General features: G+C 38.9%; 1 protein-coding gene across 3 annotated transcripts; it reads right to left on the bottom strand.

The window, feature by feature from the left end:
• Positions 1-1,811: 1,811 nt before the first annotated feature.
• On the bottom strand, positions 1,812-55,974 carry PRDM2 (PR/SET domain 2). 3 transcript variants are annotated; one of them, XR_014269888.1, is made up of 8 exons: positions 55,920-55,954; positions 52,203-52,355; positions 45,720-45,846; positions 23,778-23,888; positions 17,819-22,193; positions 4,312-4,447; positions 2,243-2,321; positions 1,812-2,152 (listed from the first exon to the last, which is right to left on the bottom strand). XR_014269888.1 is itself a non-coding variant. In XM_082493713.1 (7 exons), exons 1-6 carry the CDS (start codon positions 55,926-55,928, stop codon positions 4,339-4,341), a joined length of 4,884 nt encoding a protein of 1,627 aa, XP_082349839.1. In that variant the 5' UTR covers positions 55,929-55,974; the 3' UTR covers positions 1,812-2,321; positions 4,312-4,338. The 3 variants fall into 3 exon arrangements, 2 of the variants coding, with proteins under 2 accessions (XP_082349839.1, XP_082349838.1); XM_082493713.1 differs by having other exon boundaries at positions 1,812-2,321; positions 55,920-55,974; XM_082493712.1 differs by lacking the exons at positions 1,812-2,152; positions 2,243-2,321; positions 4,312-4,447 and adding an exon at positions 14,678-15,847.
• Positions 55,975-72,089: the final 16,115 nt, after the last annotated feature.

Here is a 72,089-nt window from a genome sequence, read left to right on the forward strand (position 1 = left end):
CGCCCAACAAAGCTGCGCTGGGAAAATCAAGGGCGTATCGCAGCGGTACTTTAAGACAGAGTACGTTGGAGCTGGTTTTTATTAGCACTGTATATTCATCTTTCAAATGATCTAGATGCTGTCCAGACACACAGGAAGATAATTCCTGTTCAAAAGAACAGGGTTTACCATACTAATACTGGATGGTGAGAAGGAGAATACGCGGAGAGACGATAAAAAGAAAGATAACGTGCAAAACTCGAGTGTGCCAACGCGATTAGAGAGCTGTATGTGCACGCCAGCTTCTTCCAGCTATACGTAAGGCCGGGGAACTTAACTTCCGTGCTATTTGACCAAGATTTACCAAGCTGCCTAGCAGATTTGGATACTCACTTCCAACTAGTTCTCATGAATGATGAGAATCTCGGTCTTCCAAGGCTGCTATGAAAAACGTCAGCCTTTGTGTGGAATCAGTACCTCACATATTTCAAGAGGAAATTATTGCTCGCAAAAAGCTCACGAGGGGACAAATCCCAGAGACTCTCCTCTCTTCCGAAGAGACAGAGCAGCCAGCAACGGCACAAGCTCTCCCCACACAGCCTGCATCCCAGCGCCCCCCCGGTCTGGAACTGGAAGCATCGCTTCCAACACGGGAGGGGATGTAGCTTTTTATGGCTCATCTAGTTCCCAGCATCTCAGCCTGCCCCCAAACCACAATTGCACTTAGAAAGCCTCCAATAGGGGTTTATCCAAAAAAAGCTGTAGCTGTAGATAATACAAGATCCTGAAGACCTTTTCTTTCCAACTCAAACAAAGCGCAGCTAAAACATTTTTACGGTGAACAAAACCCACGTTTCTTGTTTAAAGCTTTTGCATTCATTTTGAACGATTTGATTTTCATCAAAACTACAAAAAGTAACTGTTTTCAGAAATTTCGTACATATATATATTTATATATATGTCATATATATATATGCAGATATATATATAAAATGGATCCTTTTCTCGGCTTTTTCTTCGGGGCGGTGGGAAGGAGTATCAACCGGGCACTTGTTTTTTCTTAACTAAGGTGTGCATACACAGATGTGTGCTTATCTGCGCGGAGTGCAAAGACAAGGAGAGGAATAAACCGACCGAGCCAAGGGGGAAACGGGGCCATCGACCCCCTTGGCCTCCTTGAAATATCCCAAACCCGGGCGCTAGGTTAGCAGGGATCCTGCAAAAACTTGCCCGGACAGAAGGAACCCTCCATCGCGGCGGTGCGCTCTGCGGGAACTCGGAGACACGCGCCGCCAGACGATGCACCCGTGTGTGATTGTCACCATTTTGGAGCAAGAGGTAAGAGACCTTTTTGCACCGCGTTTTACCAACTGACCTGTACGCTTCTGCAACTCGTCTTTACTGGCTGCCAGCGACCTTCACGGATGCCCTCTCTACGGGACCACTCAAACGGAACGTGCTCGTCGTGAGGGCCGCAAACACAAAGCTCCGTATTTAAAGGAAAGCGTCGCTTGATACTGCACAGCAACACGCGTGTTTGATACTCTCACGAAAGAAAGAAATCCTGACTATAACAAGTTTAGCAGACGGGCAACAAATGTAATGGCAGCTTTTGAGAAATGGATGCTCGTCCCTTTATGAAACTGGGCTACCAGTTGATGGCATTTCACGGCCATCACTTAGCAGGTGGTCTTCCAAAAAAACAAACCCCAAAACCGTGGGTTCTGAGACACTTTGAAAGCAATGGCAGCGTGCCCGTTAAAGCTAACGGTACGCAGTCGAGACTGGGGTACCCACGGACTTCAGATGTGGAAACCTCAGCAAAACCTACCGCTCCCATCAGTGGATTTCTGAGGGATGCCCAGTTCTTTACCCGTTCGGATGTAAAGTAGAAACTAAAATGATGTAACAGTCTTTTCACAATTTAATTGCATAGTATGTTAAACCCCTCTGTGTTCTACCAGAAAGAGGAGAGTCATCCAGACCCAGCAACCCTCCGAACACAGTTAATCTGCCTGACAATGTCTGAACATTTCTCCGTGCTGTTCCACCGGCTGTTGACGCGTGGACTCCACGCCGCAGGGGACCCCGAGATCACCCTCTCACCAGCACCCACAGTTCATCGCCCTCTGGAGAAGGCAGGAGCCCCGCTCTGCGCTCTCGCCCTCTCCCTCTGGAAGGAAGGGCAGTATGACAGGAGAGCGCCATTGCTTCCAGCAGAAGAAACCGCCGTCCCTGTTCTCTCTGGAGGAACCGGTCTCACCTCATCTGAGAAAAAGCAGGGGAGGATAATGCTTGAGGATTACTTCACCTCACCTTTTCCAGTCCAAAGTTCCCAGTACCTGCAAACACACAGAGAGTTGCGTTTAATCAGAGTCAGTAGCCAGAGTAATCGCCCCGGCAAGTCATTCGGCGAGCGACGCGCAGAAGAGATGCCCACGATTTAACTTTTGGGGGGGTTTCCCACAACTGGATGGTCCGTGCCACAGTGAGGGACGTTAACGTTTCACTAGCAACCACTCCCGTTATTCGGGAGGTAAACTTCAGAATTTTACTAACTTGCCCCCCAATTTGAACACCCTTAACAAAGAATAAATTTCTGGCTGCAGTGTCTCGATTTCGCTGGTGTTCATCCTCCCCTTTACCTATATACCTATAGGTATAATGTTCCTTAACTACGACATCAGCACACAGGAGGTGATTATCAGCATGTCACAGGTGGGGAAATGAAGGGGCAGAAGACAGTGTCTTGTCTGAAGTCATAGAATCATAGAATCATAGAATCAGTGAGGTTGGAAGGGACCTTTAAGATCATCAAGTCCAACCATTAACCTACCCTGATAAAAACACCACCACTCCTAAACCATGTCCCTAAGCACCTCATCTACCCTTTTCTTAAACACCTCCAGGGATGGTGAATCCACCACCTCTCTGGGCAGCTTATTCCAATGTTTAATAACCCTTTCAGTGAAAAAATGCTTCCTAATATCCAATCTAAACCTGCCCTGACATAACTTGAACCCATTTCCTCTTGTCCTATCACTTGTCGCCAGGGAGAAGAGGTCAGCTCCCATCTCTCTAAAACCTCCTTTCAGGTAGTTGTAGAGGGTGATAAGGTCTCCCCTCAGCCTCCTCTTCTCCAGGCTAAACAACCCCAGATCCCTCAGTCGTTCCTCATAAGGTTTGTCCTCCAGACCCTTCACCAGCTTTGTAGCCCTTCTCTGGACACGCTCCAACACCTCAATGTCCTTCTTGTAGTGAGGGGCCCAAAACTGAACACAGTACTTGAGGTGAGGCCTCACCAGTGCCCAGTACAGGAGGATGATTACTTCCCTAGTCCGGCTCACCACACTATTCCTGATGCAGGCCAGGATGGTGTTGGCCTTCTTGGCTGCCTGGGCACACTGCTGGCTCATGCTCAGCCGGCTGTCCACCAACACCCCCAGGTCCTTTTCTGCCAGGCAGCTTTCGAGCCACTCCTCCCCCAGTCTGTAGCGCTGCATGGGGCTGTTGTGACCCAAGTGTAGGACCCGACACTTGGCCTCGTTGAACCTCATACCATTGGCCTCAGCCCATCTGTCCAGCCTGTCCAGTCACCCAACAGGAAATCAGCTCCACCGAGAACACGGGCTCAGCTCAGTAATTTGCCCAAGCCCATACAGCTTCACTGCACCAGTTTCTCGCGCCGCAACCCCAACTAACGTTCTCGTGTGCTGCCCTGGCACTGCAGTCTGCATTGTAATACCGCTCTTCGAGCTTCTGGCATTCAACCAAAGCAGCCAGGCATACGACACGTTCCCAGAGAGTTTGGGTTGGGTTGGGTATTTTTGGACAGAGTTAATATTTATTCAGCGTTTACCCGTTCAGCCTAAAAGATCTTAAAGGACTTTGCCCACTTCCACGATCAGATAGACGGCACCGCTTCCGAGACAGGGACAAACCCCACCCTTACAAAAATCCCCACCACCTTTAAGCTCCCCACAGGACCCAAAGGAGCAACGCCTCAGGTCTTAAAAGCTCGTAAGCGAAAGAAAACTCTCCTTACATCTTTCACGAGGCTAAAGAGCTGAGTCTGCCCTAAGACATCCTTTTGATCCAGAGGATACATGCACACATCACTGGAGAAGCGCTTGTCCCTATTTCTGGTACGGGGCACCTTGCTCTCCCCTTCACGCCTGCTTTCTTATCAGTGACCAGCTACAAAAGCAGCGACGCTGTGGGTTCGCTGAGGCTGCGACATCTGTAGCGCACTCGGCGCTCCTTGCCCACCGAAACGCCAGCCAGGTAAGCTCTGCGCGTCCTCCCGCGGCAGCGCCGGCCGCACTGCTGTACCTGCTTTGGTCGGACACGCAGAAGAGTCTATTCCTTGAAGAAGTGGGATGCGGTGCAGTTGGATTTCTTGCCTTGCCTGGTGCTGGTGTTATGCGAAGAGGAGGAGGGACATCTAGAGGCCACGCGGAGTCTGTAACTGTACAAAGAGGCAGAAGAAACTCATACACATGCATTAGGGTACTGGGGAAAAAAAACAAAAAAAAAAAAACAACAACAAAACCAGAGACGTGCTTTAGGGCCCTACAGGGGCTTTGGTAAGCAATGAGAAAAAAACCCTACGCTCCACTCACACTGCACGTTCCACTCTGTACCCAGAGCCACTTCTGAAAGCAAGAGGGTTTTTTTGCCTTGTTCCAAACTTACCCTGTTAGTTTATTTGAGTAGGAAACCGACAATGTCAACTGGAAGCAGTGTCCAGCCTCCCACCCAATGTCCCAGTTAGAGACCCTCCAACTGGGACAGACAGACAAATCCAGAGTTATCTAAAGAACAACGAAAAGAGTCACGGTCTTTTTTCTCAGGTCAGTCCATATCAGGTTTTAAAATATGTATTTATGGAAAAGGAGTTTTACTTTACATAAGCGTAATACCTCATCAGGTCATTTTCGCCAAGGCCAAAGTCTGCTGTACACTTTTGCCCGTGGCAGACTTGACAATGGCACGTACAGGTCGCTCCAGTGAGCGCTGCTACAGTGCCCTTATGGCAGATGATACATTATTTCACTTCAAATTTTAGATTAACTCCAAGAATCCCAAAGTGAAAGTGAAAATCAGAGATTCTAACCGACAGTATTACATCTCTGTCGACTGTGATTTCAAGCAGGGAGTCGGGGAACACGAGTCAAAGCACGAGAAGCAGAAAGGGTTATGCCATATTCTGAGCGTACAATCTCAGTTCAAATGCATATCCAAACTAAAGGTCTTTACACTCAAAGTTTACAAAAATCCCCTATTTGTTTTTAAATTCAGCATCTTTTGCTTTCTTGTGCATACTTGTGTCCCCCTGCTCCCCCTCGCACCTGCGCCCCCCCGTACCTGCGGTAATTACATACCTACCTGCTATATGCACATTCTTCCAGAGTCTAACCAAAACCAACTACATATGTTCTTCCAAAGGAGCATCTCTTGAAATACAATTTTATTACATAACAACACATCTAGGCAGAGTTAAAAGATGGGGTTTTCTCCAGGTTGTTTTTAAAGTTCGATATGGACCCTTTAAAGGAGAGTTCAGTTATTGTTTGTCCTTACGTACAGATTTTGTAGTGCAGCGGAACCGCAAGTTCGACATAAAGTGCAAAATTTTCCATTACAACACAAAACCAAAACCACAGAAACTTTGAAAAGTAAGCAATTCAATTATTTCCAAATTAGAAGTTGCGGTTAAAATAGTCTGCCAAAGTTTTGTTATTGTTGTATGTAAATCATACTCTCCAGCCTTTGTGAATTTAACACTGAAGCATTCATCTGGTGTGTAAGAATCAGAAAGTGGTAATGAGGAAGTCAACAAAAGCCAGATTTTGTTGTCCCATATAAGGACTGTTACCAAGGGAAACAGCAGAATATCCAAAATAAGTTTAGTTTGTTTGGCTTCAGCTCTTCACTATAACTAGAAGAGAGAAAATTTAGTTTCTTTTTATTTAGAATGTTTCCATTTAAGTAATGCTTAATGTAAAAAAATTAATTATGACTTGTAAAAGTTCTGCTATAATCAGTAACATCTGTGTGTTACTGCATGCCATGAGCCAATGCCTAGATCCTGTGGGAAACTTTAAAAAAAAAAAAAAAAGCCTCAAATCCAAAGAGACAAAGCATCTGAGAAGATCTGACCCGCGTTTTCAAATGCACACCCCTCGTCCTCCCCCAACACCAGTATGCTAAAAGGATCTTCCACCCCCTAATTTCATCTAGCTTTAAAGCCAATAGATTATTGGCTTACTATTGGGAAGTTGAGGATTAGAGGAAAAAGATTTAAAAAAAGGATTGTTTTTCTAGATAGAAAGTGGAATTGAGTTCTTCCCGCAGTTCTTACTGCCGCCTTTCCATTCTGCTCTCAATTAGCCGCGTGCTGAAACCCCACGGCAAAGCCCCGACAGCGGCAGAGCAGCGACGTTTGCTCTGCAAAAGCCGTTAGGAAATCGGTGCCCTCCTCTGTACCGATATGAAACCGAAGCGGACTGATAACTCTGTTTTTAAAGAGCCTGTGTAAAGAAACGCAGGGATGCCCGGATTTTTCGGGAGTAACCCCCGGGGCTGCAAGGCACGCTCACCCCGGAGGGGGCGGGGAGCTGGAATACCCCCATCGTGTGCGGGAACGGTTATGGAGATTGCTATTTTGAGCACTGTCGCTTTGCACCTGCTTTCACCATCACCCGTGCTGGGGTAACCGGAGACAGGCGAAAGACAAGGAATTCTCGAATGCCCCGTGCCCATGCAGCCCAGCACTGAGGAGCTCATCGGCTCTGCCCCAGCCCCGTCGCACTGCGCGCGGTCCAGACCAGACAGTGGACGGGCAGCACACCCCATGCCACATCCAGCCCTCTCCAGTCCCTGGGGTAGGAACAGTCCTAGCCGGAAAAAGAGGAGGGGGGGGGGGGGGGGAAATAATGAGTAAGACCAGAGAACATACTGTGCTTGCAAGAAAAAGGGCACGGAAACCAAATGTTAGGCAGCAGGAAGGACTCATCCACGTTAAGTTTTCTCTATCAACTACGACTTTTACATCTGGATAAACAGTTTTGGTAAATGTACCAGCTATACCATAAATTAAAGCTAAACCAAAACTTAAACGATGTTACTTTTTTTCACATGTAGACAGGGCCTAAACCTCTCTCTCTCTCAAGTGAAAGCACACCTGGAGAGAGACACAAATCTCTGAATTTGGTGTCTTACTACAATAAAAATACAGTAAATCCCAGGTCTTACACCCTTCCAGCCGTGGATCTGAAAGCGTTTTGTGGTGTGAGTCAGTACCATAATCCCCATTTTTCAGATGCAGAACTGATTCAGAAGGAGAGATTTGCCAAGGTCACCCAGAAAATCCGCAGTCGTAAAGCAGGGCAGGACCAAAGGCAAAGGTTCCCCCATCCCACTGCGTTACTGTTCCCCAAGTTAAATTGTCTCCCAAACACTTCAAAAGTTTCTCTTTATTTGTCAAAACCAAATCCCTACTGCCACACACCTTCCAAAGGCCACTGAGCCTTGAAAAGAGCAGCACACGTCAACCAGGAGGAGAGTAAAAACGCTGACTGTGGCACACGCCTTTCCCTTGGAGGTTCTTGAAATACATTTGGACTTTTTAATGCAAATTACCTTGTCTTCTACCACACTTGTGCAATTAACATTCTTCCAAGTTGCCAGTTTAATTCCCTAGAAATGTCCCAGGAAAATAAGCCACGTTATTGGTGGGAATGAAGGCTGGAGCGATCGATACAGTTGCTGGTCACACCAGTGCAATTCAACAAACAGAGCAAAATCACTGCAGAATTTAGCTTCAGTTTACCTCAACTGAAGTGTGTTTTTCTTGCAGGGCTTATACTTCTACACTCCTAATCTAAAAAATCCCCATGCATATAGTCCAAAGTTTCAGAGACATACACACTCTCCAATATATCTCCGAACAATAGATATGTCGGGGACATATTCTACCAAAATGTTTGCTACTCTTAAATAAAACAATGCCTAAGGTGATGCTGAAATAATTGACCGTCTGGGAAAAAAAAATAAAAGATAAAGATGTGTGGATGATTAAGCCTAAATTCCCGGCTTTGCAGAGCTAGGCTAGGTAATTTTACAGGGCAGAAGGCAAGCAAGGGGGGCGCGGGGGTGGATAAATGAGATTACTGGGCATTCTGCTCTCAGCGAGAAGACACACACGTGTGCTCTCTTGCACTAGCACACTGCTCAATGGCAGAGTAAATACACGCAACAAGGATTTGCAAAAACATCAAGCACCAACTACATGAACAATTATTTCAAAATACTTTTTTTTTTTTTTTTTTTTTGAGTGAAACGAAATATTTAGCAGGACAAGAAGGTTTGTGAATAGAATTAATGAGGAGGGTGTCCCTCTCTTTTCTGCGGAAGAGTTCTGCCTCTGCATACAAAAAAATGAGGGAGTGGAAGAGAGCAAAAAGGATCTTAATGTGCTGTACTGCAGCTGCTTTGAGTCTTACGTGCGTTTATTTGTGAAAGCAGTGAAAAAGCTGGAACACATCAGGATTTTATCTTGCGATCGCATGACGCTAAAGGACATAACATGAATATTATGATTTTATGGTCGGGCCTTTCATGAACATAAACTGGAAAAACCTGTTCTGAGATCCTTAAGTTCTCAACTTTCAAGAAGACACCTAGCAGCACGCTCTAACCACAGTGCTTCAAAGAACTCGATGCCTTTAAAGTCGCATTGCTCCCCCACAATAACTGAAAATTTGTTTTGTTTCACGCACGGGCTCTACAGTTCAAGTTTCTTCACTGTTGACTTAGTTCCACTCCCAGTGAAATCCCACTTCTGACTGGGAAGACCGAACCTACACTGAGAACTGCTGGAAAAAACCTCACACCACGCTTACAACTCACCTGGGGGACTACCCAAAATTCACCTATCAATACCGTTTTACTTAAACATAACTAGATTTTCAAAAGCAACTAGTGATCTAAAGTAGCCGCTTCGCAGGGATTCAGCAGTGAGGATGGCTACTGAGCTTTCGGAAAATCAGTCTCCTTGATGGTAGTTCAAATTGAACTCAAAGAAATTATTAGTCACTTTAAGAACTTGGCCCAGGTCTATAAATTTAGATGAACAGTATCACACCAGCAATTTATCTTCCTGCCCTTTTAAAGAAGCACAGAGCATTGTGCGAGCCAAAAGGTGAAGAACGTTGGATTAAAAATAGCAGTACTCAAATACATCTTCTACACCGTCAAGTAATCTAATCTGATAATTTGATAAAAAGTTTCTATCTACTGGATTACAGTCATGACAAAGAATGAGAAAACTTTATCACACATAGGGAAGACTCTAGATAGTTTTTATTTAGCTTTATACAGAAATGGTTACTCCAAATGGAGTTCAACGTTATTAGTGACAGCTAGCAGAACTGGTCCTGCACATCCCAGAGGGAAACCACAGAACAAAACGTGCTTTGGATTTAAGAAGACAGATGAGTGAAAGCATTTGCCATAAGGAATGGGGAATGCAACTCCATTCAAACTCCAGTGACAGCAGAGTTTGAGTGTGCAAATCCTCAAAGCCGCTCAGTGATGGAAGAATTCGTTATTTCTCATCTTCCCACCTCCTTCCACACTGCAACGTTTAGCAGAAAGCACAGTGCCTAAGTGAAACGCTAAATAAATTCTACCATCAAGTCATAGTTGGAACATGACTAACTGCTACTCACACACGATCTGCTCAAGAGAGGGAGTTTGCTCCGTCTGTCTGGCACTTCCGCAGCCGATTCCCTCCGAGAGCAGCACTGGAGCAGCGCCGGTGCTCGCGGTGAGGCACCGCACCGCAGCAAGGACAACCCCGAGCTCTCCTCCGGTTCCACCTGCTGCCAGGCCTCCGTGTGCCCTCCGCAGGCAGCACACCCTCCGCCTTCTCGACAAAATCACTGCCCTGAAAAAATGTCCTTGCGTTTACTTTACTGTAGGCATTTAACTCCGCTGAGTAGCACTGCCTGCGCTGCAGGAGGAATTGAGGCAGCCTCTGCCGAAACAGGCCCAGATATGAGATTATTATTCCTTTTTGACCGACATGGGGCTGTAGTAGTGCAAGACTCGATGTGGCCGTTCCTCTGAAAGGCAGCACACCTGCAGCGTAACGCCGCCTTGCACCACACCCCCCAAATGCTGAGCCCGTATTTCTGAGAAAAGGAACATCACCCGCGGAATAATCAAAGCTGTTTCTCACAACCCTTTGGCAGCTTCTGGGAGCACCGTCATCCAAAACATGACTCAGAGACCCTGCCTGGCTTGTGAAACATAAAAGGTCTTATGAAAAATAAGCAGAGATACAGGCAAAGTACATGTTGCGGATTACTATACTATGTCCCACAAACCACTCGAGCTTCGACTAAGTCAGGAAGATGAAGCAGTGACCTATCTCTTAAGAAAAAGCCTCCCTCCAACTTGACGCCTGCTCAAGTTTCCCTTTGAGTTTCAGTGGTTTACTGCCTTGTATCTGGGGGGGGGGGAAGCGCAGTATTTCAACGCTCTTTTTCAAATGCACGCTTTCCAAAGTACACTCGACCCAAAGCATTTTTAGAGACTTACTAAGAGAAGTAAACACGCAGTATCAGCAAATTGGGAATGAGAAGTGATGAAGTACACATGGGAAGCAGTAGCCAGAGGTGACTCAATAGCAGTTAAGGCTTCCTCTTAACTAAGGAAGAGGTTTAGAAGTAGATCGTGGCTGAAAAGACTGGTCCAGAGACACAACGGGACCCTAAAACCTCCTGTTCCTTTCAGAGTTCTGCCCGTGACCGTGTATTAACGGGATGCTTTACCCACACAGCTTCCCTTCCCGCGCTTGGTCCGATAATCTATTTGCATTTTAGACACCTGCGTGGGGACCCTTCCCCAATGAGAAGCACAAAGTAGCACTGACTTCAGCTACAGCTTAAGTATTAGCTTAGTATTAATTTCAACCCAAAAATACCTGTAAGACATCACTTAAATTGCAAAGTCAAGATCCCAAAGAAAGTTTATGAAATGACACCAAGTCATTCATGCGTATGGAATAAAGATCCATGTTAAATAACATTATCATTTTTCATCGTCTTATTTGGTGTGTAAAACTAACAGTACCTTTAATATATCGTGCCTTTCTTACAGTGTTTTACATTTGCACCTTGCTCGGAAATAGATTTCCCTCACCTTCCCACTCCCCAAAAATACACCAGCAGGTCCTACATACACCCTCTTCCATTAAAGAGCTGCTACTCACTTTCAGAGCAGTTCCACCTTATGAACTAAATTATACGGGTTCTACCAAAAAAAAATACAAATTAAAATGCATCACAGAGCGTACATAAACAGGAAACAAACTACAGGTTTGTACTGCATACTATCTTTGTTGAAATCTCTTGAGCATTAGAACTTGTACTTTATTCCCAAGTATCTTCTAAAGCACCTCTTTCGAGCAGCCTTTAGCTCTCGGTTCACTACACACTGGATAACTGTCCATCCACAAAGTTTAGTTGAGGCAATCCACTTTCAAAATTAATTCAGATTATTGCAGCTGTGGAGGTGAGGCTTTACAGAGTTCCCATTAAACTTCCATAAGATTTGTGCATCGAAGTGTTGAGTGCTTTTCAAAACTCCAGCTACGGCTTAAAAACACCACACACAATATGATATTAATTCTACAAGTATTAATAAGTACTGTATAAGGGTGACCTAAAATCAGCTTTGCTCTACATTGGCATCAAAGTATCTTCAGTTACTACTGTGAAATTTCATGCTAGTCCCTAGAGTTTCTTTCCAATTCTTTACCGGTTTAATTAAATAGAAGATGTGGAAATTACCTCTTTTTCCATAATTCACTTACCACAAAATCTCAGATCCAAACAGCACATGCACTTGTTGTTCAGAATCTATCCCTTTAGCACACTTTCATCATGAACAGAAGTAGAATACCACGTGGCTCGTGCAGATCACACATTCAGTAAATAAAAGCTAGAATCAGTATGCAAGGTCTTCCAAGTTCTCTTTTTAAGGTCATTCACAAGCTATTTGTCTGTCACAGGTTACCACTTGCAACTCAGCTTCTCAGCTGAAGTTGACTCCAGTAAAAGCTGGAGCTGGCCCCATAATTTTGGAACTGAAGTCATAAACCTCAGTAAGTGAAGGGAGTGCCATTCATGTCTATGCTTGAAATGAAAATTTACACAACAAATTGCCAGGATCTCATTTTCTCTGACATCTCCCCAAAGAAAATCATCAGGAAATAAACTAGGACACTTTAAATAAAAGGCTTACAATACAAACTGCCAACAAAACATAGCACCAAGAAATACACTGGCCTAAATCATCTCCGGGCAGCTTACACAGAGGACCAGGTGATTGCAGAGCAAGGCAGGAACACTGCGCAGGGGCCTGCCCGCATCACCTGGGCCCTCTCGGAATGCTGAGGCTTGAACACGCTTAAGACATCCTCTGATATAAGCTGGTTTTAGCTCCTTCTAGCAAACTGGATAATGGGGGGGAGGGGGGGTGGTGGAAATAAAAAGGTGTTAGATCTCCCATCTCCATACATGCTTCAGCATTATGGTTTCATTAAACTGACACTGCATTTGATCTTGAGCAGCATGCCAGTCAGTCTCTGCAAACGGGACAAGTTTAATTGTTCTCATTGCCTGTTTGGATGCATTTCAAGAAATGTCAGCACTTTGTGGGCACCGTTACAGCTTTATTGTTGCATTCAGATCATAAAGAGGCAGCTATAAAAGCCATAGAAATTCAATTATGCGGATGAGATGTAAGAGTAACTATAAAAGTTGTACATTTCCTATCTGTGATGAGAAGTCTATTTAGCAATGAAACTTCTTCCCTTATGATGAGCTCTCATTTTGGTATACAGATCTCCATCGTACAGCACTTCACTTGAGAACTGGTGTGTACAAACATGTGTGAACCATCTCAAGGTGGCAACATCCTTGGGACACAACAGGATTTAATATCACAGCAGAGAAACAGTAAAGACAGCGGCAACAAGATTTCTGCCGTAAATGAGGGAAGGAAGCTGGTTTGTTTATGATCAGTTCACTGCTAGATCTCTCTAATAAATCCCTACAAGGTGATCAAAATACCGACACTGCAGTAAGACCAAACACCAACAGGTACTTCTGTTATCAGTAACAGAAGAAAGATGTGAAATGACTCATTAAGGGTAAGTTTACATCCCTATTCCCAGTAACTTCAGAACTACAGGAGAGTTTTTACTTTTTTCCATGTTTCCTAATTCTTATAAAATATCCAAATCTAACTATGGGTATGCAAAACAAAATGTTTTCACTTAGGTCAATATAGTGAAACCTAATCAATACTAAAAAGTTTCACTGTGACTGTCCTACCACCTAATTGATATAATTGCTATTTCGAGACAGACTAAGAATTCACCTCTTTAATCGTGGTGCAACTATCAAACTGCAGTGTAATTATCACAATGCAGATGTGCCTGCAAAAACACTCAATGAACAATGTTAGAACTTCTGCATCATTCCTGATCATTTAAAATTCAGGGGAAACTGTGTTAGGGGGAGGATAACATATTCAAGGAATGACATACCACATGAGAAAATAAACAGGGAGTTCTTGCCAAAGAATCTTACTCAAACAGAAGGATTAATTTGAATAGGCAGCTCCATAAAATTTTAACGTACTACTAGAGAATATGCTAAGAAATGGGCTACTGTGATACTGGCAGTCTTAACGATGTTACATTACTCCATCTAACCGCCGCACTAATACGGACACAGATGCTTCCAGCTCCACTGCAGGAGGAGAATGCCTTTATCTTGGTGGTGGAATTCAACATTCGGGGTTGGACTAGATGATCGCTAGGAGGTCCCGTCCATCCCCTCCCATTCTGTGATTCTGTGGGATTCCAAAATATTTAGAGCCAAAGCTCTTTACATGCATTTTTTTTAAGTAAACTATTTCACAAGTTTAAAGCATACAGAATTAGGACATCATAATACTGGGAAAAGTTGAAGTGGTGTGTGTAATTTTAACTAAAATGGTTTAAATTTATTAACTATGTCCACAATTAAAAAAAAAAATTAATCTAAGATTAACTCAGAAGTGTCACAATTGTTATGAATTTGTTTCAGTGAACTGGGTGCAGACAACTAAAGGATGCAAGCATACTTAATTCCTTCTAGATGTACATAGTTTTATTTTTCCTGGTACATCTGGTTTCCATACAAAGGCGAGTTTCCAACAAGTTTTTAAAAAGTTTACTTTATTGGTTACAGTTATATAAAATGTGTCATGATAGTTCCATCTAGTCGGTCATTAAGTGCTTGCAACACCACAGAGACTCTTTAATACATCTGCAACTTACACGATGCACGGCACGCTGGAGGAGAAAAATTCCGCTTACCTGCGTTTACAGTATCTTCAGCACGGCTACAATGTTCAAAAGCAATGACAACCCCACTTTTATGTCAAATTGTAATTTTTAATGTTTGCATTAGAATAGTCTTTATATCACTCTCGAATAGAAGAAACAATATAACTAACAGCAAACTTTAATACAGGACCATGCTCCAAGATTAACAACCCAAAATGAAAAAAAATGAAATTAATGTAAAATGTAAAATCACATATAGTACAATTGAAGTGTCCAAAACAATTTAAATAATTTTAAATATTTTATTTTTTTTTAAACTTGCTACAAATGCTTTATACAATATTTCAACATAAAGTCCCCATAACAGAAATGTAACAAAATGGGAATGATAGTGAAAGTGAAAGTTAAAGTGGCACAAATTCACCAAACAAGTATTAAACTACAAATTTTAAGAGGTAGATTACTTTTTAAGTCAAGAACAAAAAATAAAAGGGGTGGCTGTATAAAGAAACTAGTCACTTTCCATCAATTCTGTCGTTAACCTTGAAAGCTATATGAACACATGACAAACGGTTTTTCCACAAAAAAGCTGTTATGAACAACAGACCAATTTGCTGTCTTAAGTTATTAGATAGAGGTGTACGACCTTTTAGAGCAATTATATATTTAACTTTCAAAATATACAGGTATGTAGTCCTGGTCTAGCCTTGTCATCGATAAAAAGATACACTGAATTCATTATATATATGGTATTTAGAAATTGATATCGGTATTTCACTGCTATATAAAGTTTCATTTGCATGTATAAATAGGAATTTGGAAAATCCATAAAACATCCAAATCAGGCTTTTCCCCATTGTACGCTGGACATCTAAAAGACTCAAGGTAAGGAGAAGGAGGGAAGGAAAGGAAATTCTGCTGTGCTACGTTGGCCTCTACTGATTCGTTTAGACAAAAGGCTTTAAGAGACTTAATACATGACAAAAATACTTTGAGTGCAGCAACATTTGTCGTCCCTGAATCTACACTGAATTATTGACAAAATTAAGGAACCTGCTTTGCCAGGTGCACAACTGAACTGTCTCTATGCCATCCATGAAGGTAAGGACAAAACCAGGATCGAAGCAAACACGAGAGCAAAGATTTGGTTTAGTTAATCCCACTATTTCTTTAGATGGTTTCGTGTGGGTTTTGTTTTTAATAGTACCCTTCTCTTATCTGAATCATCCTGTAGCCCAGCACGTGCGTCAGGCACGAAATAAGAAAATCTATGCCTGACACTGAGTATTAGCAAGAAGCCTGCAGGCAATTTTATGATTGTGAGTCAGCTTCAGCTGGTTTCGCAAGCTTGGTGGATTTCACATCCATTGTCGTAGTGCTTATCCTAAGTTGAGCATGCAACAGCTCTACCATGTCATTAAGGGATTTTTTTGTTTGTTTTGTTTTTACAGGAGATTCCTAGAAAATAAAAAACAAAAACTGAAGATAAATGACAAAACAAACTATTTGTGAACGGAGTATGTTTACACAGAAAAACTGAAAGGTGAAAAACAAATTTGGAGACAAATATTACATAAAGCAAGCCTTGAAAAAATATTAAGAATTAAGATTCCCTGGGAAAAAAAAAAAAACAAAACAACCAAAACCACAACCCAACAGTGCCTAGAGAGTAGAACTGAAGTTAGCCTGTTCTCACATTAGCGTATGAAGGCAAAAAAATTCTTCATACTATATACTTGATTCAAAAAAAGCTGACTAGACAATCGAGATTTATGAACGTGATTTCAGAAACAAAAAGCAAAAATTCTTCTAGCAGAACTATTCATTAAACTAGTGAAGACTGCAAGCTGCCAAAGTAAACTAACAGTATTTGAGACAGTCAAGGAAATCTTGCCCCTAGGTAAATTGTTATTTACCCCAAATACTATTAAACAATTTCCATATGCACAGATTTCCAAGTACTCGGTTATTTTGCTTAAAGTCAAATGATTAATTTAGATGGAAAGATGTGTCATCTGGCTTCAAATTCTACTGATCTGTTTCGGCATCGTGTAAAATACAGTTTCACACAAAGCATTAAGCAGTTTATGAGAATTAAGTAACATGAAGACGCGTATGTCCCAAGAGAACAGGCCTGGTAGACACTTCTTGTTCCTTAAAGGCATTTTTTACACCATTAGTCTCCGAATTCCAGTAACATTTTCTTCCTTTAACACATCCTAATTTGGCTATCGACTAATTTAAGTCAAATTCCCCTCGAGCACTTTAAATAATTCAGTTATATTGAAGCTTTACAAAGTATTTCCTCAAAATTTTCACCTAGGAGGTCTTCACAGTAAGACACACAAGCTGCAAACAGTTTGGATTTGGACACTTGACAAATTCTACTGGGGCACACTTGTTCTAAAGGAGGCTGTCAGTTCCTCCCCTTCCTCCTCTATTAATTACTTCGATAAAAAAAATACTACCTTCAGCCATAAATCTGCTGTTAATCATAGCCATGCACTGCAATTAGCAAAACCGAAAGAACTCTTAATTACCAATGAGCTTTGTGAAAGTTACTCAATAAATCAGATACCTATTTCAAAGAATAACAGGGCAGGAACATGCTAATAAAAGTTATAAACAGTTTGCAAGATATCCTACTGATTTGAGAGACTACATGAAGATGTAAATCTGGACTCAGGCGCGTAGATGAAGAATTTATTTATTTATTGAAGTATTACCCTTTTATGACATTAAAATGCTGCTTCTCAAAAAAGAAATAGAACTTTAATTATAAACTTTTTTTTATACTGAAACATAAAAGCATGATACTTTAACAAATTTACATATTCATGTAACTCTTCTTACAGGTCTACTTCCCTTATATTAAATATTTAGTGATCTGACTCAGTTAGTATGCACATACGTTTTTGAAGTATTTGGTCATGTTTGTTGTTTTGTTTTTTTTTTAATATGATACGCAGAGAATGCTTTTTATTAAAACCCAACAATGCACATTATTTTAGCGAGTAAAAAATCGCAGTCATGGTTTTTTGCTTAGCAAACCGCCATAAACTAAACCCAGAATGATTTTGGGCCACCATGTATGTTAGATACCAAATACAAGGTCATTGTCTCCAATAACATTAAGTTTAACGACATGAAGTTTATTTGCACTCAGGTACTGACATTTTTTTCCAGACTTTTCAATTCAGTTTATAATTAAAGACACTCTCTATACAAACTATGTATTATTTCATGACAGCATGACAAAATGCATCAAGTATGTACATCATACCTCAGCATGACTGAGCTACTTAACCATGTTTTAGGAAATGCAACTTTTTTTATTTACGTATCAGAAACTCAAAAAAGACCAAGAAAATCAGCGAAACAGCAAGTAACATGTTCCTGTGTTGTTTCAACTTCAAATTAAATGCTTACCTGAAATCTTTTAGTTCTTGCTTTGCACTGCTTTCATCTCTCTTGTTTTCTGCTGCCTCTGCATTTGCCGCCTGCTGTAGGCTTCGTGTAATAGGTCCTCCAATCCTCTCTCTAGATTTTACAGTGAACCTGTCTGCCTTTTTCTTACTTGCCACAGCAGACTTACTTGGCAAAACAGCTTTATTATTCCTTTGTATTCTGACGTGCAATTTCCGGGACGCTTTGCTTGAGATTCCAGAGGAACTGTTCTTAGCGACCACCTTAGTCTTTTTCCCATCAACATGGGACATTTTGGACACTCTTACAGGACTAGAGTTCCTCAATGACGAAGATGAATTTGGCTTTTTAGATCGAATGGAAGGTACAAATTTAACATTCTGTTTTGATCGGAACGATGCAGAGGGAAGCTGCATTTGTGCGGGTCCTGAGGTTCGTGCTCTTGTCTTGCCCAAGTGAGGCTGCATGCTTTGCATCTTGATTTCTGCATCTGCTGTTCGCCTGCGCTGGTTGTTGCCTTTTTCACTGCTCGCAGGTGAAGAAGAACTTGCGCTTTTTTTTGTAGAATTCTTTTTAGCAGAGGGAGAGATGGGTTTTTTGGGACAGCTGTATGACGCATGTTTATTCAAGCTTCCAATGTAAGTAAACTCTCGATTACAGTAGGGGCAGATGTGAGAGTCTGACTCGGATGGATTACTTTTCAATTCTGCCTTCTGCTGGGCAGATTTCTTTTTTTGCAAGATAGCTTTCTGGACGAGCTGGTTTTTCTTTTTCAATGCACTTATTTTTAGTTTATTTGAGGACATTTTGCTAATCTCAACATTGAAATTAAGTCTTTTAGGCTGCCCCATTCGTCTGAAGGCATTCTTTCCAGGGCCAGCTATAACAACCATGCCATTCTTCGGCTGCACTGTCTGTTTCAGTGGTACTGGATTTTTTTTAGGTGTGTATCTCTTTTTATCACTGGCAGATGCACAGGCCAATATGTGTTTGTGTAACTCTGGCATGTTATCAACACTTTTCCCACATTTTGTGCACCGAATGGCAGTGGTAAAAGTCTGTGGAATATTGTGGGTAGTGAAGTTTGTTGCAGTAACGCCAATACCCATAGGATTACGATGGTGATACTGAAATGGAGGTGGCTTAAAGCTTGGGTAGTGTTGATTGAGGCCCATACGAACATCTGGATCTTTAGATTTTACTCCAGAAGCCATTATTTTTATAGTAGTATAAAGCTCTTCAGAGGAATCATTTAGATCTTCATCTTCCTCCTCTTTAGAAGGTTCCAAGGAATCTTCTGGCAGGTTCTGCATGTGCTCCACGTTCGCCTTACTGGGGTCAGTAAAATTCTGGGGTCTCAAAGTCCCACTTTCAAACTCATGATGCGTGCACTCTTTGTCTGGATGGAGATCCCGCTGATGCTGTTGCAAATTGCACAAAAAAGCAAATTCCTTTTTACAGACCGAGCAAACAAAGATATTTCCTACTCCGTGAAGCAGAAAGCGATGTTCTGACAAGTCTGTTTTATCCCTAAAAAGCTGTACGCAGAATTCACATTTGAAGGGCCATTCTTCAGCATGAATGGATAAATGCTTTGTTAGGTCTTTAATAGAAAGAAAAGGTGATTCACAGACATTGCACACAAAGCTTTTATTGAATGTTTCCTGCACTAGTCCTGATTCACTTGAAGTATGAGGATCTTCTCTTGCTTTCTGTTGTTCATTTTCAGCTTCTTCCTGTTTTATTATTGGGAGAGTATTTTCAAGATTATCAGCAGAGGAAACAACAGAAGAAACTACAGAAAGAGGAGGTGGAGATGGAGATGATGAAGATGAAGAGGAGGAGAAAGAGGAGGAAGAGGAGGAGGAAGATGAAGATGACAGTGTAGGAGGACCAGGTGAAGCAGCAGAAATAAGAGGTTCAACAGAAGGAACAGGAGATGGAGAAGGAGAAACAGTAGGTGAAAGAACTGGTAGTGGGGACTGGGTAGTAGTGTTAGAAAGTGGCGATGGGCAAGAAGAAGTGTTAGTGGCACTGGCAGAGACATCTGGAATTGATAACGGCATTGTTGGAAGAAGGGGAGGAGGTGATGTAGCAACTGTTAACACAGGCGGGCAGGGTGGTGGGGAAGGAGGATTGGTTGGTGTTAACAAAGGAGGCAGCTGGCACATGGAAGGTACAGCAGATGCCTGTGGCACAGGGGAAACAGAGGAACTAAGGGGCTGAGCGTTAACAGAAGATGACGCAGATAAACTGGGATCCATGTCAGGTTCTGTGTGAGGCTCCAGGGATTTGCTTGGGCTCGCCATCTTGTTCACACCAAGCGTGCTCTCCGTGGCTGCATCTGTTCCATTATATTCATTCAGCAGAACCTTCTGTAACATGCAAGTGGTTGGTTTCTTCTTTTTAACACCACTGCAGGTTGGCTGTATGGAATTTTCCTTATATTCTCTAATTTCAGCATCGCTGCAAGGCTTCTTATGAACGCTTAAATCTAAAACAGATTCCCAGGGAACCTGATTCTTATTTTTGACATCAGACCTTTGTTTCACACCACTAGATAAATCCAGTGGCTGTTGGTTGCACACATTGCCAAAAGTCGGAGCTGCTGTCCAGTCTTTTGATATTTTATAGTCTTCAAAGCACAGAGGGCTCAAAGTCTCTTTTTCCTCCCTTCCAGTCAAGCTCCAAGCAGGTGAGTTGCTGTGACTTTCCAACTTTGGCATTTTTGAACTCCGGATATTATCATTCCACACAGTTTTTACCTCACTTGATTTGACAAAGTCTCGAAGTACTGGACTGTGCTGTGGAGAACTGGGAGGAGAGCTGGTCCTTCTTTTAAATCTACTGGATACTGGAGGCAAAATAGGCGATGATGTAACAGAAGGTCCTAGTTTAGGGATCTCACTTGGCGGAGTTATCTTCTTACTGTCCTGTGTCTGAAGAAGCTGTTTTAATTTTGATGACAAATAAACACCTTTTTCTTTATGAAAAGGTAAGCTTTCTGTTGAAATGCTAAGAGGAAGATTTAAAGAACTAGTAGGAGTTATAGGTTCTGGGTCTACTTCAGTTTTTATTTTTGGTACAAGAGGAGGGCTGGCAGTTCTCCTTTTTTTGGATTCACTGCTCCCACTGCTAGAGGGTTCCTTGGGAGGTTCGTTCACATGTGTTTGTGTAACCTTTAAATTTGAGGAAATTTCCACCGTGACTGGACTGATTATGCAATTTAGTCCATACAAGTCTGCAGAGTTGGACTCCATCTGAATCACATCACAATTGCTAGTGCTGCTGTTGGACTGAATTTTACCATCAATATAATAATTTAAATTTTCAGAGATATTGCTGGAAATATCCATAATATAGACATCATCTACTTCACCTTCCTCTTCTATTTCTGTACTTGCTATATATACGCTCTGGACTGGTGGGGCCTGCTCTGTCTGAAGTGGTGGCTCTTCAGTAAAGAATCCTTTTCTTCTGACCCCTTTGGGAATAAGATGACGCTCATGAACTCTACGCTGATGCCTCCGCATGTTTGTGTGAGTTCCAAAAACCTTTTTGCAATATTTGCAAGGATGCAATTCTTTGGGCTCCTTATTTTCCTCAGCAAAAGTGGAGTTTGACATTTCTTGGGAAACTTTCTCCGAATCCAAGACAGAGTCTTGCACAAGACTGGAAACATTCAGGTCATCTTTAAGACCATCATCCACAATTACTTGGTTATCAGCAACATTATCCAAGTGTTGTGATGATGCTAGTGTTAAGAACGGTTTCCTTTTTGGCCCTGCCTCATGGCGTCGCTCATGTCTTCGCCTGTTGATTTGAGTACCAAAGGCTTTCCCACAATATCGACACTTGAAAGCATGGTTAACAGTAGATATATGGATGTGCATGTGGCGTTCGAGTCCTTGCTTTGTTGTAAACTTCCTCTCACAATGCTGACAGGGAAACATGAATGTTTCCTGAACATCACCATTTGATTCACCTCTCGCTTTTGGAATTTTCACAACAAGTTTTTTCTTTGGAGAGCTTTCTGGAGATTCCTCTGATGTACTCTTTTGCTCTTCCATAAAGTCTAACTTTTCTTCACATATCAAAGGCATTTCAGCATTTTCTTTAGGCATATTGGTATCTTCTACCTCCTCTTCATCTTCATCATCTTCATCCTCCTCCTCCTCATCATCATCGTCTAAATCATCTGATGCACAGTTTATTGCTTCTCCTTGTTTGTCTTCAGTCACTATTTGTGGTTCACTGGTAGGACTGGGGATCATCAGCTTTGGAAGTACATCTTGATTTACCATTTCCTGAATCACAGCTGTTTGTTCCAGGGACAGTACAGCAGAAACAGAAGGCGTCTCATCTTCCTCTTTATGAACTGATAGACAAAGTATGAAAAGAAAAGCATGAGACATTTTTACCAAACACTTCAAAGTATACTACACCTTTCCTCTACTTTTTCTTTAACACATATATGACCCAACACAATACCATTACTTCTCACTGTTGTGATTCCGTACTGAGTGTAAAACTGTATTTAGAAATTTCCTTTCTGGAACTTCAGCAAAATGTAGGCAACCACCTATACTTTACAGAGAATCTTTGGTTTGAACATTGTGGCCAAGAAACCTGAAACAGTCTGAAGAGTACCAGAACATTTCAAGGTAGACTTCACAACGTTTCAAGAAACCTCCAAAAACCTTTCATTGACTTTTCTTACAGAAAAAAAAGTGTCAGGGAAGTACTGCAATACAGACAGATAAAGTATGTACGAAGCCTGTCAAGCAGCTTCTGGATTTTGACCATTTTCCCCAAGTTATTAACAATAAAACAATCTGGATTTGTTCTGTAATGCACAGCAAGGTATACCTTGTATCTGGCATAGAACTTTCCATTCTTTATTTCAGATTTTTTATTAACCACTGCCTGAATGGCTATTTCCTACGCTTCTGAATCAGAGCCTGGAGTGAACAGTCTTTATGCACACCTTTGCATGCTCATTTTACCTATCTGCTGTCAGATATATCCATCGCTGAAGAAAATAACTTTGCTGTCAATTCACACAGTGTTGCATAAGTGGTTACATGTATAGAGCAAGAATTTCCTCTCCATTCCCTAGCTGGGGCATAAGATGTCTGGAACAGCGGTGCACGTGTTGCGCAAGCAGAAGGGACAGAGTGAAGGAATGGATGAGTTATGGGTCAAAAGAAGCTCAAAAAAAGCAGTTGAAAGCAATCAGTACCTATACAGAGCTTTAAACATTATTGGTTGCACAGCAGTGACAAGTTTTACATTCTTGTAAAACAGACAAAACCCGATATATTTTAAATATCTTTCAGGCATTTTTACAAACATACATACTATGTGAAAAAAGTCACGCCAATTTATAAACAACTTTTGCAGATATCTTTAGGGCAAACAGCATGGTTAGCGAGTCAGTGCATTAATCCTGTTTGGTTTTTTTCCCCTCTTGACTTCTGTTAAATTGCAATAAATAATGACTGTATAACTAAGCTCCAAAGACATTATTTTAGAATAAGGACTTTTCTCTGCTCTTCTGTTCTAAGGAGTTTGGATTTATGTCTAAATTTTACAGTATGTTTAATAACATACTTCTGATATCCAAGTTCCTTACTAATAAAGTTTGGGCAAACAATATAAACATGCTCACTTTGCTACACTAACATAACACGCTAATATACTAAATGTGACAAAAAGTGTCCTTTGATTCAAAAAGACACATTAGAAGGAAAAAAAGGTATTCAGAGCACTGGCACAGGCTGCCCAGGGAGGTTGTGGAGTCCCCTTCCCTGGAGATTTTCAAGACCCGCCTGGATGCAGTCCTGAGTAATGTGCTCTGGGCAATCCTGCTTTGGCAGGGGAGTTGGACTAGATGATCTCTAGAGGTCCCTTCCAACTCTGATAATTCTGTGATTCTGTGATTCTGTATTTGAAAACTCACCCTCTTTAGAATCCCTCATATCTGCAGAAGTAGAATCCAAATCAGCCGCCTTCTGTTTTGTATCCGCTGCCTTCTTTCCTTTGTTTTTACCTTCCTGAGTCTTTTTCTTTCCTGGGGAGAAAAAAAACACAACATTTATTATTCCTGCTTAACCTTTTTTATTTTTCATATTTGAGTGGCAATTAACACACCCAGCTTTGGAACATAACACACTTCTGTAGAAAACCCTGTTTTCCTGAGGAATACAAATGACAGATCAGTAAAAAGGACAACATTTGGGTAAAGCAGTAAGGCTAAGAAATTAGAAGTAAAGATAACAATGGGTTTCTAAAAATCTAAGACTTTTAAGTACTTTACGCACTTTCAAAGCAAGAATAAGCTATAAGCGAAATGTATTGTCCAGACTTAACCAGCTCACATTATAGTTACCCAATACCTTCATATGGCTATTTAAAGACTGTATCTTATACAAGTATACGGAAAATATGAAATTCCTTCACATACTATTAATCCCTAACGTTAACTGGAAGACCTTATGAAGCAGAAACCCATAGAGGCATCTCTACTTGTATGAACATTCTGAATAATGACTTGAAGAGAATTATAATAAAAGCAATGAAGTAGTAACGTTATGTGCAGACTAAAAGCAGCATGATCTTGACCTACAAGGCAAAGACAGTAAAACCAAATTAGATGGAACCGTGTAACAGTAAAACATAAAGGTATTTCATCATGTCCACTGACACAAACAAGTTTGCTAATGCCTTCTGTTAGCAAAATTAAGAAGCATGTGTTACTTGCACAGGATGATGAACACAATGAAGATTAGGGCAAAATGGCATTATGTGAAGACCTAAGCAGTGGCGCAAGACGTAAAGACATTGAAAACTTCGTTTATCAACACACTACAAAGTTATACTGCTATTTTTTTCCATTAAAGATTCAGTCCTATAATATATAGAAATCATGATAAGGACTGTGTAACAAAAAATGCAGCCTGGAGGTCTTCCAATTCAATTAATTGCAAAGATCATATCCTCTATTCAGACTGGTTATTTTACATACAACACTGTGTCTGAGACACCAGTCTCCTCTGAAACTTCACACCACCTCTTAGGAACGAGAATTGTCCAGAAGCAGCAATCCAAATTCCTCCTTTGCTCCCACTAACATAAAAAATGCTACTTTTTAACGCACTGACCCTTCCCTCTAATCAGAAGCATACATCATAGCCCTAAATCCATTTCTTATTTAGAAGCATGTTCTTCCAACTCACAATCCTGTCAACAAGTTCCTCCTTTTTTTCCTCAAAAATATTTTTCACATCTCCAGCCAAGAAACTGAAATGCCTTTTAAAAAATGTTCCTCTATTCAAACTGAAAATTTCCAAGTATGCACCCCCTCCCATAGAACAGATCAGAGACAGGTCAGCTTTAAAAGGAAATGCTTGTTTTTATTTGAACATTCTATTCTATCTAAATAATTATCTGTATTTCCTCTCAAGGAACTCAGATGTCACAGGCACTCCCCAAGTTCTGGTGTGTTTTAGTTTCATGTATGTAATTATTTTTTTATTTTCTTATTCCAGTTTTTAATAGTTTTTAGTCTGAGAAACTGACAATAGTCACTCAGAATAAATTTTTGCCACCTTTGGAAAATACATATGCGCCCTTCCTAAAGTGAACTAGCAATTATCTCATAATATCTTCAAGTATTCTAATAATCCCTGTGTCTAAATCTGCCATAATGAACCAGCGCTGGTTTATTTGACAATACAATACTCAATTGTCTTTTATACCAAACACCTGCAAGTTATCAGAAAATTGAGGGTATGTTTTAGTGTTCACACAGGCATAAGGAGTTGAAGTGTATCTTTACCTGACAGGCGAATATCCAACTTGACCATAATTTTATAATATCAGCACTTCGAATGTTTGTAATTACAACAAGTAGTACCAACATCCAAGTATGAAGGATTTCCAGAAATATCTTCCAAGCCACCCGAAATCCCTCTTGAAAGGTATGGTAACGCAATCAACAAACAGTTCCACTTATACGTAAAATGCCTCAACATGAAATTTCAATACATTCCTAGGGATTCAAACGTGCATCACAATATACCTTAGGAACATTAGGAACAACGTACCAAAACATTTTTAATTGCTAGGACCCTTTAAGAGATAACACCTTTTTTGCAGACTGCTTATCATTTGAAGACCAACACCAGTATCATGACTTAAATGACAAAATTCTAGATTGACTTCTCGCCTCTACAGGCGAGAATAGAAACAAGGAAAAGATTGGTCCCCAGGCCCCTCTCACTTCTGCCAAGCTCGGCCGTGGTTAGAGACAATATTTTACTAGATGGTGCAGCATACAGTGATACTGCAGATGAAGTCACTGGGCAATTCTACATCTAATTCTCCAGCAGCACTGAATTTCACAGCATAGTGACGGGTTACTGTACAAGCTTTCAAACCAAGACTCAAATCAATTCTTATAATAAGACTAGAAAAATATTGTGCTCTTTAAAGTGTGAAGTAAAGAATGTAAAAGCAACAACAAAAACCACTCAGAAGTGCTAGACCGTGCATAGGTTTTCCAAAACGTTGTCTATTTATAGAATATAAAATTTATAGTAATTCAATAATATACCTCAAATACAATTTATAATCTGGGAAATCACTACAACAGCAGAATTTGTACCCAAATTTGAGTTACTTAAGTCACATACTGCTTTATGCTATTGATGGAAAGATCATCATTTGCAAGTTCTCTTGCCACACTCCTAAAAAAGAAGATGCAACCTGCTCAGGATGCAACCTGCTCACTGATACAGCTGAAAACACTCCAAGTTCTCGGCCTTTAAGCATAAACGCATTTGAAAAGAAGATTCATCTAGCACCTACTTGCCCTTACTCAGAATGGCGAGCAAAATTGCTTGCATACATGCATAATTTTAGATGCATCGGATCAATTTCTGACATGTATGAACTAGAGACACCAACGGATTTTTGATGTTTTTCTTTTACCAGCTTTAGTTCGTCGATTTTCTAGGTTGCAGCTTTCTTTGTAAAGGTTAAAAGGATCCATTATACTCAAGCAACGCAATGACTGTCCCAGATGCATCTACTTCATTGGCCCTGAATGCTCAATAGCAGATACCCAGGAAAAGAATTTAAGAATAGAGCAATAGTAAAGCGATACTTCATTGGTATGCTTTCCTAGCTTTCACATATGTAGAGTTCAGGAACTTCTGAAGATATTTAATAGCTTTTGATAGACTTTCCTCCATGAATTCTCAAAGTGCTTCTTAAATCCATGTAAACCTGTAAGATTTGCATAATTTTCTTTCTGCAGACTTTCAATGAAAAACACAACCTATGATTCTGATATAAAGGGTATCAGTGAGTAGCTCAAGGTCTGTCCCTTAATTTTCTTACAGTTTAAGATGTCAAGAACTAACAGAAGCCTGCAGGAAAATGCCTCAGAATATAGAACCTGGTGGAAGCCTGAGTATAAGTACACACGTGCACTTACCATCAGGTTCCTGAAGGGTCCTACATGGCTGCTACTGCCAGCTGGATCCTCCACTTGGTCTAAACAAGAAAGATACAGGAATGAAACACAGGGAAAGTGAAATGGAAACAATGACAAAAGAATAAATGAAGGGCAGAACTTAATATATGTGTATGTGTATTAAAAGAATTGCAAAAGAAAGATGCAAAGGAAAATGAATGAAAGAAACAGATGGAAAGTAGCTACGTGTCTACAGTGACAAAGATTGAGAGGAATGCAGCAATTTGTCTTGCAACTTAATTTTACATATGGTTCCTTTTTCTCCCCTTTCCTTCACTTTTGTTGTAGATAGGTCAGCATGAACGTTATCTGCCTTTACACCTTTACAACACCTGTATAACATTTCACACAAACATTGCAATAGGCACAGCACATCTCATGCTACTGCCAATGTCCAGATAATCGGCTGATAATTATGCTGTAGTCCCACTTATTTCTGAGGAGTTCAGATGACAACAGAGTGAGAATTTAAGAGACAGAAATAATCTTTATTTACCCATACTTCATTTTACTGATCAAACCAAGACTTCTCCAAAAAACCCTACAGTTATCAGGGCTGGTATTTTTGCTGTTAACCAAACTACTAATGGAAATGTAAAACCACTAAGTTATTTCCAGTGGGATGGAATAAGCATACTCAGACGCCAGGAGGGAAGAAGTTAAACACAGTCTTTCCATGCACCTGGAGCTCGATTCTATAATTAAATATTGCTAAATTGTACAAGATACTATTATGTTTAATAACCTTTAAGGGCAGCACCAAACATGTTTACAGTTAAGATCATCAGGTAAGAAGGACACTCACATCGCACCTCAAATGCTGTTTTGATCGCTTACGAGAAATATGAGGGATAAGACATTTGCCTCCCCCAAAATCTTGGGTTAATAAAGGAGAAGAATTACTGGTATGAGTTTCCAGTATTCCTTCGAAATTCGTAGCCAACAACTGCAGCCAAGTAACTTATCTACCCCATACGCTATCTACACTGTTGCATAAAAGTACCACAGATACCTGTCCGAATCTCCTGGAAAACACTGGAGAAGCTACCTCAGGGACCTCCTGAAAAGTATTCCTAGAGCACAGATGAACATAGCCACCTTGAAAATGTATGGCTAAAGGGAAAAGGACAAATCTGCATGTTATACTCTGACAAACAGTCATCACCACAGTTTCATGATGCAAATTACAGCGTAATAATACAGTGTAATAACATAAACCCACTAGTCCCTTTAGGACTGGTTCAGATTAGTGAAAGTTTGCATCAATACCACGCAGTAGTTACTATTATTCTGTAAATCAACTTTTGATTATTTTTTCCTCCTACGGGGGGGGGGGGGGGGGGCAAGAAATCAGTATTTTGGCATTGGAGAGAATGAAATAAAGATTAAGTGTCTATATAGGCTACAAAATCCTCGTGGAAAATTCAGCAGAAGACAACTACACGACCACTTCCAAATTATTCTGATTAATGAATTTTACAATACTGATGCAGCTTGCTTTTTCATTTGAGAATCAGTTTACTGTGCACTAGAATTCCTCTGTTCCTGTATCCAGAATACTGGTAGAAGTCATGCTTTTCAAAGTAAATTCCTTAAACCTTCAAGCATCTGCAAAAATCTGACTAGTTGTTTGTTCTGGAAGACAGGCTAGAAAAAAATGAATGCCTTTTACACACAAAAAACCCATATAAAAATAACAGCATATATTGCTCCAAAAGATTAAATCCAAGCGGTGTTAGCTGGAAGAGCACAAAAAAATTCAGAAACATGTTGCAGTGACTACTCAGAGTCTTGTCCAACTGTGAATGTCACAGCATAACTGTTACAGACCTTACATATTTAATAAGTAGAATGGATTAAACAGTAAATAACTAAGCACAAAAAAAAAAGAATTCATAATGCCCATGATGAAGATGTGAATACTAAGACTGTTCTTTTAATACATTTTCCTTGATTAGTGTTTAAGTGTCTTCACTTTGCTTTTTGATATTTTTTTTATTCTACCATTAGCCATGGTTCATTACATAGTGCAGTCTTGTTTACAAAACCTTTCATTATTATATACCAGCATCTGCTCAGACAGCAAAGCCAAATCATAAACCACTTGGTTAAATAAACAGCAGCATACCTGTGTGTTAAGAGCTGCTTACAATCACTGTGAACCTCTAGGAACTCTTGACATTTAGAGAAAGCTGGCAGGTATGACATGCCTCATATACATAAATATGTGTATATGGGGATTATTCAGATAATCATGGGGATTACAAAAATTTGCTGAAAACGTGAGCTCAAAGCCACAAAGTTCTGCAAATATTTTATTTAAAGATCTAAGCCAACAGCCACATTTCAAAGTATATACTATAGGTTCACCACATAGTTAGTTACTCATTTTTGAGTAGTGGCTGCAAGTTAAGCACTGCAGACTTACATTTTCATGATATCACCTCATCAAAGACTCAAAGCATCCACTATCTCATAGCCTATGGTAATTAAACCATTTTTAAATTGCTGTCTAAAGTTTTAAGTGATCTAGGAAAGGTGAAGTTATTCCAATACATTGTTCAAAATGTCACTCTGCAAATTATCGGAGGAAGTGAGAGTAAAAATAGAAGGGATAAGTCACAAAGCTAGGAAATACTACGCTAGGAATAGAGAAGATGACAACCTTGAAAGAAGACACTCAACAATTCTGCTCTATTAAAACAAAGTTACATAAATATTATAACATCAGCTTCCAGTATTTCTTGCATAATATTACTGTTAATACAACAACATAGCAAAATTCCTTTTAACTATTTGTATTTAAATATTGCTTTGAAACTTGATTAGAGCAAGCTTAGCTGAAAAAACTCTGAAGTGCACTTCTGAATACACACATACGTTATTACCTGGGGAGGGAATATCTTTTGAACTCAAAAGCTTCCAACTTAAAACAAAACATGAAACCACTGTGTACCCAACACTTTAGGGGAAAACGCTCTTGTATTGGCAGGAAAAATTACTGTAGAACCCAAGAGGATGTCTCCCAAGACACCGCAGCTCAGATATTTAAGTGCTGCCATAGAACAGGTTTGGATTATTTTTCCCCACAAACTGGATTGGTATGAGTCAAGCCAGAAAAAGCTTTTCTTATTATATTGTTAGTTTAAGATATGCTATACTTGGAGCATTCTCCCGTTTGGCTATAGAGATGCATCGCACTTGCTGGTGTAGTGCACATAAAACCCTTTCCAACACCCTCTGACAAAATTTTTCCCCTACCTATCTCTCTAATTCAAAAATACAGGCTAAGTATGACAACATTAAGCGACTTTTCCATTTTCAAGACTAAATCTTTCTAAAACTGAACATTAAAGAGATGTAAAAAGGATGCAAAAGCAGCACATTCTTGTTCATATTCCAGCAATTCCAAGGGTGAAATTCAAGCCATACAAGCCACAGCTCAATTTTTGAAACAAACATCTAATTAAAGGGGACGTCAATTAGATCTGAATGGCTACATACACGGTATCATTAAGAGGTCTATTTCAATAATGCTATCAAGTGCATATGAAAACATGTAGAAAAGACCACATTTAAATGCCTTTATTACCATATTTTCCTCAATCCATCATCATTAAAATAATTGGTGGGGCATTTTTCTTGCAATACCATTATAAAGTTACCAGATACAATTAATTTATGTAGACATAATTTTAGGTACTGTTAAGGAAACAAAATACTAAAATTGATATGAGCTGTTTTGCAGTGTACAGAAGTTATTACAATGTCATTTTAAGTTCTGACTTGAGAACCATGAGAACAATTTACAGCTACAGAAGATCTTAATTTTATATTGTCAATCTGCCCAAACCTAGTATATCAAATAATCTTACAGGCAGAGAGGCATAATACATATAGCTATACACTTTGGAAAAAATATTGGGAAATATCTGTAGCCAAAGTCCCATCCCTGTACTACAAAACTGGACGCTGAGCCTATGTTGGCCTCGCCATTCCCTGCTGGATTGCTTCCTCCCACAGCTGGAGGCTCACATCATCTACCAGGCCTCGTGCTTAGCACAACCCCGCCACTGTTCTTACGACAAAGCCTTGGTAGGGCACTGCACTTGAAGTGCTGCGATCCCCGTGGAATTGAAATGCCAGGGGCTGACCAGCCTTGTTGTAGTTCAGCTCTCCGTTCATCGCAGGCTGGCAGGAGAGGCAGAAGCCGTGCAGACACGTAGTCTGCAACATGGGCACACATGTCAATGATACTGAAGGTCTCCACGAGGGATCTTTCAAAAGCAAGTGTTACAGAAGCAAGGTGTCTGAAGAGAAACTGCATGCCCTATTGTATTAGATAGCATATTTTTCCCTCGCTATAATTCGAAACTCAATGGTCAGTACTACTGCTGCAGTTTGAAGACCACGAACAGCAGCAGCAGAGGTAAACAGCTGCTTGACATCAAGAATAAAAGCAAATGGAGCGAGAAAAGGTTCTTCCATACTATTTTTCCAGCAGAATTTGCATCTCCTCTTCCTTAAAAAGACACTTTTGAGCTTACGCATGGTAGAAGTAGGAGGAAGAGGAACAGAATAAGCATGGAAGACAAGCTTGACAGTAATTCTATTAATATCAAACTGCCTGTTGTATAAACATATTGCTACACATTAACCATCACTTCACATACAAATAGCAGCATTTTAATCACTGCATTTTCCAACCGGATTATAAATGTTGCAATAAAGTCTTGCCTTGGGAAGATGTTCCAATACACCTGAATACAGATGCTCATACACCTAACTGTATGTGTATTAAAATGTTTGTACCAAGCACTAAATATCCATTCTAGAGAAAAGAGATAGAGCAATGCATTTACAGAGACTGTTAACGTGACATGTGCATAACAGATGAACTTGTTGCCATGGAAAGTGTACGAAAGCTGGGCTATTTAAAACACCAATTTCTGCAAATGTTTGGCAAAGTCCCCACTTTAATGACAGCACTGAAGATCACGGTACTATATCTCACCACAAACTTCTTAAATTGTATAATAAATCAGTACAAGAAATGTTAGCATGGCCTCATAGGGTACGCCACACCAAGCAAAAGGGAATATATTGCCATTACAGGGAGTTCTTCATGAGCCCAGAAAAGGTTAGCTGAAGCTATTCACAAAATTCAGATAAACAAATAAAAAAACATTTAGGCTGAAAAGTCCTACAAGCAGAAAGCTTATCTTAAACGTGTGGTATTACACCAGTCCAGAAAAATTGAAATAGGAATTGTTTCCTTCCTGTTTTGTGAATTAAATTATGTACCATCACCCTCTAACAGAAAGAGGGGCAAAAAGTAGTTCATCTTTTTGCAACAGCATGCCATCCACATTTGTAGCATCTCATTCAAACCTTTAATACATTACACCTTCTAATCTGAGTATAAATCACAGGAAGTCTTAAGTTTATAGACTGTAAGACTTACTCATCCATAATGACTTTAGTAGTACAGAATGTCACCTAACAATTACAAAGTATGGCAAACAAACATCCACAGGGTTTAATTCTATGCAATTTTAACCCCACCAAGAGCAGTGATGAAACAATTAAGTGTAAATAAGTAAGCATAGAGCTTTTATCTTAGCAAGGTTTAAAAATGTTATTTCTGCCTCTATGCCAATATTCCTAAAACTGAAACAGCAGATATGGAGTATGTGAATATGCAATCAGACTTGCTCTAGAATTTCTCAATCACTCACGGTAATTGTGTATTTCTACATCCTACCCTCCCTAATAACACAAGCTCCCACTATTCACTACAAATTCCTAGCAAGTTACTTGATAGCTAACCACAGCCACCATTGGCACAGCCAACTCACCACAGAAAATATGATAAACACTCTTCTCTATGGTTATAGTCCATTAGCTTTTATTTTGCTAAGAATTAAAACAAAAGAAGCAGCAAAAGAAATGACAGCAGGCATACAGATTTTCCAGAAATAATTGGTGTTCATTATATTTAGCCAGTTTTTATGTACAATTCAGTTAAAAACAGAGCACCCAAATTTTGCATTTAAATACAGAGAATTAGTCAAACTTAAATCTCCACTTTAATAAATACAAGCTTTCACTTAAATCCAGAAAATAGTGCTTCTACATTCACTATAGCTCTCCCCGAAAAGTTTTTCTGACCCTGAAATGAAGCTGCAGTCAGATAATTAAGAAATAACAAGCATTTTGACAGCATCTTTTGCAAGATAATGCAAATGAAAGGCCTCACATGAATACTTGTACCACAAAGTTTAAAACGATCAGATCAGTCTGCCTTTATCTGTAATAAATAACCCAAACATTGGTCACAGCCCTATTTGAATCACTAAACATTTGAGAGGGTCAGATCAAAAACATCAGGGTTTTTTTAGCTAAGTCATCCTTAAAGGTAACTACTTAGGACTTTACCTGCCATTTTATTGTGGTGTTTGACAAAGTGGATATGTTCAAATTCAGTAGGGGTCACGTTAATAAGTGACATTTAACAAAAGAAAAAAAAAAAAAGGAACTGTTGAGTGCGCCTGCAGACGCAAAAGCTACTGCCCTTCCTACACTGCTGAGAAAGGTGGTGTTCTACTATTAAGAGCAATTTTGCTCCACTACTCCAAATAGAACTCTCCAAAGGTTAATGAAAAGCTGCAACTGCATGGAAGACCAAAAATGCACAGTTTATCCAAACGTTTGTCCAGGCATGGGCTATGCCTTTACTTGGAGAATGCAGCTGTACGAGGGCTATGATTCCCACGAAACAGGACTGCCTTTGTATCTCACCCAAGCCCTGGGATTATTGGAACAGGAGTCCTCAACGCTGAGGAAACAAGAGCAAAGCCTCTCACAGATGTAGGATCTGGACAGTGCTGTTACCACTGGATTAAATCTCCCATGTATAAAATTAACCCCCTCAGAATTGCTATAAGGTCACACTCAGTATTTTTTACTTACATTCAGTCAAATTTGTCCTCAGTTATTAATTTTTACCCAACTAAATCCTTTTGTTTACCATATCTACAACACACCATTTGTGAGAAATTTTTCTCCAACAAAACAGTATTCTCAGTAAAATCACCCCCTTCTGTTTTACAATGTATTTCGTTCCCCTCCCTGACACACATTTCCAGTTTTCTTTCCTTTAACCTTCTTCTTATTTTTCTGCACTACAACTTGCAGGGGTAATCCTTACTTCAGGGGATTCAATAGGGAAAACCACACATGGCATACATTTTTATCAAAGAAAATCTTTTTTTAATGTTATCAGCAGCAATCAAATCGATTTGTAGTAAGAGTCATGTCTGGCATTTCAAAAAGAGAAAATTACTTTGGAAAACATATTCAGTAGTATTTCCCAGAGCACACACTCCCTTATTGCCCTCCTTTCACCAGCATATTCAAAAATGCCAAGGTATCAGTTTTGGCCTGCAGTGCAAGTTTGCCTTAAATGGTATTTCTTTTTTCTCTAGATATTTACTGCAAGCACAGCATTATTATTTTCCCTGAGCTTTTTCTCAGACACCAAGAACAGAAATGAAGACAATATATGTCAAATAGCATGCACTCATATTTGTACGTGTAAGGAAAACAACACTATTAACAACTTAAGCAGAGGTGACAAAAACAGAATTACCAACTACCTAGTCCAGTAAATACGCTGTGTGTTTCCATTAGTCCCCGTTAAAAATACTATCGCATTCTATGAACTGAGTCTTCAACCTAACAAAGAACATCTTTAATTGTTAATAAACAGCTATTGTCACAACACATTTGCAGGCATGAAAATCTTGCTTCCCTGCATCTGTTAAATTTGGAAAGACTCATCTCCTTCCAACTTCAGAGTGACAATCCAAGGTCATATGGCAGATTATCACTACAGGTCCTTTCTAATATACAGAAGCAGATAAAGGAGGAGAGTAAACATTATGTAAACTCATTATTTTAATGCACAATATAGCCCCCGAATCATTTTATCTGCTTAGAAATCATGAAAGATTTGCTTAGCTTTCTCTCTGAAACCAAGTGCTTCATTCACTTCAGCTGCAGCCCATTGATATTTTTTGAGAGAAATGCTTTTCAGTCTTCTCTGATCAGAGAAGAGATATTGAATTATACTTCCAAAGGAACTCTAACTGTAACGCTCCAGTTGCCCGGTCAGTGCATTTCTCAAGATGTAGAGGACAGTGCTACAGGACAACAGCAACAGCTGGCCCTCATGTTAATAGAGCCAACAACTAAAGTTACTAAATTTATAGTCTGCCCCAAACCAGACAATGGCAAACTGGTATCTGCCTAATTTATGAAATCAAGAAAGGTCAACAAGCTCATAAAGTCACTATAGGGAATGGCAACTTCCTCCATTTTTCAAATAAAGTGATAATAAATCCCAGTCAGAGCACAAATGTATTTGTCTTCTGCTCAGTTAACTGCTACATTCAAGATTAACCTGTTTAGATCAAATTAGACTTTGAAGGTGCAGAAGTTTTTTTGCACGCATCTTTTCATAGCATAAAATGTCAACTAAAACAATACAAAAGCAAAACATCACTGAAAAGTAACCTGGACATTTTCATTTGCAGGCAAGGAACCAGAAAAAAACAAACCTCTGGTATAGGAGAGCAGACAGACTGGAGGCTGACACTTAACAGTTAAGGATTTGGTAGCTATGAGGCAAAGTTTCAGCACAAAGTCCACTTCGCTTTTGCAATCCCTGACAAGGGTCCGTAAGATCTGAAACACTGGACTCTCTGCTCTTTACCTGCGACTTGAAATGGAACACTTTGCAGGAAGTAAATTTTTTACTCAACTCGCTAAAACTTCGTATGACCTACTCCTTGGTAAAAGCCCAAGACAACTCTAATATTTGGCAGCAGTATCACGCACGTTTCCTTTTAAGAGTATGACTCTGGCAAAGGTGTGTATTTTAACCTTCTGATACAAACTTGCTGCTGAAGAGAGGTCTGCCACCACTGCAGTTGAGCTGCTTTACACCAGAGCTTACTGCCTAGACAGTTTCCAGTTCTACTGGCAGCAATGTAAGGAAGTTTACATAGGACTTGGCTCTGAATAATGGTGATACATGAGAAAATTCACCAAAATTTAGAAGAATCAAGTCACTTTCGGAAACACTAGGTCTTTCCCCATTCAACAATTGAATTGTTTCATAAGGACTGCCAAACAAAACAAGATTTGTATTTGACTAGACTCAAGTGAGGCACCTGGCTCTCAATGCAAGTTAGAATAGATGCAGGGCTGACTACCCATTTCCATGGCATTTTGCAATAATAATAATCAAGATGATAGATTTTCAGCTATTATAATACTCTCACTCGAGTAACTTCATGTCAATCATCGCATTAATAATACTGCCTATTTGAAGTTCTAAAGCATTAATCAGTCTATCAAATGCTCTTGCAGAACTCTGATAGAACCCGTGACAACAAAACTAGCTCTTAACAGCAACCCTGATAAGCTCATAAGGGTTTCAGAAGGCTTCATCCTAAATAATTTACATGCACTGGTGATCCAGATAAATATTGTGCTTGCTTAGTCCAGGGGAAAAAGTTTATAAAAGGTAAGTAAATATTTGCTAGTGAATATCTGATGGTCAGACATTATCTAATTTCTTAGCTACAAATGTTGAAATACCAGGGAGACTTATTTCAATAACTGTTAAACCGAAGTAAAAACTTGAACTGCTATAACATTTCCTTGAGGAACTTGACACAACGAGTGTAGGCCAGCAAGAATTCTTCAGAACACAGTCATTCCTGTCAATCTGTGTAAGGCTCTTGGCAGGAATAACAAAATAAATTTGAAGGTTTGACAGATTAAGAAAATTAAACACACTCTGGTCTGACAACTGTTTTTCTTTTTTTGTTCATTTGGAAAACATACTAAATAGTTAATAAGTAGAATATAAAATTACTTTGATTTTTGCAGTTTCATAATCCAGCAACATGAGAATCTTCACGGAGGCTTTACAAACACAAACTGCCTTACAAAGTAGGGAGATCTCACAATTAAAGAAAACAGCTCTCAGCCACACACACAAATGGAGTCTGCATCTCTTCCCATCAAAAAAACAGCTATCAAAACTTTGTATGCACATACTTGAAATTATGTCAAACGTACTTGTTTATTACTGCATAATAAATTGCATGGAACATCTGTAGACAGGCCCTCAGTGTAAGACATTCCCTGTAAACAATTGAGTAAAATAAACGGTCGATGCAAAATTATGGTACTTTGTAATAAAACCAAGCACTAGTAAAGTTTAGTACCATTAATGATACAAAATCAATATGAATAAATTGTTCAAATGGTTTTAAAAAGATGAAGCATGAAAAGAAAACATCTAGAGAAAGCAGTAAAATGATTAAGAGATATGCAAGATTCTCATTACAAGGAGAACTTACAGCCTTCACTGAATTAAGACATGATTCAAGCTAGAGGTAAATAAAATAAGAATAGACTGAAAGTCAATCACAGACTTTACCTTGTGTCCAGCATAAAAGCCAGAGTCTCCAAATACGAAACAAAAAATGAAGTAGATTGCACAGGAGGGTAAGGAAACCATAGAAAGAGCAACAGTGTCTGGTAAACCCTGGGCTTAATGTGAGACAATGCAAGACAATCTAAGAAAGGATTATTCATGTGAATAAGAGTCATCCGGATTTAAGTGAGACAGCAAACCCAAACACTTTAAATATAGGTAAGGTACTCAGTAACTCATTTGAGTTGCTTACATATATGCTATAAGCAACAGGACAATTCTAAATCACAGAATAGGTCACTTAACAAATAAAAAAGCAAAGCACTTGTTTCACTCTGGAGAACAGCATCCACTCTCCTGTCCCGCAGGAATTCATCCCCTTCCTATTTTTGAATGTAACCTCTAAATCTATTTATCTCAAAACTCTTCCCTACAACAGCAATCACCAAATTTTCTCTGCATCTTCGAAGCACAAGCATTTAAACAGTCCTCTGATTCAGAAGCCAACATTCTAAGAAAGTTTTGGAACATCCTAATACAATAAAATATTTCTGCAAGGAAAGTACTATTTCAATAGAAACTTCATAACTTTTAATTTGTTTTCAGAAAAAATTTAAAAGTATTTGCCTAAGGAAGGAGGAGAATAATCTCAAAACACACTGGCTTAATTTAAAATAAAATTAGCAGTGGAATACCAAGCTTCTTTTCTTCCAGATCACTCATTGTTTCAAAGCTAACACCGATCAATAGAAAAAAAAAATATTGATTAAAACTGGAAAGCTGTCTGGTGCCTTATTTCACATCCATTGGAGGCTATGTAACTGAAGACAGCATTAGCAAATTTGCTAGGAAATGCTGCAACTGGGGTCTAGATTGATTTATTTTATTTTTTTAACTTGGAAAAAATAGTACAAGGAAGTGAAGCTGAAAAAGCAAGAGTATAAAGAAAAATATGGAACACTTTAGATTTTGAATAACCAAATGACCCGAGAAAAATATTTTTATTACAATAGATAAACATACACATTTGCTTTAACCAGAAATAAGTTAGTAGCTAGAAACATGCCAACTTGTTACATCCATGAAGGCCATATTGTTATTTTAAGTTAAGGACAAACATACCAGAGCTAAACTAACAGAGAGGGTATGCAAGGTGCTTGTGGTACTTGTTTTAACAAAGATCTGATAATCAGCACTGAGTCCTTACTCTGGATTGCTGATCACCTTCGAGCTCTTTGCTAAATTATTCTTGTAAGAAGTTCTGCTTTTGTAGTGGCATCACCAGTCAGATGCTTGCGCAGACAACGCTGGGGGCTGCCAGACTACAAACATCAGGACGCCTGACCCCACTGCTCGTACCCATCCATACCCCAACACCAGCCCCAGTGCCCAGGGAACATGCTGCTACCACCTGCACACTGCCACTACCAGCTGCACAGGCGGAAACTTTTAAAGGCAGTGTATACACAATAGTACATCTGAGCCTCCTGAAGAAGAAACAAACCCTACAGCCTTCCCTAACCTTATAATTAGAGAACATCAGATAACAAGTTTCCCAATGTTCACATAAATAGGATACTGCCCGACTGAAGCAAAAACACTGATGTTTTTTTAAGAACTTAGGAAATACCTGCATGTGCTAAGGCCTCAAACTTCCAAAAGTTTATACTTGGAAATATGGAGTTTAAGGGGGTCAATACATGCAATTTAGTGCTGAAATACTTTTTATTTTTATTAAGTAGAGCTAATTTATTTTTCTACCTCTGAAATGAAGGCTTATCTTCTCCTACTCTTAAACCCGTAGGCAGGAGACAGGCAGGAATGAATCATACCAATTTCACTGTGCTGTTCAGAAAAGCACCGAGCAGCAGCTATCATAGGAACCGGGGGCGTTGCTGGAGAATTGAGGATGGGACTTTAAAGCAATATGAGTCTCCTATCCAAAGGGCCCCATTTATGAGGGATAAAAGAAAATTTTCGCTGGTTAGAAAACCTCAAATATATTAGATATTCACCAGATATCTATAGCTCCCACGAGAGACAGAGATACAGATAGCTGCCATGAGAGATACAGTTCCCTTGACGTCCCAAACGCAGCTTTTTAACTGGAGTTATATAATTCTTCTTGTAAATCAGCGTGATTTCAGGAAGTCAAAGTAAATTTCATGTTAAGGTTTTGTTCCAGATGATCTTGTTGACTTTCTCCTTCCTTCCTTGTCTTTTCCCAGTCATTGGCTAGGAAATTCTGAAGCCTTGAGTTCCTAAGTTTTTCATTAAATCCATTGGAAATAGACCTTAGATAAGAATATCATTCCCCGTTATCCTTGCTACAAATGTACAATTCACAGAACTTTAACATCCGTCTATAAACTACACTCTGATTAACACACAATCATTTTTCTCGCAAGCTCTTTTCTGTTTGGAAATAAACTTTTAAACCTATTCCAAGTACAAGTCTAACTAATAAATTGATGTAACTTAAAAAGCAGACAATCAGGGCATCATTTGGCCATGATTTCCATTTGTGATGACATCCAGATGGCAATCCAAGGCCCACCTTTTGTAAACAGGATGGATATTTATGCGATTCTCAAGTACAGCTAATTATTTGGAACTAAGTGAGAATGCCTGTGAAAGTATTAACAGAAAACTGCAAGGATTCCTACTATCACACAATTTAACCTGCTTATTTCATCTTCACGTTTCCCTTTTCTGCAGCAGCAATTTGACACTGTTTCAGCAATAGTCACGCTTATAGACAAAAGAAAATCCAGTGTAACTTTTATCATGACAGCATTTAGTAAGAATCTTTGAAGCAAAAGCCTAAAGTTGCACTTGGCATTCAGACTAATATAAAACAAGGCATAATAATTATTTATAACAGATGATAACTGAGTCATAATTCACCCACCTTAATCTCACAGTATCTCTTGGCCGGTATTATTTACTAAGAGTTATCCTATAGTTCATGCTCTCCCTGAAATCTGATAAGAACTATGGGAAATAGCAACATTACGATAGCAGTAGAGCCATTTGAGCTAGTAAAGTTTTAAAAGATTTATTAGGAACGGATTGAGACTTTAAAACTGTACTACAATAAAAAAAATCACCAGGGGCTGTCCAAGACACAGATGAACCCGATTCAGGTGTTTTGCCTGCACTACAATAGAGGACTCTGTTTTAAAAGGTGACACAAGTGGGTTTTTTAAGAGGCCATTTGGTTTCATGACAGACAACTCAAGTTGCCTTATGCAGCATGTGCTTTTGGTAAAATGAAATTACAGACATTTTTCCCTGCTCTTGACAGCCTGACTTTGAACAGAGAGAGGATATGAAAGAGGCACATGCAGTATTCATTCCAGACAATAGTACAAATTATGCCACTGGGGTTTGTTGCCTAGATAAGTGCTAAGTGGAACACAGCTAAGACACAAATACAGCTGAACAGCTCAGCATGGAACCACCACCATAGAGATACAAATAAGCACAGGGGAAGTAAAACATTGCCCTCTTCTCCCCTCAAAAAAAAAGTTTTTTTAAAAGGTATTCTTCACAAGCATGTAGCAGAGCAAACTTCTATCCTGTGTAACACTGGTATCTTTCTCCCTTCGAGAACAGACTTTTGATCTGCCACATAATTGATGACAGAAACTGCCTAGATCGTTTTAGCATTGTTGGATTACTCTTTGGAACCTACTTAGAGCCTGATGAAACCACTGCATATTTTTATATATTACCTTTTTTTTTTTTTTTAATACTTTTATTTAGCTAGTGAAAAGTTACTTTTGGAAGGAAGAGCAAATCTGAAGCCACAGACTCCAAAAATGTTCTTGAAGGAAACACTAATTTTCGACATTACTGCTTACTGGTACTATGGATTACTACTGTCAAATATAAAGGAAGAAACGCTCTGATGAGAGAAAAAAATGCCCACATTACTCCTCTAACGGACACATGAATTCCACTGTAAAGCTGTTCTTTTTCCTTAGAAAGGGAATTTAAAAAAATCTAGTGGTAAGGCATCTGATTTGAACAAATTTTCCTACAAGCCTGGAAGGCAGAACAGAAACATTAACTGCAACTTGAGTGAAGCAGATGATAAATGCTTAACAAATAAATGAAACTTCAGAAAATGCAAAGGCAACAAAAAATGTATTAGATCACTTTTCTGCTAGTTGTTGACCATGCACCGGCATCTGCTGGTTCTTAACCACATGGCAATCATGTCAAAGACAACAGGGGTCAGCTCTGATAGAAATCTTTGATGCTACCCCACTTCACCAACTTGTTTTCTTCTTTTTGGGGTTGTATTTCTACCCCCAAATCCTTTTATCCTACTAAATTTCTTTCTAAATCTCAAACGCGCTCATCACCTTAGCAACAACATGCAATGTTTCAATGCATAAAAATAAATCAGTAAGAACTGCCTCTTTTTCCTCAAGGACTCCTAAGCTGTTGTGCGTGGTAGAAGAAAGACATAAAGGATTTACTCCAGCTACGAAAACCTACACCCAAGCCAGGCAGTAACTACTGAACATTAACACCTGGGAGATGTAAAGTTTTTTGAATGCAGACTACAAAAACAAAAATATGCAAGACATTGAACTGCTGAAGAAGTTGCGCAAGCACAGAGCAGGCAAGCTTTGACTGAGGCATAACCAAAATCCCACCTTCTGCAAACATGTTAGAGAAGACCGGTACATAGCAGAGAGTGCCAGGTGCCATCCTAAATATGCTCTAAAGGAGATTATGAACCTTGTGTCAGTAATCACGTGCAACCAGAGGTCAGATCAAGGTCAAGGAAAACAGTTAAATCTGTACCTTGTGTCTACCCTAGACTTGCTCAGCTGCTGATTCTCAAATGCCATCTCAAATTTACAAATTTAGTAAGGCCTACTTCTTATGGTAAGACAATCTGAATTGACGTGTGAGGATTTATCCAGAAATAAAGAGCATTCCTACTGCAATATGAAGTTTTACAATAATGAAAGCCTTGACTGATTGCACAAAACACATCACATTTTTAATACTCATGAAATGGTCACCTTTTCTGATATAATCAGAGTTCATTAAATAAATTGCAGAAACAAGACTATTTGTCAAATGATAGATCTCTTAACTGTCCAAGGACAAGGCTTACGATTCATTAAAAATTCAAAAGGATATTTGTTTTACTGAATACAGAATAATTATGACCTGTTTTATAACTGCATGTTTTGAATAACTCAATTGTAACACACTTCTCAAATAAGGTCTTGTCTAGTCATTTCTAAGGTATTAAATTGTCAGTTTCCTTTTCTGGAAAATGTGTTTCTAAAGGACACACTCATTCACAGTTGTTTAAACTTGGCAGTTCTTACTTAGTTCTATTTTCTCCTTAATGTGTAAGACGACAACCTGCAACACACGCCAAAGTAAAGTTTATAAAAAAAGAATTAATTGATCTGTTTAGCTAGCTAATAAACTCAAACTTCACAAGCTTCCAGAGGAACTACTCTCTAGCAAGTTTCTTAATTTGTATTTAATCTAAACAATTACCTGTACTGACTCCTAATTTTTCACATGAATAAAGTTGTCACACATCTTTCTCCTCCCACCCCTCTTTTATCATATGGTTAGATTTCTTTTAATTACTTTTTACCCCTGCTCATCACAATTTCCTCTGTTTTCCCATAAAACCTCAATCCCATAGATGAATCTGCAAAAGAAGGGCTCTCCGTAGAAAGTAGAATCCTAACTGCAGCTACTGCTATCAAATCAGCAGAAAGATATTATGTTTCTTAAAAGAAAATTGCTGTGAAGAGAAAATATTATCAGATGTTACTACAAATACTAAAGTAACTGAGAGTAATTGTAGAGGAGTAAAAATAATTCCAATGGAACCTACTAAAAATAGAAGTATGCAATTTCAAAATATGCATGTATTGGAAAAGAATAAAGCACATACTATGAATTGCCTTATCTTACAGCATAGATGCTAAAACTTTAATCATAACAATTCAAAGCAACGAAGTAGCAAGAATTTGGTCTTTCTGCTTCCTGACACAAAGTATAATTCCACAGATAAAGCATTTGACAATACCCAAAAATAATTTATCTGTATTGTGCTTGGGGTTGGGTTCTGTTGTTTTTTCTTCTTTTTATTATTTGTGAGCCTTGGTAAGAAGTCTGTTTATAAAAGACCTGTTGTTCCTAATTATGACAGTCAGAATTCTGTAAAGCCCGTAACAGTTAAAACTTTAAACCTATGAGATAGCACAAAACCAAAACCCATTAACCACCAAAATAGTTTACTGATAATTTTATCTTTAATTTTATGAATGCAAATAAAACTTCTATGCCATGAAAAATTACCTTAGAAATTATTCTGTCTGGTTTTCTGATTTATAATATAATCAAATTCTTTCAAGTTGTTTTTCTAGCCTTTCAGGTAAATCACAGGCACACAAATTCTATTTGCTAAGATAATGCACATTTAGGAAAAAGTATGATACAGCCTCTAATTTACCAAGCGTTACTTGTATATGTGCTAAATATGCTTTTCATTACAGGCAGCAAAATAAAAATCAGTCCTTGCATTTCAGTTTGTATTAGCTTAACCTATGAATTACTGTTGAAAAGAACAACTGATTGGGATGCACCACTTCCTTCTCCCAGCCCCCTCCTCAATCTCTAAAATTAAAAAAAACTTACATAATAACGATTTTCCAAAATATTTGAGCTTCTTCCCAATGTGAGTTCCACAGCGCTACAAATAAGATCAGGCCTTAAATTTTAAGTTAAAAAAATTCACAATGATGTAATTTAAAATATCTCCTTTCCTTCTCTGGTTTGTCACCTTCAGAGAATTCCAAAATATGCATATTCACCTACAAGAGGAATCGATACCCTTGCGCTGCGACTGGAAATACTTCCTTTTTATATTTACTCCCTGTAAGTGATAGCTTCTATTGCGATTTTGGCCTAAAACGGTAGTCAAAATGTCAGTTATATAAGGCCATCCGTAGAGACACATGTACTCTAAAAAATATCGCCACTGAATTAATCATGGAAAAAATAAAGGATGTCTGGTTTGACATACATATTTACGTAAAGACTAACGTACATAACCCCCCCCCCCCGAAATGCTTCTCCCATCCTTCCTCCTCTGCCAAAGTCAGCCAAAAGTAGTCATTCACGCTGTCTGCAGAATTTCATAACCAAGCACCCTAAAAATAACAACGAATTAAAAACCACAGAAAATAACAAAGCCTTAATTTTCCATTTGCACCAGCGCTCGGGCTAAAGTTAAAAAAAAAAAAAAAAAAACACAAAAAAACCACACAAAACAAAACCCAACAACAATTCCTCGGCGACACTTCACTTGTTACCGCCGCCCGCGCAGGATTTCAGCCGCCACCTCCCCCCCACCGCCTCACAAAGTTTGTGCTTTGCGGGAGGCCGACCCCTCCCCGCGCCAAGGCCCCTTCCGCGCCCCGCGGAACGCCCCTCCGCGCCCCGCGGAGACATCCCCCCCCCCCCCCCTTGCCCCCGTACCCGCCGTTCTGGCCCGACTCCTCTCACACCGCCCCGGTCAACTTTTCCAGCCGGGCCGGGAGACGCCACAACTTCCATGTTTCGCCGCCTCCCCCCCCCCCCCCCCCCGCCCCGGCCCTCCTTCCCGCCCTCCCTCTGAAGAAGGTCACGGCGGCCGCCGCCGCCCACCCGGTAAAAGTTGGCGGGTCGCCTCCCCCACCCCACACAGCCCACCCACCACCCCCCCGCCGCCGCCATGGCCGGCCGCGGAGTGCGGGGGCGGCGCGGCGGGGAGGGCCGGGGCCCGCGGCGCGGCGCGGCGGGGAGGGCCCTACCTTTCTTGGCTTTCGGGGAGTGCCGCCGGCTCCGGGCGCTGGCTCGTTCTTCCTCAATAGCGGCGGCTATCTCCGGGTCGTCCTCCCCATTGTACCACACCAACAGCTCCTCGCCGGGCGCGATTGGCTGCCGGGAGAGAAGAGAGAGGCGCGGCGCCAATCAGGCGGCGGCTTGTTGGCGGCGGGCCGCGGGGCGGCGGACGAAGGGGGGGGGGGGGGGGGGGGGGGGAAGCGGGGGGGGGGGAGCGGCCGCGGCGGCGCCGAAGGCGGCGGTGGCTCGCGCCGCCCGCGGCGGCCCGCGCGCGAAGGGCGCCGCCGCTCGCGCCCCCTGTCGGCCGGAGGGCGCGCAGCATCCCCAGCTCCCCCCGCCCCGGCACCGGAGCGACCCGGCGCAGGAGCGGGGCCCGTGGGCGCGGACGGGCAGCGCCCCAGCGACATCCCCCCGTCCCCACTGTAGAGGGGGTGCCTTGCCACCGGGAACCCGGCCCTTCCCGCCGGTATCGCTAGTGAATTACGCAATAATACACTTTTTTTTTTAAGTAAACTTCAAACTTGAAGCTGGAACACCCCGGGGTTTGGCTCGTCTCAAATCGTGACACTGATTTAAACCCGCGCGGGCTGAGCGGGCAGCAGTGAAACCCCCCGTGTTTGTTACTGTCCCTTTTCACAGTTTAATTCTCTTAATTCCCTTCCCTCGGCACGACCCCCGCCCGGCCCCACACCCCCACGGCCCCACACCCCCTCTTACAGCCGCCCAACACAGCTGGAATTTGGCAAAAAAATCCAAAGATGCAGGAAAAGATCAGCACAGGGAGTTAAAGGGAATGCAGAGGAAAACAGATAATTGCTGCATGTTTAACAGCTCCGCTCAATCACAATAATAAAACAATAACGAAAGATTTGTTTGCCATTCCAAATCTATTCTTTCTATTATCTTTTTTTATCCAATCAAAAAGAAAAAAGCGCAGAGGAAAGACCAAAGGAGCCAAGCAGGCACCACTGCAGTTACTGCTGCCCTGCCCAGCGCTGCCACCAAACCCACCTCCAGTGTCTCTGGGAACTTCACATGCTCCTGAAAACACCACCGGCCTCAAACTAGTAAGTCCCCAAGTTTGCAGATTAAAGATGTATTTGTATCTATTTTTTAAAGCTTCATCATTCTCTCTCCATTGCCTGAAGCGTTCTACCCAAACCCAAGAAAAATGAACTGAAATGCCTGCTTTTACCTTAATTACAACCCCCCTCTTTCCAGGGCTTAATGACCCTTGGGCTCACGGAGTTAAGATACTATTTTTGGAGTCATTATGTTACAGCACCTTACACTATTATTTCAAGTCTGAAGCCAAAGGGAATTTTTATATCAAGAACAATAGTAATATTTGTTTCTTCTAAAGCACTTTTTTTTTTTTTGGTGGGTCTCCCAGCACTGGATGAAGGTGATGGTTATCTTTATACCCCCAGACGCTGGATCAACAAGAGATGCAAGATCCCAAAAACTATGGTAAGTGTTTAAGTTATATTATAAGCAAAGCCTACAGTTTGGCTCCCATAACCATTCTGGAGGCCTGATAGCATAAACAGTTGTAAACCGATTTGCATGGTCCCGTTTTGCAGCTGGTTAGCGGCACGGGATGACGAAGAGTTGCCTGATGCAAACAACTTATCTGCTGAACAATGCACAAACTCAGAGCAAAGAGACACCAAAAACTGTAGGATATGCAAACACAGGATGATAACGAGCGTGTCATTGGTTAGCCGCATGGCTGAGACTAACTTTCAACTCGATGAATTTAAGTTTTGGTGTAACTGCTCTGGGGATCTAAATTAAGCCCTCTAACCTTGTCCTTCTCAAACAAGGTGCAGCAGCAGCAGCATCAAACCCAGACCATTAAACCCTCTCCCTCACTCGCAGCATCAGCCAGAAGGACCACGCTGACCACATGCCACTTCCACTGCTGCTCCGGCACTAGGGAACATGCAGCCGGCTCTTCCTGATGGCATCCTCTACTAACAGCTCCAAAAACCAATCTCCTCCAAACCACTACCCACAGATCGGCTGTGTGTGTAGTAGTGTGGGGCTGGGAGAGCTTGCTTAAAAAAAGGTATGAATTTTGGAAAGGCTCATTAGGTTAATAACTCCCACGTGCTTTTTGGTGCTTTATGTTTTAACTGCAACATTTAGCATTCCTTAACCTGAATAATTTCCGTTCAAAAGTTTTAAAGTAATTTCAAAATTTGTTATTTTCAAGAGTAGTATCCTAACAAGTTATATCCCAAGAAGTTCTAGCACAGATTGTCTGAAATTCAATGCATTGTACACATACAAGCACTGCAACGTGTCTTGTACAGACCAAGACAGACACTTGCCTGTCTGACCTTATTAGAATATTTATTTTTCACCACAGACACAGCATTTTACTGTGATACTGTGCATTTGCATCTGGATATGGCCTTATCTCCCCAAACGTGACCACAGCGGACCATTTGTGGCATCGGTACCTATGTGTATTTTGCACCCTGCATAGCCCTACGTTACACTGCATTCCTATGTAACAGGGAGGTTCTTGAGTTATTAAAAACCTGTTTGACAAAACATTCTTCCATAAACAAATTAATTTCACCTTAATCAAGGACACTTTTGCAGCCAAGCTTATATAGAAGACTTTTTGAAACTGAGTTTTCACTGCAATTTTACTTCTTCAAGAATTACAAGCCCTGCACTATGTGCAGAATTAAGACTATTCAACCGGCTCATTTCATTAGGAGAGGCAGGAAGAACTTCTGAAACCCCATAATGACTTTAAGCTGTTTCAACGCAGTATCACAACTCATATATGCATCCTAGGGAAAGCATATGCAAAGCAGCCTATAAATACCCTCAGTCTTTCAATAAAGATGAAGAGAAGATGGAAGAGAAAAATATTTGCTTGTGTTCACTTAAAAATTCTATGCTATTACTTTTCATTTACAGCTGAGAACAGGGAAGCTAAAGCTCTGTGCAGTTTTGAGGTTCATTTCCACCAAGCAAATTTGGGCTTTGCTTATCTTAGCAATGAAGCTTGGAAATCAGCCTGTTTAACTTACAAATTAGAAACCCACAAAAAGCTGAAGAAAACCTTGGGAAAAAAAATAAATAGCTATGACAAGATTTTAAATACTTCAAGGTAAAGCAAAACAAAATGACATCTAAGCCACTCTAATTCGCTTTTGGGGGTAAATAAAGACTGTGCTGTTTAATTATCACCAAATGGAATTCCCCTAAATTTATGATTCATGATAAAGATCGGGAAGGAACTACGTATACACACCTGGTCTGGTAAATTTACAACAGTTTTGAAATGGCAGTGTATACACCATAACACATTATATGCAGAAAGAGGATGACTTAAGATGTTATTGATTACATGCTTTCTTTTGTCTCAGTTGTCAGTAAGGTGAGATGTAAATCTGAGACTGATATGGACCCTATAAAGAACACCATCTCCGATACAGAAGGTGAGACAAACCAAACCTTCAATTAAAAAGCCGACATATAAGCAACTGTACTTTGTACAGAAAGCAGAAAACAGACCATGTTTTTTCCAAAGTATGCATTTTCCCTGCAGTTTCTAAGGTACAGGATAGTAAAAACTGATACAGAAGGCAATATTTAAATGCTTTAATTTTGTAACTTGCCCTCGAGACCACACATTCAAAATCTCCTCCTCTACATTATACTTCTCCTACACTGTCAGTCATTGCAGCTTAACTTCCAATTTCTTCACACTAACTTTATTTAAAAAGCCTGGTTACTAGAAATTTGTCACTTGAAATAACGAAAAATAGTTTTACAAAACACTAGATAAAATAAGTTTTCTTAATGCCTTCCTTTGGTTTTCACATTCCTGGAATGGACAAGAAATTAAACAGAATCTCAGATTTAAAATATTCCTATTAAACTACAAGAACAGTCCACTTGTGCAATTAAACACAAAACGTGACTTTCTAAATCTTGACCTGATTTATCAGCATGCTGGCTGAATGCTGAATGTTTAATGGTAGGGAAAACTGTCCAATTTCATGTCAAGCTTTCATTTCAAAAATCATCACAGATTAACAAGATCAGAATTTTCCTTACATATCTCTTCTCTAAAAGGTGGGAGAAGAGAATAAAATATATTGAAATAGATGGTTCAAAAATAATTGGAACATGAGTATGTGCTTTTAACAAACATCCACAATTACAGGTGTGTGAGCTTTTTCCCCCCCCCAATATGGAGCAAAGTTAAACTTTACGTTATAACCTAGTTCTGCCTGGTGCAGCTACTCAGACGTTTCTTCCGCCACCTCTGAAATTACCTGCCAAGCTACCTGTGGCACAGATGTAGTGACAATCAAGGAGTGGCAGGAGCGCACTGCTGAGCCGTGGCTGCAATGCTGCTTGGACTAACCTGGTCCTGGGAACAGTTTGGTTAGCTCTGAGCAGCACGCAGCTGGGATTACTGATACCAGCCAGCCCAACCTGGCGCGTGCAGAACTAGTTTGAGCATGTCCCACTGTGTTCCTGGAACTAAGTCTACAGGGCAGAAACAACTTAGTAGTGTTCTACCAGCTCAGGTCCCGACACCCTGCCTCATGCAAGACCCAAGCCCAAAAATACTCAGAGCTGCTGCTTCTACACTGGCCTCTAAGCGGTACCGCGTCAAGCCTTTGTGCGGAGGCAGCCTGGAGGTAACGCCATTTCAGATGTAATGCTCCCTCCAACTACCATACAGCACAGACACCAACATGAATTTCCAGAAGCTTGCCTGGGACTGGTATTGCCAACGCTGAACTGAAGCTAATAACCAATCTCACAGCACACATATCTAAGTGGTTGCTGCAAGGGCAAATAAAGCCAGCTGAAGGTGGCTCTTTGAAGAGCCCCTTCACATCCCAAACTCTATCTCACACCGCAACAAATCACAGAATCACAGAATCGTCTAGGTTGGAAGGGACCTTTAAGATCATCAAGTCCAACCATCAAATTCCAGACATATTTTGAACCCAATACAACCGATCCTTATAGGCTGCTCTAACAGTCTTCAGAAAGAGCTGCTTGGCAGCGTCATCTTGTTGGCAAGACCTACTAGGGTAAAACTCATCAGGTTGCAGGAGAAGACAAAGTACCAAAAAGATATTTCAGATGTTGAGACAAAGTGTTTGTTATTCTGTCAGCAGGGCTCAGCCTCTTTTAGCGGTACAATTATTTTCCAAAGTGCAATATTAGCCATCAGAAAACCAATTTGAAATATGTGAATGCTTGTCTTTATCAGGACTAAAACCTTTCCAGAAAAGATGTAATGAGAGAGAAATTTAAACAATCAGAGGGACTCCAAAAGCACAATTACATTAATGAACGAGCGTGACTATGGGCAAAGGCAGACGCAACCCAAGATAAAGCATCTAGAGAAAACTAAGCTGGCTACAGATTCACACTGGGAGCCTGCCCTCGGTGAATAAACACTGAAGAGAAGTCAATAGTCTGGCTGGCAATAGCAAACCTCTACTTGAATGCTATCTCAAAGCTATTAGAAAGTCCAGAAAACATTTAGAAGGTTGGGTTCGGTTTCAGGTTTTTTTTCCCAATCTAGTTTGAGTGACTTAAAAATATAATAGCTATATTGCTATACTGCCCTATAAACTTCAAAACTGCATGGTATCAACTCATTCTTTTATTAAGTGAAGATCAGTTACTCACAGATGTTGTCGGCCTTACAAGGAAATGTAAGAAGCAGCACTAGCATGTAACAGCAAGGCTGCATATACCCAAAAGCCACAAAAGCATTTTAAATAAAAACAAAGTCAAGCTTTATATACTCACTTCTAGTAGGTTCTTGATCAGAGCTTCAAATAATAGTTTATAGCCACAATATTCTAACACTAACATACTCTGCCATTACTTAAAGAATTTTTTTTTCTTGGTTTTGGAGACACAATGCCACGGGAATGACACCTTTCTTCCTGCCCCCAACTCCCTGGATTAAACTGGAATGGTATAAAACTAGGAAAATTCATGAAACTACCTATAAAAGTCTTGACAACCAATCTTTGTCATACGATGCAAAGACCATAAAAATAACTGATTTCTGCAAAAAATCCTCAGTAGAAAGTGTCTGAGTATCTAGAATTAGAAAAAAAAAACATTTATTTTACATAATCAGCTATAGTTTTTTCATTCTAGTTGGTATCAAATTTGGTGCTACAGCAAATCATTAACCAACAAGATAGACTTAGTGTTCTTACTTATCCTGTATTTTAACAGTAGATCTTCATGTCAACTGTATTGGCACAGAAGAATTTAGACTAATGAAATGTAGCATTTGTAATATTTTAAGAAATAATTTTTTTCAAAATCTGTTCAATACAAGTAGTACAAAAAAAATAGGATTTGAATAAAGGCGAATAAAAGGTACTAATAATAAAAGGTAACAGAGCAGTAAGTGATTCTTCAGACATTGATACCTTTAAACTTTTGTAGTATATGGTCCTGTTGATCTCCAGAGGAAACAGATTTTGTTCCTTTCCTGAACGTGCCCAGTTTATATACCGTAGCCAGTTCCCTTTCTTTGGATCAGTTGCATCAACACACATCCATCCCAAGTTTGGGTAATAGACCTACCAGACAAAAATGGCATTAAGCATATGGACAACTGCTAACACCGAAATGTACATGCACTAAAACATGACGCATCCTAAAGCTGTACAAAGTAGTAGCTATCATGTAAGGACAGAGACAATACAAAGGGTAAGAGCAGCAGTAGGGGTTGTACTGGGGGGGAGTGTTGCTGGTCTTCTGCAATCTTTTTAGTGGAACTGGTACAATTGGAAAAAAAACAACAAACTTTTGGCCTGCAAGCCCTTCTCTGAAGGTTTTGGGCTCAAAAGCCAAAACACTTAAAACATGTTATGCTTTCTTTTCAGTTTGGCAAGCCTCAAATGATTCTCTAGATTTTGCATTTAGTTAAATGGCTGATTTAAAGATATAAAGGCAACAGAGCTTTATTTTTACTGTCTGATGAACTAGGAAAAGTAACTATATAAAAGTTAGAAGCATTTGCTTTATTTGGAAAGATAAGGGAAAGTATAATTTATATTTAATCTTTTTTTCAGGGTATTAAGGAAAACCTGAACCTTTCCGAAATCTTGTGATCACCTTAAAACACTGACCATGGCAGTAAACTTTTGTGTGTTCCCAGATGCTATGTAAATTGTTTGGTTTCCGTTCTGGGAGAAAAAATTAACACCTACACCTGCTTTATATTTCAAGACAGCTTGCACTAAAGCAAGGTTACTGACATCTTCAGTATTTTCTGATGACAGGCAACTCTGCTTCTCGTTCAAGACATGTTATGCATCTCCCACTCTTCCTACTATAATCCAAGTTCAATGCCAATAAGGAGAGCTATCAGTATATGCTATACATTTTTTTTCCAAACCGAAGAACACACCACTGTTCAGCAACTGGAATACCATTCTTCCATTACTTTGCCTCACAAGACAGACCTATGTATGACCTATAGTAACAGGTACACAATGTCTCAGAACTATTGGGCAGCTCACAGATGTTTAGAAAAATAAAAAAGAAAAAATACGTGCAATTTGGTTATATCTTATTATTTGCTTTTTCCTTTTGGTCCAGTCTATAATTATCAGTCTCTACCTGGAAAAGCTCTTTTCGAAACCCAGCCTCCCTAGCTCATTACCTCCTGCAACATTCACTTAGCACCACTGTGGATAAGGAATAAACTAAAATACCAATTTCACCGTAACTTTCCCATTCTGTTCCACAACGTTGCAGCTTTTTATTATTTCTGATACTTACAAGTAATTCTGTCTTTTCAAACAGTTTTACAGCTTCAGTTTCAAGTAGACTTCTACAATAGCTTAAAACAAGAACCATTTAATAAATTTTATTTCTTTTGTGTTGATGTACTGTTGGTTTAATAAAATAGAATTTTATCAACAAAGGTAAAGTTTCAATAAATGTACCAAAATCATCTTAGTTTCCTTCTAGGCAAATAGAAAATATCTCCCTCACTTAAACTATTCCAGCATGGATTTAATCAGCTGACTTTTGAAAGAATGTTCATCAGCACACCCAGCCCTTGCAACATAAAAGTGCAAACAGCTTCACAGCGCAAGACTGTAAAAGCAATCCTTTTGGTTAAAATGGAAGAAAAGAGCTGAACAATGCAGTGGAAGAGTTAGCACATATGGAAAATATGGCAAAGCATAATACTTTATTACTTTCTAAATATATTACTTTATTATGGTTTTATATTACTTTATTATGTTTTCTGCACAAAACATTTTATTACTCTTCAGTTCCAGCTTATAATTTACAGAATTTTGTTTAAAGGCCTTGTGCATTGCAAGAAAGGAAATAGCGCCAACTCCTCTATAACATTGCAACTTTAAGTGATTCCTGTAAACCATGATCAAGATCATTCAGCACAGTTCTGCCAGTCATTCTGAATCGGCAGACAGCATTTCCCTCCCTTCTCAGTCACCTGCCATCATCTTCCTACCTGGGGCTTTTCTCCGACACAAAATGAAAATATGTTAAAGTCTTTATTTCTCTCCTCAGACATGGCAAGCATACACTGACACACAAAACATCTTTTCCAGAATGATACTCTAGCATGACAGTTCAAAATTATTACAATTCACTGGAGATGCCAGCTTTTAGAAGCCTTACTTTTTCTTCAGATTAACTTCACTAAAGAAACAAATGGGACTCTTGTGGAAAAGGTTGCTCTCCTTGTTGAAGGTCCATATACCTAACTACTCCCACACACTACCATCCTTTTATAAACCCTATTTTCTAACAGTTAAGATTCTGGAGTGGTTTCAGATATCAGCATATGGGGTCAACTATTGCGGTCTCATTTTAGCTGCTTTTTTCTAATTCCAAAATCAGTATTAAAGCAACACACAATTACTTTGAAATCTAGCAAGGGTTCCCATTATCGCCTGCATTGCAAAGTACGAAACTTTAACAGCTTGTTTGCAATTACCATTTCTCAGCACAAATTTTAAAAATATTAAGACATATCCACTGAGAACATGCAAAATCCAGCACCGAGAAAAACAATTGCGAGGTCAATAATTTACTTCACTGATTTCATCTCACTAAGTGTTCTTGTACCAGATCAAAAGGGGAGATACCTTATGCTGTGGAGTTTGTGATAATACTGGCTCAATGCAACAAACATTATACTTGAACACTTCATTACTTTCCTGAATGTGAATTTGCATTTATGGGTAATTGTTCTAGATCAATTCCTCTGATAGGGGTTAACATTAAGTTTTGTATGTGTAGCCAGTGTTTTATGCAGTTCAGTATTTGCAGGCCAGGGGCCAGAAGGATGACTATCATTATCTTTAGCCTAAAAATCTGTAAACTAGCAAGTTCTGTTTCAGAACATGCTTTGCCACAGTTCCTCCATCCGTCCCCTCCTTGACCATTTGCTTTGCTAAAGCCCTTTGCTGTATGTGTCTTTAGAGAGACTGAAGTCTTCAGAAGTAGTTATGAACTGCCTTAAAGACACTGTAGATAGGATTCAACTCCAGATTAAGACACCTACATTTTGAAATCTACATAATATGCAAGGTCTTATGACTGTCAGTGGAGCTTAAAGCGCTATTCAGCTGTCCAGACAGTTTTTGCTTTAAGGCAAGCCCAAACACAAGCAGCACAAGAAATACTGCAACACTTAAGAACTTTTATAAAAACTCCAAAAGCAAAACCAATTCCCATAACAAAGCTTGTTTTCAAAGAGCTAAATGAGGAGGAGTGCTGTGGCTTCCTTAAGAGACTCCATATCCTCCTAATTTCCCTAATTTCATAAGCAGTTGACAGTACTCAGTTGCAGAAGGGAACTGGTTCAGGGTTCAAGCCAAAGTAAAGCTTTATCAGCAACAGAATCTTAAGGGAAGGTGTGATCCAGAGACAGTATATAAGAAAATACACAAAATTTCAAACAATGCCAATAGTTTAAAGCTTTGCAATTCAGAATGGTTGCTCAATCCAAATGTCTATAAATAACTGTTTGCAATGGTAGAAATAGCAATTATTTCACATCGTGTCTATTTCTAAAATCTCTGGAAAAATTACAGACTAAATACAAAATACTGACAGTGACAGATATCTTTTTCCATTTACAAGCTGTTTCTTACCTCCCACATATATACATTGCTCTTAACTTGAGATCTTTTTTTCTTGTCACCAACAAATGGTCCAAACTTCTTGCCTTTTAAAATTGATTTTGTTGCCCAGACACCTGAAGAGAGACATACCACTAGTGAAAACTAATCTATCTGATCTCAAGCAAACCTTCTACTCACAATTCACATTTCTTAAGATCATTACATGTATCTGTCTCAGACTGGGGAGCATTCTACAGTATTAAGATCACAATAAGGAAATTGAAGTTTACCAAAATGAATTCAAACAATTCCCCTCCCAAAACTCACTGCAGTCATGAAAGGTTTAAGTATTTACCTGGTTTCATTCTTTGCTCATGGGCTACTGTAGCTCTGAAGACAAAAAACAACCTCGATTTTTCTTGTCCTTCAGGTGATATTCAAAATACCATAAGAGCATTACAGGTTTTATATTGTAAAGTCCCAGATTTCAGCTGGTTTACTCAGTAAACATGTTATTATAACAAAAATCTGATTTGCTTTCTCTGTAACAATGCCAGGCAAATGAAGCCCTCACAAAAGTTGTGAAACTAATTAATAGTATATTTTGAAGGAAAAAACATTTAGGATTGCTTAAAATACATGCATCTGCCCATAAATTTATTGAAAAGGTTTAACCAAACTGAACATGGACAGCTGCACTTCACATTTTAGAGCATGAAAACTGAGAACTGATTGACAAATAATTGCTAATTAAATACAACATTCTCATTCAGACCATGCTAGATCAGGTTCATACTAGAAAAGATTAACCTTACTCCAAGGAGCTTATAACCTGTTACTAACAGTAACACATCTATTGTCAGGCTTGTTCCTCAAACTACCAGCTTTCAACATCAAGTATCCAGTCTGCAATTCTGACTTCCATCGAAGTTCTCTCACGTTAAACTCTGTTAAAAAAGAAGCCAAGCATTTTGCACATATTGCAGAAACAACACTTTGCTCCATATAGCAGCTTTCAAGTCTACACTGAATCTGTTCTTCTAAATTAAACTTCTTATATTGAGTGGACAGTGAGATGCAGCATTCTAAAGAGGCAACAGTAAGATAATTACAAAACACAAAACTAATAAAATGCTTTAAGTGAAAACAAACCAATGAAGTAACATATTGCTATTTTCATAACCTAATCTATTTGCATCTTGGTCCGCCTTTCACCCCAATTCTGACATTCTAAGAACATCATCTTGGGATGCTGGAGGAAATGTGAAGCTGTCCACTCTTTCCAACAGAAATTATTTCAGATAAACACACCAGACATCATCTCTACCCAGCATAGCAGGAGGGCACCAAACTTTCACAGCAACTGTAATTTATGTGAGCTAGTGTAAAAGTCTTTATTCTCTTTTCACAGTTGTAGCACTCACCAAGCCGTGTCTTGTCAACAGCAGATGGGAAGAGCCTCACGTCCTCAGGAAGCCCCCTGAGCACATGCTCAGGTACATCATCTAAGGTCTCCACAGTGATAGTAGATTCAGTTGTGTTCTACAAGTCAAAAAGCCAGAAGGGCCATGACCATTAACAGATAAAAACAATAGCACAACACATGATCAACCCGTACGAGCTACAAGAACTCCTGACTTGAAATTCAAGTAAAATTTCCAAATTGCCATTTCAACTAGGGCCCCCTTCATCAACATACTGATGTAGAATATCTTTTTATCAGAACATTAAAATTTTCACTATTATTTTCATTACACTTGTTTATACTTGAATGCAGAGTTGTAAGACCACATTAGAGATATATGTAAAACTGATAACTAAAGTTGCTGTAATTATTCTCTTGCTTTAATTAATGGATGGGTTTTGATTACAAGCAGTATACTTTGAGTAAATCTAACTGAAATGTAAATGTATCATGTATCTCTTAGGCCATTTGCCATTTCATTCATTTTCCCTGGCCTCTCCTTAAAAACAATTTCAAAATTCTCCCTTCAGTTACTTGGAGAATAGAGCAAAAGGTATTTCCTTTTTCCTGTCTGAATGTGACTTACCTGACAGCACTACTACATTATTCCTAAAGATGAATGAACAGAAAAGTACCGTGGTTCTATATCATGGAAAATACCTGTATTTTTCAGAATATAGTCTTCATATGAGTCCAGGCTTACTTTTAAGTCTTTGAAACTGTTCATTAACATGGGAATCTAAAAACTCATCCATGGAATAGTTTTCAGCTGAATTATTTTTACTGATCAGTTATGCCATGAGAAACTACATTTAACAAGTAATTACATGGTAATAGCATTGTTACATGCTACACTCTGTTGAGACAACATTCTTTTGTGCCATTTCTGATTAAGTTCTTCCAAATTTCAGATAAACACTGTCAAGTTGATCTACCTGCCTAGCCTATTGTGTTGATACTTTCTTCAAAAAAAGTACAAACATACCTTTAATTCTATTTTTAAACTAGACAACTCAAATTTTTCAAAAAAAAAAAAAAGTGCAGCATGAAAACACACTAGCTCTTACGTAATCTGTCTGAAAAGTCTAACTCAATTTAAAAAGAGGTAGCTTAAGTTTCCCTTTGAATTGCAGACAGCTACAGACTTAATCTAACGTTCAGACCTATTCTTTTCTGAAAATAAGCCACAAAAAGTTTTCATCATTTTATGTTTCAGCAGTACACTAGATCTTAAGCACAACCTCTTCTGCTAGAAAATGCTTCTGACTGCTTCTGGAAGACTAGTATATTTAAAAGAAACACATGGTTTAGTAGAAATCAATTAGATCTTTTAGTAGAAATCTTTGTTAGCTGTGTACTTTTTGAATACCGAATAGTCAGAAGATGGCACAAGTTGTTAGAAGTGTTTCAGGACATACACATCATTTGTCCAAATTATACTGTTGAAACATGTTACTGGCAATCAAAGTAACGAGAGGGAAGTGAACTGCTATGCTAAACCACACTGGTTAAATCAGTATGCAGCACAACAGCCGGAACACAGGAGGAGGAGTTTTTTTCATTTTATTTCATAACCATCCTATTGACGACTTTTTAAGATACTGGGTTTCCTACAAAGAATAAAACAGTAAAAGCCCCTGAAACAGAGGTATAATGCAAACTGACTCTGCATCAAAGCATCAGCGACTGCATTCCATTACCTTTTCTTAACACTTAGACACTAATCTTCTTCAAATTCACTTTCAAAATGTACAACAAATGTGGAGCAAATACACCCGCTTGAGCCAGCAAAGCAGTTTCTGCAGTATGACCCTCAGCAAGTAAATTTCAGCAGAAGTTAGTAAAATCACACAGGCTTGATTGGATTGGCTTCAGATGTGTGGCATGTAGCTTATCTTTATCATAATTGCCAGCATTAATGAAAAGGATGACTGAAAAAATATTTATGTTTTATCAACCACCCGTTTCATTTTCTGTTTGACCTAACATAAACAGCTGTCCATAAAAAGCAATGGTGACCAATAGCAAGAAAAAAAATATTTAACTATATTTAATATTTAACTACTAAGGGCATGTCTATTAATAGAGAAGTAGGAAATTAAATGCAAAAAGTTGTTAAGTTCTAAAAATATTTGTACTCAACACACATTGTCGGCATTTTCAATTTTCCATATATTTTTGAAAGAATCCTTCAATTTTACTAAGTGAAAACTCAGATATAGTGCAATTTTTCTGTGTATACCCTTGTTTTGTACTACCCGTGTTCATAATGAAAGCTAACTGCTATGTCAGCTTAGAGTATAAGGACATCTCGGTTTCAAAAACAAAGGGCAGCTCCAGCTCCAGAGCATTTATGGTCTGAGGGTCCAGGTCTGCTCATGCAGCTTTCCAACAAGCACATAAAAGTTCCAAATGAAACAACCGCGTATGCCTCTATGTATAAAGGAAAGAACGAGGTAAAGCTTCGGTAACAGGAATAACTCGCCTAGAAACACACAGGCGATGACTTTGGAAATACAGCGCAAAGCCAGACCCTCAGCTACCCACCACACTGAGGATAATTTCACATATATTAGCAATTCTTTAGTTCCCCTTTTCAAACAATGACTTCTAGGCATACTCAATCTAATCAGTGCTCCACAAAATCTTTCTGGTATTGCCTTACATGAAAACGAATCACTTGTGAGAACAACAAAACAGTAACTAAAGGAGAAAACCATACTCAAAGTTCTGAGAAGTGCATACAGTTCACAAAAATGAAAGTTATTTGGTTTACCTATTGAATCGAGGATGTTGCAGTAAACTACTCCAATGTATATACCAAAACTTGCACTTGGGATACACCATCTATTGTGCCATAAACACAGATATATCCTGCACTTCAACAGCTCAGAATCCTTAGCCAGCAGGTTATAATACAAAGGTTTTAAGGTAATTTTATATTAACGTTTGAAAGGCAACAGAAAGCTAATAAATTATTTATGAATGTTTCCTAAGCGATTACATCCGTTTTAAGGAGCCTACAAGGTTCAATAGGCTGCTTATAATATTACTTATACTATTATTTCTATAACGCAACAGTAAATGCTACTCACACTTGCCATTAAACAACTCACCATTACCTAACTATAATCAACAAAACATTGTTCCTGATAAAAATAACCAGAATTTCAAAGTTACACGCATGCACAATTTTCCATAAAATCTGTCCGCATTAGGAAACAATAGTGCTTGGTGAGAACTAAGCATATGTTGAACCATGTGCAACAGCCCTAAAAAAAGTACCTGCCCTCTGACATTGAACTTTGATCATTCTGGTCAGAAACAAACACTGGCGGTGATGGCAGTAACTACTCCAATATGAAAGATGTTATACTGAAGCTCTGAACAAGCTTTAGGAAGCATTAAACTGAGAAATAACAACAACTTGGGCAACACTACGGTTGTCCAAGTAAACCCCAACTTTCTGGCAATGATTCTTGCTTTCGCAAATAACCATAAAGCAGAGATACAATTAGTAGTTTTCATATACTAAGTAATACTCAGCATTTTTCATTGAGCACTTATGAAATGTATTATGCTGAAAGTTTACTGGAAATAGATTTTAAAACACATCCCTATATGCTATCAAATTTAAGATTTTTATCTGGAAAGCAAAACAGATAAAGCTTCTCAACTCTTTCTAGTTAGCACCCACTCTTTGTGAGGGTGCTGCGTGTGGCGATTATTCTCTACATTTATGAATGCAACTTGCTAAGTTACAAGAACGTGTCTTCTGCCAGCTTAAACAGCAACAACGAGAAAAATGATAAAACTGGAGCCATAGCAAGGTTATTCTAGTGCTGCCTTGGTAAGCCCTAACAGCTGCACAGACACATCCTAGAGAGCTATTTGTAGGGTCGAAAGACCCCCAAATTGTAAACCATAGAAGGAATAGAATGCCAGAAATCCCTTCCCATCCAGGAGACTGAAGAGACCACAGAGGGAGAAAAAAATAAGTCCTTATTCTTTAGTTATAATAGCTGAAATCTATTCAAAGCAGAGGACAGTTTTATTTTGCTCTTCCAATAATCCAAAAGGAAAGATAGTGAGGAAAGAAGTCTGATTTTCAGACATCTGTTAGCCTTGAACTGATACGCAAGAAGCCATGTCTCAGACAAAAAAGAAACACGCTCTTCTCAGCATATCAAACAAAGAAACCTAGATATCTTTCCAGCACATTGCCCCACAATTTCATTAGGGGAGAACCAAGCCTATTTTTCACAGTGGTTTCTAACAAATTTGACATAGGCATAGATGACAGAGTCAACAATACAGCTATCAGAACCACGCGCTTCAAGTTTCAAGCTAACAAAAGTGGGGGTTTTTTTTGGCTGGGTTTCATTTGGGGGTTTGGTTTAGTCGGAGGTTTTTGGTTTGGGGTGGGTTTTGTTTGTTTGTTTTTATGTTTGGTTGGTTGGTTTGGTTTTTTTTACAAACATAGCTACACGGGCAGTTAAAAATCTCAAGCCTGCAAATAAATTTTAACCTACCAAAAATCAGACTCAACTGATTTAGACAGAAGCATACAGCACTGTGTCATATCCTCTGATGTGTCTGGCATATTCCTTAATAGTCACACCTCCTTTTAGCCGTAAATACCCCAAAACTGTTCTATCATTTAAGGAGTTTATTTGTATGGAGCAATGCACAATCAGAACTTTATTTTGCACCTACCTACAAAAATCAAAGACTAGCAGCTACATTCAGAGAACAGAGCACTCAGACTCATTCCACCCCTGTCACATTAATGGATTTCATAGGTACCAGAAAACTGGATATGGCCTAGTACATAACAATACATTTCACACCTCAAACGAATGGTAATAAGTCACCAAATACTAAACAGTAAAATAAACAACAATTTAGTTCAGTCAAATCAGTGCAATCTCGTTTTATTTGCAATTCAAATGTAGCTCCTTAAAACATTTTCCAGATCACAACTTGTCTCCAAGGAACGTCTGACTACCAAAAGAAGAAATACTGTATTTCAATCACTCTTCCACCAACACTTAACAACCGCATTTAAATTTATTTTTCTGTTTAAAAAAAACACCTCTTGATAAGGATAGTGTACTGGTGCATGTCCTACAGCCAACTTTTGCTTTTAACTGAAGTCCTAATGCAGTATTTTTCATTCACTCCAAGCTGCAATTTTGCATACAAAAGCACTTGAAGCTTATTTCACTTTTAAGCTTCTTACTCTGAAGTTCATCAGAAATATTACATTGTTAGCATTCAAATTAGCCAGGGTGAAGTGACTTAAGAGCTATGCCCAAAAATCATGTGAGGGCTGAAGGGGTGCCTTAGCTGAAACTACCTTTTCCTATTTGCATTGAATTCAGAGTCAAATCACTTTGACAGTCCTTTCAACACATTGATTAAGCAATTTTTCACAACACTTTCAATATAATTGTACCCATGGACCAACCACAAATTAGACTATGTTACAAGCAGTATTTAAGCAAAACAGAAACAGTACCTGCAACAAGATGCTTACAGATGATCACAGATTAGAGTGAAAGGGGAAAAAAAATCATCCTGAACAATGGGATGAATGGCAAACGTTCGGTTAGTGTCATGTTTGGGGTTAAACAGGATTAAGATAAATGAAAAGATAAAGGAAAGGATGCCACAGAAGAGAAAGGCACAGGGAACAGAAATTAGAGGTAGTTGTGGAAAGGAGATGCAGTGACTAAGGGAGATTGCTGACACAAACAGCAGCTAGCACAAGAAAGGCAATTTGGAAGCAGAAAGGTCTCTACTTGTCCAAGAATCTTACCCAGCTGCCCCTCTTTGCCCCAGTTTCACTGCCACAATTTCACTGTATGCGCTTGAAAATTAAAGATATATCAGAAATATTTGAAAAAATCATTGAAAAATTCAGAGGGAATGAGAGGTGAATTTTACTACAAATGCAGGTGTAATTTGTTTATGCCTTACCATTTTTTTAAATAACTGCCCATGCAGTTTTCCAGGTAGCACCAACCTTCTTCCTACTCTATCTTAATGCAGACTGAGATGCAGTAAATGCTACCAATCAAAACCTCGTGTCCCCTTGTTTTTTTAAATAGAGCATATTTAAAAAATTCGTATTTTTATTCAGCATATTCTGATGAAGTAGTTTACATATTAAAGGAAGATCTATTTTTAAAACAGATAAAGAATGCATACTGTCTATCCTGAGACAGCAATCTTCCAAGAAACCCAAAAACATTAATTCCAACAACAGCTGCTTTTTTTTTTTTTAATCCGTCTCCTCACTACAAGAAGGCCGTATCAAAGAATTTATGAAAAGGTTTTCCTTCACTACTTCAAGATTTCTATGGGATAAACAACAAAACTAGAAGTCTTTTCATATAAACAAAATTAACAATAGCCCAATTAGTTTCAGGGTCACTGAAGTCACACCAAAAGCGGAGATAAGCAGAATGAAAGAAACATGAGAACAGAACACTTGAAAGATGTTTGGCATCAGGCAAAAACGTTTCTTATACAGACCTGGCACTACAACTTGTCAACAGTGAATGAAATGACAAGGGCACTGCAAGAAAAAACACCAAAGGGTTGATGCTATATACACACTTAATATGAATGGTAATTGAACAATAAAAAGCCGTATGAGCTCCGCACACTTCAGAAACTAAATGTGAGAGCCAGAAAACACCAAGACAGACTCTAAGCTACTGTAACTATTCCCAGAGGCAGGGTCATCTCATTAATTGTAAGACGTCATATATCACAGCACTGCATAAACGATATTAGCTGTCCCAGTAAGAAAGATGAAGACTTTGTTTTGATACAGAGCAGAAATCTTACTTAATTCTAGAAACAGACTGGGGGTGGGGGAACATGACAACAGACAGAACAAGAGGGGACATGGACACACAAATGGGAAGGAAACAGCCAAATATAACAATTAAAGATTAGAATCTACAGCTTTCAGAATTTTAGCAGAATCTAGAGCTTATCAGAATGACTGAAAAAGCAGGATTATTACTCAAGCAGACAGAACAATAGGCTGTTTGCCTCATGCCAATGACTGCATTCAAAACAAACCTTACAGATCAAAAAATTTCAAGTCTCAATAGAAATAGTGAAGCAATAGTTAATGTAGCTACCCCAAACTAGACCACTAATGCTTCAAAGTGTGCTAATACAAATGTTATTTGTATTGTATATATGATAATTTATATTTGTGTATGGATATAATACTAATACATATTTTTACGCATTTCAAGGCTCTGATAGAAATTATATTTTGCTTTTTACTTTTTAAATCTACACATATATATTGAAGATTTTTTACTTTAAATCAGAGGAAAAAGGCAACAGGAAACATCCTACCAACCCATTTCACAGTGTAATTACTTATATTATGTATATACTTCTATAACTTCAGTGAGAACATACTTCAGCAAAGTGCTAATTGTATTCGATGCTGATGATGATCAAGCAAGTGCATAAAGGTCAATAAAAGCACTCATTAGATACAGGCATCAATAAAAAAGTATACAAAGCATTTTACATGACTGTACTGTGGTTGTTTCTGGCTGAGAAAGCTTCTGTTCATAGCTGACTCTTTTAGCAAATCAAAAATGGCATTTTTTCAGCATAATATCCCATGTTCACATTCCCACAACGGGACTGTGTAAGATCATCCAAATAGAGAAGTACTTAAAAAAAAAATTTAAGGCAATACGTATTTTTCCTATAAGTATCTTTAAGTAATACAATTCTGCATTACAGACAAACAGATGTATAATTCCTACTTGGACAGACAAATGCAAAATAAAATCATGTGCACTTGGCACTGATTAAACGAACACCCTCCAGCAGGACATTCTCGCATCCACACAGTAGAGCACCACATCACAAAAGAAATGCACTTTCCCTTCATTCTAGAGGAAACCCATAAGGTTCCAGAAAAGTGTGAAACTTCCTGATCGATCAATTTCTGTGACAGACTGTTCCCTGCACATTTAAAATGGTAAAGTGGTTAAAAAAGGTTAAAGAGGCCTTCAATTTTCAAGCCACTTTTATAAGGAGCTGAATTATTACCAAACGCCTCAGGATGAAACAGATTTTTCTGGAGAAGTGTTCTTATAAGAGGTGCCAGCACTAATAACTTACACGCTGCTAAAGGGAATTCACACACACAAAAAACTTAATTCCATGAAATGAAATATATCTCAGAAGCACACACATTGTGGAAAGGAGGATTATGAAATTTAATGACACCGAAGATTTTAAAGAACATTTCTTTTTTAGTGGATGATTTACTTTTCTTATTAATAATTAACTGTTCTAACATCTAAGTATTTTGATAAAGTCTTACATTTATACTCACCTGATTCATTTTGAATTCCTGTTGTGTTCTGAAAACATACACACAACAAAGAAACTCCTTTGATTACATGAGCCCTAAAAAGAAAAACAGACAATTGTAACACGTACTTACCTACAAATTTACACTGAACTGAAAGTACACACAGACCTGTAGTTTTTATTCCCAAAGCATGGCACAAAGCAGCATATTGCTTTACCAAAAAAAATCTGCTCCAAGTTATAGTTTTGTTATTATAGCTCAAGTGTATATGAATAATCTCAAGATGGATATCTATCATTAATCTTTCTCCCAGTTTTAACTGATGATACAACAGAAATGTGCTGAAGTACGATTGTTTCATTTGCTTTTAAAAACCAGTTAGCTTGTTCAAGATTGAGTACTTTTAAAAACTTTAGGAGTCAGACCTCTTTAACATTTAATATCAGAGCATTATGAAAGACTTTAAGTGGTTTTCAAATTAACAAAATGCATACATTTGAGTATCCACTCTCCCGTATTAGAAACAGGAAATTCTTCCTTAAAATTGGGCCTTTTATTAAGGTATTTTACTACACTAACACATTTGGCATTCTTGTTAAACAGAAGCCTGAGATTTCTAAAGGTTTCCTAGTTCAAGTAGGCATCAAATTTGGAAACTCATGACTTAAGACAAAACTAATCAGAATGATGCCATAACTAAGAGACCAGTACATCAACTCACTTCCTTTTTTTTTTTTTTTTATTTAAATACATACAAAAAAGCATTCTTGCTGGAAACATGATCCTTCTTCATAGAAAATCTTCATTAAGTGATTAATACCCTGTTTTCAAGGTTAACTTAAAGCACTGTACTTCAAGTACTGCTATTTCTTCCCTCTCTTTAGTTTTCTTACTATAACAATTAACTGATTTTTACTAAGTACTTTGTATAAATACTAACATTTAATTTAAAATACATTCAAGCAAAATATACTCCAAATACATTACACATAATCCTTCACATCTTCACACTGTAAAATTCTTAACGCTGCATAACAGTGAAAATACTGCCAAGTGTCAAACAAATGTTGTATTGCTTAAGAAATTCATAAGGAAAAACTTCCTTGAAAAGGATACTTCTGTTGCATACAGCTCTTCCAAGATTAACCCCTTTTACCCTGATATTTCCATACTACAGTAGCATTTAGACAAAGGGCTGAAACATCTGTACTTCAGTTCCATTTTTTGCAACTGGTTCCGTGGGATTTACAGTTTGCCAGCAAAGACCAGTTATGGGATCAGGAGCTCCACCTGCACAGCCTTTAGACATCTGAAGAAAAGCACTCTTTTTGCAATGTACTAATACAACTTTCTAACTTATTTCAGTACATCTGTCAAATACAAATCAATTCCTAGGAACAATACATCCCAAGCATTTGATTTTCTAAAATTTTCCCTAGCACCGATGGAGAACATAGCCAACACCAAGAAATTACCAAACAAGTAGGGAATAACGCTCCCCAGGTTTCATTAGCAGTTACGGTCCCTGCCCAGACTGTTAAATCTTGCCATGACAGTAACATCACTTTGGGTCCAAGTTTCTCATGCGTTTGCGTGCAGTTGTTTCTCCCACATCTTCCACATACCCTTTTACTTCCCTCAGCCTTGATATCTTATTTTCCCTCCTGACAAATATGATTTCTACTTCAGACATTTTTGCGCAAATGCTTTAGGCAAATGGTTTCTGAAATTTGATCCACAGGCTGCCTGTCATCTGCCGAAAGTCGCCTTAGCACATGGAAATGCTGCTTAAAGAAAAAGCAAAAGTTGGAGTCAGTATAAACTTCTCTACTTGAGACGAGGCCTGAATAACAGAGAAAAATCCAATGCTATTGTTCATTGGGACAATATCTACACAATGTCAATTTATAAATGAAATATTTTGGATAGCAAGAGAGGCACCAAAACACTTCCTAGTGTGAAAAACTACTTTAAGTAACAAATGTCTTGTTTTTCTATACTTGGCTACAAAAAAAACCCCAAAACATTGCCCATGTAAAGACAACAAAAGCAAGAACCTTTACTGACATGATTTTAGAGCACAGCCCCATGAGCTACTCTGGCTGTAGCACAGAGTTTAAGTAGTTATTGAGTCCAGCTGCCTATTTCTACCTTTTCTCCTCCCCCTCACTGGAGATTATCAGTCCCTCCATGACAAGGGCTTAACTGTTCATATAACCGTTTCCCACTGTGGTTCTGGAAAATCTACTGTATGAAGTGCATATATGTTACACTGCAGTAAGTGACAGTCACCTGAAATACATACGTGATTTTCAACACTGAATAAACAAGGCAGGCATTTAACCTAGAACTCTCGATATGTAAAGACAATAAGGATTTTAAGCTCTGTCTTACAGAAGCAAACATTCAACACCATTACTACTTAGCCACTAAATGTAAAGAATCTGAGAGGCAGTAAGTAAATGCCAATTAAGTGATGGGTTGAAGGGGTCAATGCTAAAGGAAAGTCCTGTCAAGCTGAAAATTTCCTCTAAGCTGAGTTTTCTTAACCAAGTTAAGCAAATTAGTCAAAAACTTGAAAAGCAGTCAAACTTTTTTTACTTTTTTTTTCATTTGAGCAGTAAAAAGACACTTTTCTTCTATCTCATATACTAACTCAAAATTATTTTGCTTGCAATTAATATTGTTTTCAAAGAGTTTTCAAAACAAAAAATAAGCCTGGTATTTTTACAAATGTTCTAAAAGCTTTATTCAGCTGTTATAGAACTGGTTATATCCAAACCTTTTAATGGTATTTCTTAGGAGAAGATGACAAACCTTAACATACTGATGTATTTAAACCTCCACATAACACAGTTGAGGTTGATTCCTAACAGACTGCGCTACTGTATACTTTTGCAGCTACAAGTTCCGGAGGAACCAGTTGACCAGAAAATACAATTAAATGAGAAATTAAGCTACAGTAAACCAAAAGCTTCAACAAGTATTTATAAAGCTATTAATTTAAAACACACACTTCATCTTAACATTTTATACCTGCAGTTCTGACAAGCTACACGTACGAGCTCTCTAACTGAAAAAATGTCTGAAAACATTTCCCCACTTTTTCCTTCCTCCATTTTACCTATTTTGTTAACAATGAATTCAACTACATGGAAAGCAAGATTAATTGCACTGGAAAAAAAAATTAAGACTATATACCAACTTACATACAGTCACTAGTTTTCTTTCTACCTAAGTGAAATAAAACACAAGAACAGAAGACAAAGTATCCGTAACACTAAATTTTGGGGGTTAACTTCTAGTACATAAAGTTCAACAAAACCCAGAAAATATGAAACATATTCTACAACTGCAGCACAAACATTAGTTCCCGTACGATCATTGACTAACAACAACGTATTTACTCTTGCCACTGCAAGCAGAAACAAGCTTTCCCTTCATACACTAATGACTTTTTTAGCTACACATACAGTCAAGCCCAATGCAAGGTCTTCCAGGAAAGCCCCAAAGAAAATTATACTGCTCTGATTTGTCATCAGGGGACTTGTGATATATTAAGTTTAAAGAAGTGGTGATGACCACATTAAATCAGTTTTGAAGTTAGCAATAATCTACCACTGTGTGAGTACTTTGAAAAAGTCTCATCAGCAGCTCCATCAAATAGAGGTAACAACTATTTCTATTCAGCTCAACCACAACATATATCTGCATCTATCAAAGACCTGAATATTGTTAATAACAACTACCAGAGTAAACTTTGGACATACAGTGAAGTTCCTAAGAAAAGATAAATAAAGGTTCTACGCCAAAAGTGAAGCACGTTCACCAGTACAGTGACTTGCATTTTTAAAACCACTGCCTCCTGCTGTATCTCGTGAATACAAAAATACTATGCACTTAAGATGTTAAACCATCTGGGAAACTAACACAAGAGAAAGAAGATATACTACTGCATCATATCATCTTAAAGTTTCAGAAAAGTGTATTTAGACAGGCTCATTGTTTGGCAGCAAATTCTATTTATAGAAATAAGAATATACAAGGCATTCGTACCTAAGGAAACACTGTGGTCACTCAAAAACAAAACACTTAAAAAAATATTTTGACCTTATTTCTGAATTCTACACTTAAGAATTTTAAATATCCCCTTACAAAAAATATAACTTGCTGGTTATACAGTTTGCAAAGAGGAGGAAGTAATTTTATACAAAACCAACATTATAGTCTTTTTCAAAGTAAATCAGATGTTACTTCTAGTAAGCAGTCCCGGGTTTTACTAAATAGTCTATCTACTGATTTTGTAAACCATGCTTATTATTTCTGTAGGTGGGTTTTAAAAAAAAATAAAAATCCCCAAATCAAAAAGCACTTTCAAAGAGAATGTTGCTTCCAATTCACAGAAAGGAAAAAACAGGCATAAGAGTATCAATCCTATTTTGGAAGCTGAAAATGGGGCATGCATTACATCACTGCTCCGGTAAAAACATGTTCATTATGGAACCAGGAACAAAACCTGAAAGTCCCAACAGTCTGCTTTCCTAATGACCAGGGGTTCAGGCTGGGATACTGCAGGGCTCTTTTTCTTTCTTTTAGTTGCAGCACATGCTTTTTCATTGTATTTTTTTAACATCAGGATATTTAATTTTTTTCAATTTAATACTGAAATACTCTAATCCACAAATTTTCAATGTATTAGATGAAACAAAACTTGCAAAAAAAAATTAAGTTCACATTAATACTGAAAGATTAAAATATGTATTTGATAGAAAGGAGAAACACTATCTACGGGCATTTAATTGCAAAGACATTTTCAGTTACTCAAGACTGCTAGAATAAGAATGGAGAAAAAATGGCCAATTATTTTCTGAACACTAAACTCTATTACCTATTGTCCATTAAGAAAAAAGGCTTTGCTTACTGCCATGTAACCAAATAAACTGTTATGGCTTAGAAAGTTTTACTCAGATAACCAAGAAAATAAGCCAAGAAATCACCAACACAAAACAAAACCCGATTTTATTAATTAAACAGCAACTAGTCAAGGGAAGTCACCAGAAAATAACAAGTCTAACAACTGCAAATATACAGAAATACTATTCCTATCTTCCGATGTAAGTACACTTTTAATTCTACTTGTAAAGACAGTAAATTCAAATGAAAATTCTCTCAGACAAGTACATTGCTGATTTACTACTCCATGAAGTCCATTTCCGTAATTTCTTTTTACAATAAGGGACTCAGCCTCCCACTTTTGTCTACAGGCATGTTTTATACAGAGGTAGAGAAGAAATATTTTTCAGCTAAGAATACAATCAGAGAAAAAACTAATTGGTAAAGAAATCATTTCCTAGAGGGGAAGGCATTCAGTATCAGGATCACGCTTGCCCTTTCACATGCTAACAAATTCAACAGCAAATACATGGCAGTACTTTAAAAAGGTATGCCAATACAGATGCCAGCACACAAGTTTATGAACGCCAGCTGTTTCTAAGTCCCTGATAAAAAACATACAAGCAGCAGTCTCCAATTCCCACCAGTAAGCAAATGACTCATGATGACCAAGGAACTGTGCTGCTGCTAAAAGCCATAGATTAATTGATTTATTTTTTTTTCTGATTGAGATCCTCATTCAAAGATCTTGTACGCACACTGCAAATAAAATGGATTCCAATAATACAGAAATGCATTACCACACTGGTCATCTCCAAATCTCTCTGAACTTCTGTCTTCAACAGACAGCCACCCAGCAAGCAACAATATTCAGATCTCCTTTTTTATGTACTATTACTTGTTTACCCCTAAGGATCGAGGCTTTTATGTAAAACAGTGAAACAGGGACATCACTATGCTGGAGGATAGACTTCAAGAGCCATTTCAGTTTTTACAGAAAAACAGTAGCTCACTTTGACTTTCTGCTCTACTTCCCTTCCATTTTCAAGAAAATATTCATGTAGAAAGATAAGGATGGGTTATACAAATGTACATAAGTACTTCAACATCCTTCCCCCATCTTCCATGCTTGTCTGGAAGAAGGCTGTTCTTCGGATCCCCATAGCTACAATAAACAGGCATCAACTCAGGAATCTCCAAACACCATACTCATCATGGTGTTTCTATCCAAGACACACTATCCAAAGTGATGATTTGCCTTTTATTTAATGTAATTAGTGTATCACTATACGTGAAACTTGGCCTCATTTTTATGGTATATCCCACAGGCAGACAGGCTGTTAAGATACTTCTGCCCTAGCAAATCCTGGGAACTATATAGAATCACAGAATCGTCTAGGTTGGAAGGGACCTTTAAGATCATCGAGTCTAACCACTGATATGCTTCAAAATCAACGGGTACTACTACAGGGTC

Source organism: Vanellus vanellus (genome assembly GCF_965231255.1).
Source record: "Vanellus vanellus genome assembly, chromosome: 20".
NCBI classification, from domain to species: domain Eukaryota; kingdom Metazoa; phylum Chordata; class Aves; order Charadriiformes; family Charadriidae; genus Vanellus; species Vanellus vanellus.

Excerpts from the sequence above, each read along its gene's own strand:
- PRDM2 (XM_082493713.1), bottom strand. Across the intron at positions 23,889-45,719 it reads CTCCCCGAAAGCCAAGAAAG|GAAAGAAAAAGACTCAGGAA; the intron begins GTAGGGCCCTCC and ends TTTTCTCCCCAG. Across the intron at positions 22,194-23,777 it reads TATGAGGGATTCTAAAGAGG|TTCATAAAGAGGAAGATGAG; the intron begins GTGAGTTTTCAA and ends TTTGTCTATCAG.